Source organism: Alexandromys fortis, unplaced genomic scaffold (assembly GCF_014885135.2).
Source record: "Alexandromys fortis isolate MF-2015 unplaced genomic scaffold, M_Fortis_MF-2015_v1.1 scaffold_5, whole genome shotgun sequence".
Classification (NCBI taxonomy): Eukaryota; Metazoa; Chordata; class Mammalia; order Rodentia; family Cricetidae; genus Alexandromys; species Alexandromys fortis.
This window is the reverse complement of record NW_026067924.1, coordinates 15,911,898-15,969,845: the sequence shown is the minus strand read 5'-3', so window position 1 is coordinate 15,969,845 and position 57,948 is coordinate 15,911,898. Positions and strand designations below refer to the sequence as shown.

Here is a 57,948-nt window from a genome sequence, read left to right as displayed (position 1 = left end):
GGAACTCCTTGCTGCTAGGTGTCTCGTAAACAAAGGACCTACCTAGCTTGCTGCAGGCAGGCTAGTGGGGACAAAGGAGCTAGCACCCTCCCGTTTGCCCTGCCGATTCGGATTCGGTCCTAGAGCCCGAACAGGCTGGGCTGGGAGATGTTATGTGGTCAGAGAGGGAAGGGAGTCAGACGGAGGCGGGGGTAGGGTTGTGGGTGCAAGCTGGGTGGGATAGGAAGAGAGAGGAGGTATCGGGCAGAGTAGCCCCTGAGGATGACCAGGAAGTCGAGCCTGAAGTTTTAATCACTGAACAGAAGTTTAAAATGTGACAGGTGGCTCTGCGGCGCTGGGAAGCACAGATCTATAGTGTGTCCTGTGTTCTCTTCCCAAACCTAGCTAACACAATTTAAGACCAAGAAGTGACTAAAATGGTCCATAGCTGGAATTACGCTTACAGTTCTCAAAAGCTTAGGCTGCGAGCATCCATTCTGTGCAGATGCAGTTTGGTCATCCATTAATATAATCTCTTGTGTGGCATGAGTATGAGGTGCCAGTATAGACACAGGGAAGATGTCATTCTTCAACGAACTCATCCAGTAGATGAGGTAGCTAACTATATAATTTCAGCATTTAGAATGGAAAAAAAAAGTCTACCACAGAGCCGACATCTAAAATAGATGAAATAGCCTTTTTTTTTTTTTTGTTTGTGCTTTTGAGGTGTGTGACCCTTCTCTGCCGTGACTTTAAGCAAACATCTGTTAGCTATAGATGAACAGCATTTAAAGACGGCTCCTGTCGTGCAATTCAGCCAGCAGAGAATAAGCCTTAAAAGAACTCATTGTCACTGGGAGACAGAAATCTGGTGGACAAACTGGGGAAATAGAAAACAAAGGAAGCGACTGCTTTCAGTGTTGCTGTGTTTCTGGCAGGTGGGTAGGAGGAACGGGAATTTCCTACATCGGCAGCAGACATTTTTATACAAAAGCCAGACAAGCATGCTTTGGACAATAAAAGGCTGTCTGAGCAAAGACACCCTTCTCTGGCTCACTGACCAGATATGAGAATCCTCACTGAATGCCAGACTCCCTAGTGGGTGCTGGGGCGTGACACTTGGTAGACCAGTTCTCTGCTTCATGGAGCAACATCTAATTGGAGAGGGAACGACAGGATCTGATAACCTCAGGCTCTTTTTTAAAGAATTGGACCAAGTGCTCACTTGGGCAGCATGTATACTAAAATTGGCACAATATAGAGAAATGGCACCAAACTTGGCCGCATTATTTCAAGTGTTGTTGAAGGCAGCACTTACAAGTAACAAAATTAGGTATTTAGTGGAGTAGCTGTATAAGCTAAATTGGGAAGAGAGATTTAATCCTTTTTTATAAGTAAATGTCAAAGGAAAGAGGTGATTGGATCAAGGAATTGTTAAGCCAAACACTACTAGCTCTTGGATACTGGAAATCAATCTATCCATCTATCTATGTATGTATCTATGTATCTATCTATGTCTCTATCTATCTATCATCTATCTATCTATCTATCTATCTATCTATCTATCTATCTATCCATCCATCTATCATCTATCTGTCTATTCTCTATATATCTACATTCTTTTTTCATATTACATTTGCTTTATTTTGCCTGTGAATGTGTGGGGGAGTGTGTTAGTGGGAGTCCTGGGGTTCAAACTCTGGCTGTCCATCTCAGCATCTCGGTGTAAAGGTACTTGCTGCTGAGACATTTAGACTCCTCACTATCTGTTTTTTCTGAGACAGGGTCTTCTGTAGTCCAGGCTAGCCTGAACTCACTGTGTCTTTGAAGGTAACTCCCAGCTGTCCTGTGTCCATGTCCCCAGTGCTGGCCTTACAGACACACGCCGCCACACTTTGCTGTTGAAGATGTACGGATGAGGAGCCCTTTAACAGACACATCATGGGTGCCAGCTGTGAGCATGCTCACTTCCTCAGCCATCTGAGCAGAAAGCCCCAGAGAGAGGGGTGGGGATCATTTCAGCAGAGATGCCGCACATTTAATCTAAAATAAGGAAGCGGAACCAAGTGAAGGAAAGTTGTCATGCCTTTTGGATTCCATATGATGAGACCATAAGCTATTCTACTGTGAACAAGTCTTGGCTTCCAAGAAACAGAAGAGGACTCCAGAAGTAGGTTCAAGATCATTGTGACTGACACTTCCACATAGGGTATGCTTTCAAATTCAGCTGAGCATGGGAGAGGGTGGGCAAAGGTTGCTTTGAATAGCCATGCATGGGCCAGTCTTTTATAGAGAGCTGCTTGATTGGAACCCTACCTAACTACAGGGTCAGGACTCTGTGCAGCGGAGGAATCAGCCTTGTACAGATTCAAGCAGGTAGCATTGCCACGCAGTTGGCCTGAAAGATGAACACAGAATTTGTGAGTGTATTTTCATGACAGATCTAATTGACTTGGCCTTCGTAGGTTATGGACTTGCTTAGGATGCATTCTCTTTATTCTTTCGCATATCTCCCTTTGGGCATGCAAATGTCTGTCTTATGCCTGTCACAGCTGTATATTAATGTCATTTATTTGTTTTTTTTTTTGTTTTGTTTTTTAATATGTGTGTGTGTTTCTCTGCACCATGTGCCTGCAGTGCCTGCAGAGGCCAGAAGAGGACATCAGATTCCTTGAAACTGGAGTTACAGGTGGGCAATGGCCATCAAAGCCAGGTCTTTGGCAAGAGCAGCTGAGTCATCTTCCAGCCAGACAGCTGTATTTTTAGAAGCATATGTCTGGTTTCACAGGTTCACAGCTGGAGAGAAATTTTGTCTCAGGATAAATGTATCTTGTGTCTGATCCTTATTCAGACGAGCTACATACCACTTTGGACTTTAGAATTAATGCTGGGATGAGTTAAGTCTTTAGGGGCTTTGGAGATGTGATAAGAGTATTTTGCTTAGGAAAATGACATTGGTTTTGTCAGGCCAAGGGTGAAATTTAGAATGGATTGTGAGTCAATATCCATACATTGAAACTCACAACCCAAGTGTGACTATTATTGGGGATAGGGAGACAGGGAGGGCTTGCTGAGAAAAGATCAACAAACACCCAGTGAGATGAAAGTCAAGCAGAGAGCATCGTCTGAGGTCAGACACAACAGTATCTTAGTCTTACGCTTCCATGCTCTAGAAGAGGGAGGAGTCATTGAACTATCTGATCATCAGCCAGAAGAACCTGGACAGTGGAGTGTGTGACAAGGGGCTAAGCCTTGACAGCCAAATACCATATAGGGAAGACTCTGGAGTTCAGCACTCTTGCTTCTGGAAGACAGAGTTCAACTGACAGCAATGTGCAGAAGTGCTAAAGCCTACAAGATATACATTCCCTCATCATAGACAAATTAGTATATCAGTGAGAATTCTGGGAAAGGCGCTGTGTCTGCGAAGACTGATTAGAACTGCCGCGCTGTGGAGAGGTCCGGATGTTTTCACTACGGAGGCTAATCGCCTCATCTCGGCTAGCATTGGCCTCCTGAAAGCCTCTCCTTGCCTACTTCTGAGTCTGAACTAACACCTTGTGATCAATATATAAAAAACCTTTTGAAATTGATTAACTTAGCAGGCCTCTAGCTTTCACCATCCCAAATGCTAAGAATGTCATCAAATAGCATCTGAGACCTAGAGAAAAGCTTCTCCCGTCTTGCTGTATCCACCCCTCTGATGTACCCACCAATCTGTTTTAAGCTTGCCTTGATTTATGACTTTCTTCATTCTATAAGAACACCAAGAAAATGCTTATGTATTGGAACATGGAATTTAGGGTTCTCAGGCCATGGTTACTAAAATTTAAAAATAAACTAGTTTTTTTTTTAAATTGTAGTTAGAGAGAGTGTGTGTGTGTGTGTGTGTGTGTGAGAGAGAGAGAGAGAGAGAGAGAGAGAGAGAGAGAGAGAGAGAGAAGAGAGAGCGAGAGAGACAGACAGACAGAGAGGGGGGGATTATTATGCCCTGGAAGGAACCCTGAGGATGATCCTCTCATACAGCAGCGGAGCCCCCTGAATGGAAGTGATGTACTCATTGAGTCCAGGCCCACTGGTCTTTTTTCTGCTGGTGAATTGTTGGTGAGTTCTTTTTCAGCGTTCTCAGATCTTGCTCCGTTTGGCTCATAGTCTGTTGGTTTACTAATTAAGGACCCTGATATGATAGATACAGGTTTTGGTCAGTTCTCAAAGTAATTGGTTTAAGGTGCCCAGTTGGTTGTTTTGAAAGAATTTTGGTGTAGAAATTTGATTTTGTTTTGCTTGTTTTCAGGTCTCTAAAGACATTTTGAATTTTATTTGCTTTTGGAACTATGAAGGAATTTTGATTTCTGTTTTTGTTTGCCATTGGCTTTGTCTTTGGCATGTTTTATTACCACTTGGGCTTTTTCTCATGATACCCTCTGTCAAATACCTAATTCTGTGCTTTTCTGTTGAATTTCATGTGCCCCTGCCAAGTCTTTAGCTTAGGATATGTATAGGCACTTTTTCAGGAAAAGGGACAATCAATCAATCAAGAGTTGTTTTAATTGGGTGGGGGGTTAAGGTTTCTAAGATTTAAGAAGTGCTTGGAGACAAACCTCCATCAGGTACTCCAGATGTTCTTGGGTGTGATAATTATTGACTTTTTCAACTTGCAAATATTTGCAGAAATGGGGAGATCTAACCAAAGAAAACCTGGTTTTATGGTTTCCTTACTGGGAAGGTGGATGGTTGTATTAGTCAGGGTTCTCTAAAGAAACAACTGATAGATGAATCTGTATATATATAAAAACAGGATGTTTTAGAGTGGCTTCCAGGTTATCTGACTATCCAACATTGGCTCTGTCCCTGTGAAAGTCCAAGGACCCAGAAGCTGTGCAGTCCACAAGGCTGGGTGTCTCAGCTGCTCTTTAGCATGTGTCGGAATCTGGCAGAAGTGGCCTCTAAAGGACATGACTTTGGGAATGAACTTGAGAGTGAGCATAAGCCCTCCTTTCTTTTAGGTCCTTCATTTCAGAGAAGGTGTGGCCCAGATTTAAGGTGTGGATCTTCCCACCTCACAAGATCTGGATTTAGGATGATTCTTTGCACTTCAAATAATACAATCAAGACAATCCTTCACAGGAGGGCCCAGATGCCTAGGTTTCAGTTAATTCCAGATGCGATCAAACTGACAACAAAGAATAGGCATCACAGGGGAACATTCGATGTTCCAAAATTGGCATTTTTGTATGCTTAATTAACTTCTAGGCAATAAAATAAAAACCACAATGTAAAATTTTTGTAAAAAAGCAATAAAATCGGTAATTTATAAAAATGAGAGCTCTAAGAAAAGCCTGCACATGTGTTAGAATGAGATTCTAAGAAGCCGATAAGTGCCTTGTTCAGCTGTCATCAGAGAAGCCTGCTCCTGCAGCAGACAGGGACAGATGTGATGACCTATAGCCAGGCATGCAGAGTGAGAGACCTTGAAACGCTCAGCCCTAAGTGGGTGCCTTATGGCTCAGAGAACTGCGGGCAAGGAGGTAGACATAGAATAAGAGGCCCAGCAAATGAATGGCCCCGAGAGAACAAGGTCAAGAGAATCGGAGTGAGCAAAGCTACCGTGAACTCAGAGACTGAGGCAATCTGCACTGAGTCCTCTGCACGTACTCTGTGGCTTCCAGTTTAGTATTTTATGGGTTCCCTGAGTGTGTGAAAAAGGGGTCTCTGATTCTTGCGCCTTCCCTCAGGTTCTTTTCTTTCTGTTAATTTGGCTTGCCAAGCTCTATGTGATAATTTTAGTTTTATCTTATTTTATTTTGTTATTCTTTTAAAGAATCGCTGTTTAGCATATAAAAGTAATCTGCACTTGAAAAAAGTAATTTATTTAACATTTTTTGAGTTATGTCAAGATATTTAAATCCTAATTAATTAATTCTCTACTCTCATCTCTTTGTCTGATCTTGTCACATCATTCTTTATCTCCTACTGTTTCATGTACGCTTCCTCTAGTGGTTTCTTTTCTTTTAAACTCTAGTTACATTAAAATGTCTTTATTATACCAACTAATCCTAAAATTCTTTTCACCCTTAAAGTGAAAATCCTAGTTTGGATCTGAGGTTTCAAATACTTAGGGGCCCTCCCCTGGCTGTTAAAGATAACTAAATGAATTTACGTCTCTGTTTTCTCTTTAGCATCTTCTTGTAGATGCCCCATAACACATGTGTTTCATGTATGTTTATGATAATTATGTGTCAGTTGTGCCTATGATCACTGCTTTTGTATACTTTTGGTCTTCAGGTTTGCATTGCATTTTTTTTAAATAAATGTTGCCACTTCAATTCTTTCTTTTTCAAGATTTGTTTGGTTATGTACTAAAACTATTTTGGAGGCATGCCCAATTAAAATGCATATGTATATTCACAAATTTTCGAATTGTGATTATAAATTAAAAGATATGATAAATACATGCTATTTTATAATTTTGAGTACTCAAAACGTCTAAAATCAGTAAAATGATACCTTTGTGTCTGTTAAATGTTTCCTAAAACCTTAAATTACTAATTGTTTATATAAAACATAAGACTAATAAAATAAAGATCTCATAATCTATTAAATTAAAAGCAGCTATTCATCTCTCTCTCTCTCTCTCTCTCTCTCTCTCTCTCTCTCTCTCTCTCTTTTACTTTAAGAATAAATAAATGTTCAGGCGGTGGTGGCTCACACCTTTAATCCCAGCACTTGGGAGGCAGAGGCAGGCAGATCTCTGTGAGTTTGAGGCCAGCCTGGTCTATAAAGCTACAGAGAAACCCTGTCTTGAAAAACTAAAAAGAAAAAAAAGAATAAATAAAAAGTTATAAATGTTTCATTTTGTCCTGCCATATAGATGCCTTATCCTATTCCAGGTGTCTCATAAACCACCTCCCAGAAAAGGTAATCTTTATCTACCAAAAACAATTTCAAGGTGTCTGTTACAATAACTTAAACCTTGAGCAAATAATCAAATTAAATTTGGTTAAGAACACACACACACAAACATTAATGCCATTTATCTGTATTTTTTTTAAATATAACTGGTAATTTTTTTAATATTACCAGTTTTGAATGTAACTGGTAATTTCCTAAGATATCATATTTACTCTTTCTGAGCTTTCAATATACCTCCCAAGCTTGTACTTAAGATTACCCTGTAGGTGGAGACTGCTCATTCATTTCCTGGCCACCCAGACCCGAAATAATCACACAGAAACTGTATTGATTAAAGCACTACTTGGCCTATTAGTTTATGCATATTTCTAGCTAGTGCTTACATCTTAAATTAACCCATCTCTATTAATCTATGCATTGGCACAATGTCGTGGCCTGCTAGCAAAGTTCTGGTGGGCTCCAGCCTGTGTCTTTCTCCTTTGGCAACTACACGGCTTCTCTGTGACTCTATCTTCTTTTCTCCTCTATCTCTGCTTGGAATTCTTGTCTTGCCCTGTTCTGTGCTTCTTTATTAACCAATGGTAACAAAGCATTTTTACAGCACACAGAGGGAATCCCACACCATTCCCCATTAAAGTTGTTTTCTACCATTTGTAATAATTTATAATAATGTTAAGGTTAACTTATGTTGTGAAAAGATAGAAAAAATGGAAATGGTTGCTGTTAAGATGAATATAATATAAAGGTTATAAAACTTTTTATAATCAAAATTTAATTCTCTTAAGTATTGATTTATTCTTATTAGTGTTTTCCCCTCAAAAAAAATCCTTAAGACAAAAAATAACTTTGTTTCATCCTTTCACTAAAAAGACATTTAAAGTCTTTATTAGATTTTAATTTGTATGCTTCTCCATTAGACTTTTTGCCTTTTGAATGGTTAGTCATTACTTTAATAATAGGATAAATTCTGTTTGGAGAGTTATGCCTACTTGGGACATCCCCAATTTTAAAATATGGCCTTTCAATAATTTAGACTTCTGTTGACATGAGACATGATTGTTCCTGGCAGAGCAATCATGAGAGAATGTTGGACATTGAAGACACTCCACTTGGAGCTTTTCTTCATGGCAAAACTGGCCTTTGGGCAAAGAGACTACTGACAATATGCATGTGGTCCAAACTGGACAAGCAGGATACAAGCAAAAACAAACTGCTGAACCTTGCCAGGTTTAGGGTAGGACAGTCTTTCAGATTTTCCTGCCTCTGAAAATGGTCTGTCAGTTACTCGAGGCCTTAGCCAAAGTTGGTCACCCCAGTGTTGTAAAAGAGACTTTGGGTGATTATTGCTCAGGAAACCAGTTGTCTGTCATTTCTTGCACCATTTGAAAGTTGCTTACTTGCATTTTCTGCTTATTTGGGAAATATTAATTTTTTTTCTGAGGTCTTTGATGGGGTTGAAGACTAATTGGTCATAGATACTTCCTTCATAACTTAGCTAAAACAATTTAGTATAAGACAGACTCCTCAGGATAAAACGACTATTGAAATAATCTCTGTTTTTTGTTCATTACCTTAGACTGGAAATTCAGCACATGTTTCTTGCTTGATCGTAGTTCTATTTGTGTTTTGTTTTTGTCGTTTCTTTCTCCTGAACAATACCTGATATTTGTCCTTATTGTATATAGGTTTGTATTAGAGGTTTAGAACTCTCTTATTTAGACAAAAGGGGGAAATGTAGGAATTCATTCAGCCAATAGCTTTTTGGGTCAGCCCACTATGTGTGGCCTGCTAAGTGCAGATTGGACACACGCTCACTCTCTTGGGAGGTAGTCAGAGTTCTGTTTGCAGCTTCCTGGGCCCTACAGAGCAGAGACCTGCTGTTCTCTACCCTTTTTGTGAGTTTTTCCCCAAATAAATATTTGCTATTCTTTATTATGGGGTCTCATGGTATTCCTTAATTATGCCGACACCCAATAAACTGTATAGTGATTATGGAACTCACTTTAATTGACAAATATTTAAATCTTTTATAAAATTTGCTCTTTAGGATGAACAACAAATATTATTTTAAGGTATAATATAATAACTAAAATTCTAATTGTTAAGAGTCTTCCTCAAAGGATAAACATAATTCTATTTAATCGACTAAAAGAAAGAACACATCATGTAAAAGATTCCTTTCTGGGCTGGAGAGATGGCTCAGTGGTTTAGAGCACCGTCTGCTCTTCCAGAGGTCCTGAGTTCAATTCTCAGCAACCACATGGTGGCTTACAACCATCTGTAATGAGATCTGGCACCCTCCTCTGGCGTGTGGGCATACATGGAGGCAGAATGTTGTAAACATAATAAATAAATAAATCTTAAAAAAAAAAAGATTCCTTTCTGATTAAATGGTCAGGACTGTATCCACATACTTTTCACTTACTCCTGGACTATTAAAATTTGAGGAGGTGAACCTTCTTACATTGTCTGAGAACACTTTCATGAAGACTTGGGAAATGCTGGATAATAGACACTTATCTTCAATGCCACTGACAAGTGAGTACCCCCAACTAACTAAACATTTCTCTCAGTTTTATGTTTCTTAAATAGTTTATAATTTCAAATGTTTAATTGTTTATATTTAATATTCTACATGGTATATTTCTAAGTGATAAAATAATATTGATTTTGTTTTTATGAAGTTACAAATGAAGATATTACTTCTTTTCATCAACCAGTTTGTTTCTTACTATGATTGTTTACTTATCCCAAACACATACCTTATTCAAAACTAGCTTTCATGTTTAAAAGGTTAAAATGTTTTCACTGGATTATATATATGTGTGTGTATGTATGTATATAATTAATTAGACTCACTCGTTATTGGGTATATTTAGGTAAATAAAAATATCGGTTTTAATTAAATTTTAAATCCTTTTACTCTAGCTAGAGTTGGCCTAACTCTTTTTGTTCATATTATACAAAAGCCACCAATCTCTAATAATAGCATTATACATTTTTATACCTTAAGTATTGATGTTTCTTGATTTAATTAATATCTATGTTGTACTATAACAATTAGTCAGGATTAAAAGCAGTGAAACAATATTTGTATTTTACTAAATAAAACAAAAAGACATCATTACAGAGACTCCTTCCAGAGTTTTATTTCTCCTCCTTTAAATGTAAGTAGGCTCGCTCACAGAGTACAGAGAACTGCGGATACAGGGGAATGCATGCAGCTAGTCTAGTTTAAAAGCTACGTACATTTCATTGTTTCAAATATATGTTTCCTTCATCACTCCAGTCATCTACCTAGTCAAGAACCATGTTCTTGATAATTTTAACTTTAGATAACATAATCCTATTATATAGCACATGTAAACGCTATGTTGTATACACATGGCCTACCTATAGGAAAAGTTTTTTAAAAAAGAGAGAAAGATCAAGATCATGATGGCTAATAGTTTCGTCATGATCCAGGAGTTTCTTATGGCTTTTACAAGCTACGCTTTTCTGCTGAAGACTGTCGTCCTGCCCAATACTTAGCCTTATCTACATCAGATCCTAGGAATGAACATCTTGCTACAGGGGGTGGGGGATTATAATGTTTAATAAATAATAATATGTGGCCTCCCAGTATGCCCAAAATGTGATGCTTGGACAAAAGGGGGAACTGTAAATGGGAATTCTTGGAAAGAAACTGTGAAGACTGCTTGACTGATTAGAACTGCCGCGCTGTGGAGAGGTCCGTATGTTTTCACTCAGGAGGCTAATAATTGCCTCATCTCGGCTAGCCTTGGCCTCCTAAAAGCCACTCCTTGCCCACTTCTGAGTCGGAACTAACTTGTAACTGACTCTCAAAAGCGTTAGAAATCTATCAACTGAGCAGACCACTAGTTTTCATCACCCCAAATGTTAAGAATGTCATCAAATAGCATCTGAGACCTGGAGAAAAGTCTCCTCGATCTTGTAACTGCCCCATGGATGCACCCATCATTTTATGATTAAGACTCTCGTTGTTCTGTAAGAGCTATAAAACGGTAAGAAAATGCTTACATGTTGGGATGTGGAATTTGTGTTCTCAGGATAGGGTCACTCGAATTTGGCTCTAGAATAAACCATCTCTAATTTCAGTTAAGGTAGTGCTGTAGTGTTATGGCATTCCCTACCGCCATCCTCCCCAAAATAAAACCAAAGAACACCACCACCACCAGAGAGCTATCCAATCAGTGTTCTTAAGGTAGCCCAGAGAGAGAGGATTGTAGTGGGTATGGTAAGGGTTAAGCCTTGACAGCCAAATAGCATATGTGGAAGAATATGAATTCAGCACTCTTCTTTTTTTTTTTTCAGAAACAGCCTGAACTATCAGCAATGTGCATAAGTTCTAAATCCTGCAAAATATTGATGCCCTCATCATTGCCAAACTATTAAAGTCCTCACATGCTCACATGTAGCAGGGAACAAGGAAAATTTGATTTTATTGCTGGACAACTCAGCTTATTTTGAAGTATTCATGACATATTCTATTTCCTCTGAATGGCACAGCAATTCTATGTACTTGTTATTTAAAAACAGAGATCAATTTGTTAATAATAGTTTTCAAGTGTAAATACAGGTGATGAATATCTTTAGCAGATACCATCACAATACTAACCTCTCTTGCTTTAGTCTAAAGCAGAGACAAAAGAAAGGTTAGAATCTTCTGTTACATATGAACTCTCATTGGTTCCAGTGTGAGTGGAGAATATACAGTTAACTTCCTGATAATCTTTTCATACATATGCATTATATTTAATATTTAAAAGGAATAAATATAAAGATGAAGAACTACAATTTAGGATCATCAGATGACAAGCTTCTAATGAAATAACCTATATATAACTGAAATACATCCTTATAATTTAAACTATAGTACTTTAAATGGATCCAAGGGAAAAAATCCACAAAAACGAGTGGCAGTGGCAGGGAGCAAGGGAATAATATTACCGTCCACAGATTATTAGTCACTGTATAGGTATAGAGCAATTGGTGATACCATATTAAAGTTTCTTTTTATTTTTGTTTTATGTTTGTTTTGGATATGTTAAAAAAAAAACCCAAATGATAACTCCATCTCAGTAAAACCTTAAGATAAATTTATCTCTGGTGCCTGAGAACCTTCCCTGACCAGGAAGCCAAGGTAAATAACTTTTATCAACGTGTCCTCGACTTCCCCCAAACCCTTGAGACATAATGGGTGAATATCTGCTCAAAGTCTGAAAGGTAGCTGAAGCTGCCAGGCATCTAGCACTCTAGAGAATCTGTCCAGCGGTAAGCAGGGACCTGAGACAGAATCAGTGAGTGCCAATCAGAAGTTAAAGAATCCTGTCAGAGATGAGCTGGGACAGAGACGTGTGGGATGCTCTGTGCCTTGTAGCCTGTTCTTCGCTGCCTCTTCACAGTCAGAGTAGTACACCTGTCACTCTTGTATCTCTCTGCGGCACCCTAAATAAGCTCCCTGCACAATCAGATCACTAGAAAGCAGGATCTGCTATTAGAAGTTACAGTTTGGTGTGTTCTTGTTTTCCCTGTTAGTAAACAGACGGTCTAGAACAAACCGCCTTCTGGCTTGCCCTGTCTCCGATTCATCCAATTCAGCAGTCACTCAGTACCTTTAAAGCTGGTCTCTATTTGTATTTCTAAGCCGAGTATTTACAATTTAACAAGTTGAGACCTTGAGCTTATGGTCTTGTTTAAGATGAAAACAAAAAGGTTAACAATGTTCAAGATGTATCCATTCACGAGCAAATGTTCCAATACAAATGTTGTTCTGGGAACCTGGAGCAAACTACCTCGTCTCCTAACTCACTGTGTGGAAACAGTCCTCTCCCTCCTGAAAACCATCCTCCCAAAATATCAAGGTTTTTTCTTTTTCTTTTTCTACCTTTAAGAAAAGTCATGCTGGCCCCACTAAAGGTTCAGCATGTTAGTACACTATCAAGTTTTTACTCCTGCCCCCTTTGTACAGATTCTGGAAAACCCCTTTTTTCTTTAAGACAGACTTTAGGATGTCACTAAGTAACTGTTTTGTTATATTGCCTTCTATATAACAAAGTCTACTCATTATTTTGTGCTATTTCAATTTTTCCCATAATAATCTCTTAGGCAAGGATAACTAAGCATTTGGAGTGCTGGCTTTATAAGCCTGGGGCCTTAGTCACCTTCTTTCAGCTCTATTTCTCTGTTCATCAAAGCATCTATAATAGCAATGGAACAGGACTTTGATTGTTGGCTCGCAGGGCTGAATATGGTGGAGCGCACATGTGACTGGCATACAGGGGTGCTTAACCAGCCATCTTGACCAGCCTTGCTGTTCTAATTTCAGGGCACACACAACACAGTTTGGGTTTCTGTTATAGCAAAGTGAACAAAGATACAGAAAGAAACAGAAATATTGATGCAGGGACAACTTAAACACCATCTGAAGGTCTCACCTCTGGGAAATTTGCATTCAAAGGGAACTTGACAAGATTTTGAAAATGATTCCAAGGCTCCTATGTAGGAAGTGAGAGCCAAGGTTCTCAAATTTAAAGGACTCCTTCACTGCCGAGCTGGACGCCACACCTCACAGAAGCAGCTGTGCACAGTGAGACCAGATTTCCCAGACCCAGTTGCTTGTGAGAACTCTCTTAACACCTTGGAAGCAGGCAGGCGATGCTCACAGTATTCCAGTGCTGAGGAGCTTGAACTAAGAGGGTCAGAAGTTCAAGGTCATTCTCAGCTACCTAGCAAGTTTGAGGCCAGCACCGGGACCTGCATAAACAAACAGAACCATTCTTCCTCAGTGTGGTGTGTTGGTGCACATCTGTATTCCTGCCATTTGAGAAATGGTGGCAGTAAACTCAGGAGCTCAAGAGCAACCCTCAGGCTGCTTGGGTTGCATGAGATTGGTCCTCACTCAAAACTAAACACCTCAGAAAATTATTATTTTTTTTAAACCTAGACTAGCACTATTATCCAGAGGTGGTTTCCCATCCCAGAACTAACCAGGCATGATCCTGCTTAGCTTTTGAAATTAGTGTTTAGAGTAGTATGGCCATACACAGAAAATTCTTACAGACATCAAGGTAATTGTTTTTCCTCTGCCTCATCTTCAAAGCTCCTGGGAACCCAATTATTTTCTTTTTGGAATGTCTGCTAGGGAACGAGTAAGAGGTTGCCTAGATCCTCATACATTTGCCGGGCGGTGGTGGCGCATGCCTTTAATCCCAGCACTCGGGAGGCAGAGGCAGGCGGATCTCTGTGAGTTTGATGCCAGTCTGGTCTACAAGAGCGAGTTCCAGGACAGGCTCCAAAGCTACAGAGAAACCCTGTCTCGAAAAACTAAAAAAAAAAAAAAAGACCACAAGCACTAAATCGGGCTTGGTGTCCCAAACCTTTAATCTCAGCACTCAGAAGGTAGAGGCAGGCAAGTCTGAGTTTGAGGGCCTGCCTGGCCTACAAGGGCTGAGAAACCCTGGCGGGAAAATATAAAACAAAATAAAATCCCCCAAAAGAAAACAAAAAAACAAAAACCACAAGAAATCCACACCTACTACATGTTAATTTGAATTGTGGGAACTTAATGGTCTCACCCTCAGTGCTACGAGCTTTTTATTATGTGGCTCATGGTGTCCTGAGGAAAAAGTTGGTGAGACCAAGAGCCCTGGAGTTGGGTGTTTCCCTAAGGTTCCAGATAACCTCCATTTCCGTTGTTTTGTGGAGGCCAGAGGCCCCACGTCTCATTGGCTGTTTGTAAACTGAGAAATAGAATTAAATAGTATCCATTGCAGCTCACTGAATGCTAAATGCTGTAGGCTAATAGTTAAGTTAAAATGGACAACCTTCAGACAGTTTCCACTGACTGGATACCATTCTCCATAACCTGTTCAGAACTACTAGTTCTGGGAAGTTACGTTTGGCTTTCTAGGTTTCGTTATTTACCTAGTTAACATTCCAGGAGGCTCTACTGATTTGGCCAATAGTCTCAAACTGTTAGTAACTGGAGCTCGCCAAAAGACCGAGGTCATTATTGCAGTTTGTTCAACTCTTTCTTTGAAACTGTGGGGGCTCTGAAAAGAGCCTTTGGGTCTGAAGTTTCTGAAAGTTCTGATGGTTGTCAAGTTACTTCCCCTTGGCCTTGTGGTGGCTCTCGGTCTTCTTGGGCAGCAGCACCGCTTGGATGTTGGGCAGGACGCCGCCCTGCGCGATCGTCACGCGGCCCAGCAGCTTGTTGAGCTCCTCGTCGTTGCGGATGGCCAGCTGCAGGTGGCGCGGGATGATGCGCGTCTTCTTGTTGTCGCGGGCCGCGTTGCCAGCCAGCTCCAGGATCTCGGCCGTCAGGTACTCCAGCACGGCCGCCAGGTACACCGGGGCGCCGGCGCCCACCCGCTCGGCGTAGTTGCCCTTGCGGAGGAGGCGGTGCACGCGGCCCACGGGGAACTGCAGGCCGGCCCGGGAGGAGCGGGTCTTGGCCTTGGCGCGAGCCTTGCCACCCTGCTTGCCACGTCCAGACATGATAAAGCTATAAGGAAGTCAGCGACACAACACAAACTACTAAGCTCTGTAAAACACGGCTGCTTTTATATTTTGTTCCTGGGTAGTAAAAGTACTCATTTGATTGGTTACAAGAGAACTCAGCGCTATAGCCAATAGAAAATAAGGATCTCAAAACCTCATTTGCATAATCACACCCACGATCCCTCTGGTGTTGTTTCTTCCAATTAGCTAAGACTTCTTTGAAATCCTTCATTAGCATAAACGCCCTATAAGTAGGAGATGTCTACTTCCAACCCACATTGAGCTTCCTGTGTTTGGAGATCTGAAGATGCCTGAGCCAGCCAAGTCCGCGCCCGCCCCGAAGAAGGGCTCCAAGAAGGCCGTGACCAAGGCGCAGAAGAAGGACGGCAAGAAGCGCAAGCGCAGCCGCAAGGAGAGCTACTCGGTGTACGTGTACAAGGTGCTGAAGCAGGTCCACCCCGACACCGGCATCTCTTCCAAGGCCATGGGCATCATGAACTCGTTCGTCAACGACATCTTCGAGCGTATCGCGGGCGAGGCGTCGCGCCTGGCGCATTACAACAAGCGCTCGACCATCACGTCCAGGGAGATCCAGACGGCCGTGCGCCTGCTGCTGCCCGGGGAGCTGGCCAAGCACGCCGTGTCCGAGGGCACCAAGGCCGTCACCAAGTACACCAGCTCCAAGTGAAGTGACCGTGCCAAGTAAGCCTCTATTGCGAATTCCAAAGGCTCTTTTCAGAGCCACCCACCTTCTCAAAAAGAGAGTTGTGGCAAAGCACTATTTAGCTTAATTTATGTAAATAAGCTATTGGCACCTTAAACCCTCTTGATAGTGTTCAGGGCCACGTAAAGCATTAATAGGTTACTTTTTGTTGGAATTGTTTGTGTTCTGAAATATTTCATAGGAAATTTAACTTCCAGAGCCTGTGAACGTCACATCCGGTTGAGCTGAGTCAGTTCACCGGAAGAAGCGAAGTCGTAGAGCAAGGACGACAGATAAGGGAGTCAGTAAATAGACCTGGTAATATTTTGGCCACTGGTGATTTGTCTTTAAAAACACTTAACTCCAGGTGGTTCATTTTGGGGAGAAGTGCTTTATATTTGCTTTCGTTTTGAAAGCTCTAAACAGGAGCAGCTTGTTAGAGAAAGAAAACGGCCTTTTCGTATTTGTAAATTTAACATACAGCAGACTGCAGCTTTACTTAACCCCTGAGATGTTATGTTACATCAGTTTCTGGTAAATTTTTAGGGTATAATACGTAGTCTGTCATTATCAAACGGACCTCCGACCCTGACAGTCGCCGCCCCCAGATTCTGGTGAGAAATGAAACAATTTGTTCAAAAGCAGATGGAGACATTTATCACATGTTAGAGCCCTTGGCCCAATTATTTTCATAGGTCCAGCGGGGTGAAAGAAGAGTGAGGGGAAGTAGCCAGTGGGTGGGGGTGAAGTGTAATGTTTAAATGAAATAAAAATTTATACAAGTGATAGGGATACAACCTGTCAGCTTAAAACCCGAATTCACAGGCAAATAATTACATTAAGAATTTAGATAAAAAGACCTTAGATGAATATTAAATAATGAATTAGTGCCTCCTCATTGGATATTGTTTAATTTTAACTTACAAGTTACAAAATATAAGACCCTGAAATGTTTGCCCCTGAGGAGCCTAGCCCCCAGCACGCTCTCGGCAGGCCAGAGAAACGAGAGAAGAAGCTGCTGGGAGAGACACAGAGGCATACAGGAGACTTTTGCTCAGGACCTTCATTTTCTTTTTCTCTCTGATGGATATACTTTATCTGTTCTTTTATCTGTTCTCTTACCCCGATGTTTCCCTTCTTCCCAGTTTTATTTCTCTTTCCTAACATCCTCTTTATTTCTGCTCTGATGTTTTTCCTTCAATATCTTTCCTTCTCCAGTATTTTTTTTTCTTATTCCTTTTATACCATCTAGGGCAAAGACTTCAATGCAAGGAAAGATTCCCTCACAATCATTAAGTTATATGTTTTTCATAAACCAATTTTTACATAGGAAGAAATCATATTAAGATCAGAAGTTACTTGTTCTCCTTAGAAGCTCACAAGTAGTTAAACATTTTTCTTTGTGTTAGTTTTCCCACCATAACATCTTTACCCCAAAGCAATGATTCTTTTATTATTGATTAAAAAAGGTTTAAGAAAGTTAAGTATATTTTAGCTGTGTGGCCCTCAGTGCAGAGGATATCTATTTTCTACTCTAGAGAAACTTTAAATGAATCAGCAAACAATCTAGCTTTCTTTACGCCCAGCAGAGTTATTTAGTTTCCTTCACAACTTTGCTTTTAAGATGCACACCCGGGCTGGGATTAGTTTTGTAAATTACAGGACCGAGGAACTAGGGTCTAACCTTAGGAGTAGGGATTAATTGCTTTCTTTTGTCATCGGCCTGTTTTTCCACAGGCAACATTCATGCTATGTATGAAAATTCCTTGTTTAAGGGGAAGGTGACTTCTAGCCTATTTTTGTTTTTTTTTTTTTTGGGGGGGGGGTCTCTTAGTGGAGCAATTGGCACAATAACCTAAACCATTTCCCTAATCATCTTTACTGTCTTAAGCACTTGCAACTTTAAGGCAAACTCAAAAAGTCCAATTAAATCATAGATCTAACTATTATTACTCTTATTAAAAAAAAAAAAGCTATCTTCAATATAATCTGCAAGTAAATTGCCCAGAGAGGAGTGGGATTTTCCCAGGAAACAATCGCACTTATGTTCGATTTGGTGGAATCCCTTTGTAGAGCAATCACACCTCTGGAAACAATCCTCCCCAGGGGGTCTGCCTCTCCAGGCTGCTCCCAGAGAAGCTTTGTTACCCTCTGAGCTGTCTCCCATAAGCTCTGTTCCTGACTGCAGCTCCTCTGACACCGCCAAGGGCAGCTTGTTCTGTGTTAACTCTCCTTCTCCTAATGTTAACACAGGTTATAATGAGCTTTGCTTAACGAATTAGAAAACCCTGCCCTTTCAATTTAGGATGGCAGTAGCCATTCTTGCCTTTGCTAGTTTAAGTCTGTAGGCGTGAAAAAATAATGGAGATAGGGGACTGGGGCTTGTAAGTGTATATATAAGGAACCATGATTGCTTGCTTCATTCAAGGACTGTCTTTTATACCCAGTTCCCTAGCTACAGAGGAAAACAGATAAGGAAACAAGATAATGGTTAAGTTTACTCTGTGTTTTAAGGAAGTTGGTAGTCTTAGGCAATATAGTAATTCAGTTTAGTAAGACTCTAACATGAGACTGTCCCAGTTCTCTTTTTGTGTAGCTGGGATTAATGCTCCTATTTTAATGCAAAGATCAGTTCTTTACCAATATTAAATTCAAGTTCATACTAAATTTGGCAGGATGAGTTTTAGACCAAAACCTATTTTGGGGAGTTTTTTCCATTGTTTCTTAGTGACAACCAATTTCCCTCTACACTGCAAAAAAAGTTAGGATACTAAAATAATGAGCTGTATTTGAGTTCCCAGGGACTGTCTGGGAACTGACACAATTGATTCTTTAAAAATTATTTTGAAGAGCGTACTGAGGAAATAATACAGTCAATAAAGTGCTTTTTATGCTATATGAAAACCAAACCTCAATTTTCAGGACTCAATATAAAAAATGCTGGGGGGGGGGGGTGTGGTCTGTGCCCGTAGTCAACGCACGAGGAATGTGTGCTAATAATTAACTGACTGTCTTTGAGGTTCAGACAAACGTCACCACACAGACAATAATCACCCACTCAGAAAGAATGGCTGAGGACTGAAGAAAGCGTCACTGCAGAACACTGAGCTGAGAACTGGTTCACACCAGCAAAACTACTGCAAAGCATTGTTCCCTGTTGAAAAGGGGAAGCCTCTAGGGTTGAAGTTTAATTCCCAGGCAGTTTGTCACATGCTCGTGGGGAGACTTTAAGACAAGCCTTGTACTTTTTCTTTGCCTCAGCTTCTTCACTGCACTTTGAGGGTAATGGTAATCGTTCCCACCTTCTAGAAGGAACACAGCTATTTCTGTAGCATGCAAAGGGTCTTCTTCCAGGTAGTGGGAAAATTGTCACTAAGTGGCAATAGAGAAGATCCCCAAAGACTGTTTTTTTTTTTTCATGTAAAAAGCATCTTAGCTGTCCTAATATTATGAATTTAGAACTTCAGTTTAAGATAGGTAAAATGAAAGTTGTCAGAGAAAGGTTAAAGAAGTGTTTCCTTTTAAAAATTACATCTCTATTTTGTGTGCTTGTGGTGGGTGGGGAAGCTCACACCTGACGCTGCATAAGTCCAGGTCAGGACAATTTGAGGGAGTCCACTTTCTCCTTCTGCCTGTGGATCCGAGGGATTGAACTCAGGTCATCAGACTGGGTGGCAAGCACCTTTACTTTCTGAGCCGTCTTGCTAGGTCAAGGTTAAAGATCTTTAATCCATATGCATGCTGTCTGTGCTTGTCTGACATAGTTTATACATTTTATTCTTATATCAGAAGGATGTAGGTGAAATAGCTTTATGTCAATCTGGGTAATAGTTCATCTATGATTAACAGAGATGGGATTTTACAAATTATAGAGTTTAGATAAAAATGCTAGGTTGAGAGAAAATGCACCCCTTCCCCCAATCGTTATCTCTTTAGGAACACTTAAGGAGATTTAAAACAGTCATCCTCTAAGGAGTTTAGATTAAGCACTTTTTTAGACACTCCCAGTAATTACAAGTTTAGGGCATTAAGCATTCCTTTTTCTGAACCCTCATCCCGTGCACCCTGGGTGAGGAAGCCTACAGTCAAGTGAGCCAAGTACATAGCTGCTGTCAGCCTTTTCAAGACACGATAAACTCACTAAATTACTTAGATTCTAAATCAGCTTGCTGAGTCTTTTAAGTATTGTAGTTGATTATAAATTAGGTTCCAAGATGTTGGATAGACAACAAACAAAAGCCTCAAACACTGTTAGTTCCAAGTGTGGATCAAAAACATCCTTTTTATAGGTATAGGGCTGAGGGTTCTGGACTCTAAAATTCAGAGGTTATCTTTTGGCCCAGTCAATCTACACACAAAGAGGAGCTTTAATTAGGTAAGTAGGAAGGGAAGCAGCAATGGGTCTCCATCAGTCTGGTGTGTGAGCTGGCATGGTGGGCGTTTTTCTTTTAGGACCCTCCATAGACCCCCGAGAACAGATGCAGTTTGAAGGGCTGGTTCTTAGAGTCTCTTGTGTGCCTCTCTGCCATTCTCTGTGTTACAGGCACATTCCCAGCCCTTGCTGTTTTCTTGTCTTCCCCCACCGCTGGAACTCTTGAATTTTCCCTGCTTCTTACTGTGCGGCAAGCTCTTCCCTGCTCTGCAGGCATCTGTGTGGCCACTTCTGCTGGGAAGACATCTAAACCACCTCTTTCCAACTGTTTTGTAAATTACACACTTTGGGTTCGTCATTACTTCTCTGTAACCTCGTAGACTCTATGCCCTGGTTTAGTTATCACAGTATTCCTGGGGCAGATTGCTCAGCCTGCCACCCAGTAAGCACATACACATGACAGTTGATCCAGTTTTCAATAAGTTAAAAAATGCACTCTACATTTCAAATAAATAAATAAATGCGGCTCCATGGAAGAAGGAGAGCAAGGCCATGTCTGGTCCCTGGTCTTCATCTTTCTTCCATCTTTACCTGTTCTGGACCCTTGCAAGCATCACGGCCGCAGAGAGCACACAGTCCGTGAGAGGTGACGAATGAAACTCCAGTCGCCCCCCCACCCCCCCAACCCCCCTTAGCAGGTGCTGGGACAAAAACTTCCAGAGTCTGACCTCAGGGTTTATTTTTCTAAATATTTACTGCATTTAAGCGCAGTTAAGCTTTGAAAAAAAGGTTTCCACATGACAGTTATCACAGCAAAGCTTTAGAACATACAGCAAAGGAGCAAAGCACCTGAGACCTTTACCATAAAAATGAGTCCCGTTGACTGATGACCAGTGCTCAGGGCAAGGGCCTAAGGAGGATTTCTCATAAGCATAAGGACAGATTCTGTTGATGGAGGATGTGGAGTACACAGGACCTCTTTCATAACGAAAGGTTCTATTTACTGAGACAAAAAGCTCAGGAAAAGGGCCCACAATGCTCAGGATATCAGGGGATTCAGGAAGGCTGGCTCCATAGAACAGCGAAAAGACCTCCAGGTTGTCAGACAACATCCGCTCCAGTCCTCTGGGTGGCTAGGCAACAGCCACTTTTCTTCCTTAGAAGAAAATAGACCTGAGGGCTTTACAAGTCTGGTTTCTCCAATGCTTTCTTTAAGCTGTGTCTCCTACATTTTCCCTTCTGTTCTTATAAAGGATCCCAGGATGGCTTCTCAGTTAACAGTGTCTGCTGTGGGTTAGGTGGAGCCACAGGCTTACAGTGACTTAAGAAGGAGGCTCTTTCCCTTCTCCCCCTGCCCTGCTGGGATCACTAAGGAGCTGTCTGTCTCCAGAGACTGTCTCATGGGCAAAGGACAAAGTGCTTGCCCTCATGGGACTTCTACCTCAGCTGGGAAGACAGCGTGTAAACAATGGGTACTCTAATTCTAGGTGTACAGAATGTCAGAATGGCCTAAATTCTGGGGAGAGCAAAGGAGTAGAGCAGAGAAAGGAGGATGATGCATGGCAGCAAATATAAAAACTAGGACCTCTGATGCAAATGCTTGCTATAATTAGTAGTTGAATGTAGCATAGTGCTTACCGTATGCCAGGCATTGTTCTATGAGTTGGTACTTGGCTCAGTTAATCCTTAGACAATACAATGGAAGCTGGAGGAATGCCTGAGGGATTAAACCAGTAAAGAAAACAAGTGCAGACTGATGAAGTCTGTCTTGTGCTCTTCTGGGTGCACGTCCTTACATCCATTGTTTGTGCTGCCCTGAGAGCTGGTGTGATTTAAAGATGGTAGCTGTGAAGATGCGTGTGAACACTTGAAAGGAGAGCTGTGGGTCTTTCCAGCACAGTCCTTAAGGATGCAACCTTTCTTGCTGTTTATATTTATTTATTTTGTGTGTGTATATGTCTGTCATGTGTGTGTGTGCACATGTATGTGCAAAGATGTGCAAGCCTATGCATGCATACTGAAAGAAGAAAGGTTTGGGTGTTCTCTTCTAGTACTCTCTGCTTATTCCTTTGAGGCAGGGTCTCTCCTTATTGAACCTGGGTCTTGGGCCTTCTTGGCCAGGCTAGAAGCCAGCAAATTCTACTTCTGTCCTTGCCCCTCCTTAGAGCCAGAGTTAGAGGCTTTCGTGGACATGCCTAGCTTGCTATGTAGGTGCTGAGATCCAAACTCTTATCCTCATTGCAAAGCAAGCACTCTTAACTATTGAGCCAGTTCTCCAGCCCCCAAGTTCAATTCCTCTTCAACTGCATTTAGAAAAGATTACTACACTTTATTAAAACAAAGATGCTGGAAGAAACACAATGAGCTCTTGGGCCTTCAGAGGTCACACCCTGAGTAGGAGAGACAAATGCATACCTCCCACTTGTTAAAGAGAGTGAATCCCCTTACCTCTGCTTCCCTTTATTGTCACCAGGTTCTTTTGTTTCTGGTGGCCCAGACCAGAATAATCACACAGAAACTACATTGATTACAACTGCGTGGCCAATAGCTTAGGCATATTTCTGGCTAACTCATATCTTAAATTAATCCATTTCTATCAATCTGTGTATCACCACGAGGCTGTGGCTTACCTGTAAAGTTCCAATGTGTCCTTCTCCTTCGGCAGCTACATGGCATCTCCCTGACTCTGCCTACTTTCTCTCTATTTCCTGCCTGGCTTTACTCTGCCCTGTCATAGACCAAAGCAGTTTTATTAATTAACCAATAAGAGAAATACATATACAGAAGGGCATCCTGCATCACTCAGTGCCTTCCTCATGTGGGGATAACAAACACTATTTTTTCCTGCTTTCCTCATGCAAGGACCTTTGCAGTCCTGCACAGGCAACTCCACAGGGTCCAGCTCAAGCCAGCGTTTCCCTGTTGTACCATCCCTGCACCTGGACAGTGCCACCACTTTCCTTAAGAACAATCCTCACTCTTTTTCCACCTGATAGATCCCTATCCTTTAAGGTTTCCATAAAATGGAACTCCCAGGATACTAACTCGATAATCCCATTAATCCTTTATTGAAACCAGGCTCAGGTAGTAAAGGGGTTAGGTTTACTGTATAGGCCCAGCATCTATCAGCTCCTGGGGATACCAGTGTCTGTTGCTGAGTTCCATCTTCTATAATCAGGAGGGGAGCAGCCATAGTTTGGTATAGTATAGTTGGGATGACTAAATGCATTGAATGGTATTCATAGGCTCCTCAGAACACTGCTGGTCTCTCAGAAAACAACAACAAAAACCCCAATCTATGCTAATCCCCATTGTCATTTTCACTCCTGGAAGAGCAGCAGGCATCTGCAGAAGAGCCAGAGTGAGTTCACTTTTCTCTTTCTCTCTCTACAGGAGGCGTAGACATGGCATCTCTTCTACCGTTCGTCAGTGCTGGATGTTGTTTCATCTGACAAATGAGATGAGGGAAATGGAGGGAAATGGGAGATACTAGCAGACTAATGGCCATATTTAATTTCAAAACTCGAGGAACACGTGATAAAGATTGGATAGAAAATGCTCACCGTAGACGTTTGTGATAGGAAAGACACACATGAGTAGAAAATGAAAATACTCCTAGCTAAAAAAAGCTTTTAAGTGTTGGTGATATGTGAATATATACTGTACATATAATAAAAAAATCATGTAAAGCAAATACGCATCCTACGTATGTAATTTTAATTAACTAAATATGATTAGAAATTACTATATGTGGAGGTATAATATTTATGAATGAATCACTACCTATGTAACTAGTTTTGTATTTTTGAGTTAATTTGCATCTCTATTTTTTTGAATATAGATCATGCAAATTGTAAATCTTCACTTATAAATCTTTTATTTATAAACCTTTTTCTTCTTAAGAGGAAAAACTTAGGTCAACCATCTGAAAGACACAGGCTAAGGGTGTAGCTACAGGGCATGCGGGTCATGTGTGAGGCCCCGTGCTCCATTTTCTGCAGTAGTGTGTGAGAAGAAAAAGAAAGAAGAAGAGGAAAATGAAGGCAGGCATGGTGGTGGTCACCTGTACCCCCATGGCTGCCTGAGGAGGTTGAAACAAGACAACCGGGAATAGAAGGGGGTTTGGCCTACATAGCACTGCACTGTGGAACACAAACTAGGCCTGGACAGGTCTGGGCATATGTGATATATTTTTTTTTAATGGATATTTTCAGTTGCCTTGGGCAAACTATGAATCCAAGTTCTTTTTCTGGATTTTCAATTATAGAATCTAAGAATTCATTACATTTGTCACTTCCGTGTTACTTTTAAAGCAATAGACCAAGATGCTCGGCCAGTCTGTAAAGGTCTACTTGATGACTGTGTAGCACTGACAGTTATTGGTCCAGAAAGTTGGTCTGTGAAAAAGGGTATATCAAAGTGATATCAAATTTATAGTCGCTCAGAGAGACGAACCTGTTTTCACAGGGAAGATCACACTGCACCGGCAAGGTGGAAATTAGTCTCATGACTCTCAACTGATAGTTTTGTTTTATTTTGTTTTTAGTGTCCCCCCCCCCACAGGAAAGATACTAGAATAAAATATATGAATTTAGGTAGAAATATTTCAGAAGTAGCATTTCCCCACACTGTCCTCCTAGACACTGCCTTTGAAATTCTAAGGTTTCTGCTAGAGTCCCAATATTATACACTCAGCACTTATCGGTAATGGTGATGATGTTTATGCCAAACATATAAAGCCTAGATACATACTACAATAATATAATAATTAATTTTCATGAACTTCTGATGGCTCTTGGAATAGAGAACACACTTTTCACACAAGCATCTAGAGACTTTCACAAATAGCCCTAATGGGTTTTCTTTGAGTTGAGGACCTGGGCTCTGGTGATAAAAGATAGAAAGACAGGAAATTCAGAAGATATGGGTAGGGAACAGTCTTAGTTAGGGTTTCTATTGTTGTGAAGAGACACCACAACCATACCAACTCTTATAAAGTAATACATTTAATTGTGGTGGCTTACATTTTCAGAGGTTTAGTCCATTGTCATCATCTTGGGACTTGGTGACATGCAGGCAGACATGGTGTTGTAGAAAGCTGAGATTCCTACAGCTTGACCTACAAGCAACAGGAAGTGGTCTGAGACACTGGGGGCGTCTTAAACATATATGAGACCTCAAAGCCGGCCTCCACAATGACATATTTCCTCCAATAAGGCCACTTGACTCCAACAAAGCCACACCTCCTAATAGTGCCACTCCCTTTGGAGGCCATTTTCTTTCAAACCATCACAGGAACCTTCACCTCAATGACGGGGTCTAATTTATGCTTTTCACTGTTTGGGAGTCAAATTTTAATACAACCATCTCAAACAGGAGGAGCACAAGAACTCACAAACTGCTTAAGAACAGTATATATGTTACCTATGAGGATAGCTATCAGAGCTCACCTCTCATCCCTAAGCCTGAACAGTGCATCACATAAACATCCCTATCAGTTCATACACAAAGGAAATTCTTGAAGAGAAACAAGTAACCACCTCATACAAGTTTACTTAATTTTTGAACTACTTTATTAGATTTTAAAGATGTTTGAGCAATGTAACTTCAAAACCACAAAATACACATATACACACATTCATACAACACACACACACACACACACACACACATTCCTTTGCAGTCCTGGACTCTGAACCTAGGATTTACCACCTGCTAGATAGATAGATGCCTTATTACTAAGACATATTCCCACTGTTCCCAATGTGGTTTTATTTTGAGACAGGATTTCATGAACTTATTCTACAGCCATGCTTGCTTTGAACTTAGACCCTCATTCCCTAGCCTCTCAGGTAGCAGGGGTTAGAGTTCTACATACCAGGCCTAGCCACGATTACTGTTAAGACACAAGCATACCCCCTTTTCCTGAGACAGACACCCATCCACCCTCAATTTCTCCTTAACAGACATCAGCTTTTTCGCATACTGTCTTGTTCCGAAATTCTTTTCTGTGACATCAATTAAGACCCCTGCTTTACAAGAGAAGATATCTCCAGAAAGAACTCATAACAGCTGGCCGCACTGGGTCACAAGTTCTGCTTCAGCTGATGTAATCCCACAACACCCTCATTTTAGCCTCCTCCAGAATGGATCGGGTTTTACACCTTCCTCAATGAGCAATCATGTTCTCTTTCTCCTCTTCTCTTGACATGCTTTCATCTTCTAACCATGGTGGCCTCGGTTTCATGGCGACCCTCCCTATGCCTCAGCTGCCTTAGTTCTGGGCATTTTGCCACAAGGCCCAGCTGAAGGCACTCAATCTCCAGGCGTGCCCCTTGGATAAGCTCTGAGAACACTTCTCCAACATACCTGCAGCTGCATCTACCAGCCCAGCCACTTTAAGAGACTGTAAACTGTCATGCCAGCTTTATAATGTTATAGACAATTAAGGGGCAGGCAGAGAGAGGGCAAGACAGAGAGAGTAGGCCCCTGGTGGTGGCGTTTAATTCGCGAAAGGAGAGGCAAACTCGGTTGAAAAACACCCTTGACGTTGGTTGATTTGGCTACAGAGATGCCATTGGTGAGACATACATAAGGGCGTTTGAGCAGTTCCTCCTACGATTCAGGGGACACAGCGCCTCTCACATGCTCTGTGGAGCGTTTGTTAGGCTCTGCTCCCTTCGAGAAGGCCTCACTCTGGAGTTCTGGGATAATTCTAGGAACACCGTCTGATTCTACAGTGAGATGGCGAAGATGTTTGTGCTACTTCTGTAACATATATAAATAATTTCGATAAGAATTCGGGCCTGAATAATTGATTTTAATCGCCAGTTAGGAACCACATATATAGACGATCCCTCCGAAGACATTGGATATATTTTCTACCAAAAATTACTTTTGAATTTTCAAAGAAAAGAGAAAGTTTTCTTCTTCTTCATGAATTTGAATGAAAATCAAGGGCTTTTCCCACTAGTTCTGGCCTGCAGGGACATTTATCAATAAAAGGTAAGAAGCCAGGTGGAATCCAAGTCCCCGTGGGTCACCTGGTGTCGCAACCTGTGCGATTCTGCAGTGAGCACACGTGGAAGTTTCTACTTTTGGGGGGAAAAGAAACACAAACGCCCCTCCACCAGGGGCGGGGGAGGTGTCTGGGAATGCACCAATCACAGCGCGCCCTGCTCTATATAAGCCCCCCCCCGCCCGACCCCCGCTGCGCTGTTGGTGGTCTTTTTACTTTTTCTTACTGGGTTATTTCTTGACTAATTCTTGGCTATGTCGGAAACGGCTCCTGCAGCCTCAAGTAGCCTTGCCCCAATTCCTGTCGAGAAACCGCCATCTAAGAGGCGAAGGAAGAAGCCTGGCCTGGCCGCTGCTCGCAAACCCCGGAGTTTCTCGGTTTCCAAGTTGATTCCCGAGGCCCTTTCGACGTCTCAGGAACGGACTGGAATGTCCCTTGCTGCCCTGAAGAAAGCCCTGGCTGCGGCTGGCTATGACGTGGAGAGGAACAACAGCCGGATCAAGCTGGCCCTCAAGAGACTTGTGAATAAGGGGGTCCTGGTGCAGACCAAGGGCACCGGCGCCTCCGGCTCCTTCAAACTCAGCAAGAAGGCTGCTCCTGAGAAGGTCAAGGGTAAGGTCAAGAAATCTGCTTCTGCCAAGGCGAAGAAGCTAGGCTTGTCCAGGGTCTCGAGATCCCCCAAGAGCAACAAGACCAAGGGTGTCAAGAAGCCGAAGGCCACGCCCACGAAAGCATCCTCCGGCGGACCGAAGACCAAAGGCACCAAGGGTGTGCAGCCGCGGAAAAGTCCCGCCAAAGCAAGGGCGGCGAACCCCAACGGTGGCAAGCCAAAGATGGGCCTGCAGAAGACCGACCTGAGGAAGGCAGCAGCGAAGAAGTGAGCTTCAAAGTCAGTTTTAAAAAAACCCAAAGGCTCTTTTAAGAGCCACTTCCATAATTTTTAAAATGGCAAAAACACTTTATACAAAAGTTAATGGAGCCGGGCGGTGGTGGCTCATTCCTTTAATCCCAGCACTGGGGAGGCAGGCAGATTCTGTGAGTTCGAGGCCAACCTGGTCTACAGAGCTAGTTCCAGGTCAGGCACCAAAGCCACAAGGAACCCAGTCTCAAAAAACATAACCGAAAAGTTAACGAGGTGGACAGTCGCTTTACATAGATCTGTCTTCTAGACCCTAGAGTTAAAATGTTTGGAGGGCCCTAGGTGTACCTATTTACAAATTTGGTCTTGTATTAATGCTTTCTCATTATCATAAAGGTCACCATAGGCGTATTTCATTCTAGAAACGCCACCATATCAAGGAAGAAAGTAGAGATGAGTTCAGTAATAGATACCACTTTGACCAAATATTGTACTTCAATTTACACTTTAAAAACACCATTAATCACTGTCCAGGCTTTTAAACCACCACTATGAACCCAGATGATTAGGAGTCAAGCTAGAGATTATACGTGTTTTCTTGAGTTTAATTTTTAGGATTTCATGGGTGATGAAAAATGCAACGAGCAGTCTCAAGAATATTGGAAGTTTTTGCAGTTTAACAATAAAGATCAATTTTGTCCCATTTTATAAAATGGTTTAATACTATTGGCCTAACAAGAATTACAGTTGAAATCCTTTGTATATTTTATGAAAATAACATGTAGACTTCATGAGATTGACAAGAGAAGTATTAAAAATTAAGAACCCTATTCTTTTAGGAAAATGTTAGAGCTTGAAGTCAATGCTCGACATAACAAAAACAGTACTGGGGCAGTCTGGTGTGAAATACTTTAAAAAAAATCCTGTTTAAAACTTGTGATTTAGCAGTTTTATGCATTAAGGAGTGCCACAAATAGTAAATTTATATTTATCTATTTTAGGCCTTGGTTTCAGGAATGACAAAAGACCATAGCGGGGTTGCTAGAGAGATTGCTTAGTCAAATACACATGCTGGTCTTGAAGACCAGACTTTGGGGAGCAGAACACAACTACATATAACTCCAGCTTCCCGGAAATCCGACGCCCTTCTCCTGGCAACTGTACAAACGTGCTACATACACGAACTTAAAGTGATAAAACGCAACTATGCAGTTCGTGTATAAAATGGTCGTCCCCAGTAAAGTAGTTAGGCCTTATTGTATACAATGAATAGCTAAACATATACCTTCAATACCTTCTATGTAGAACCAGACCTTACCCTAAGAAAAGCGTTATCCAGCCCTGAAACATGTCAGACACAATTCCCGATGTGATTTTAATTCCAAGTTTGCTAAATTAACGTATTCAGTACTAAATTGTTTAAATTTAACCAGCCTGCATAGGCTTTCTGGTTTCATCTTTTAAAAACATCACCTACCCTTGAAACAACTTTGACGGGAAGGACGGCTTAACAAGGTAACCCGCGTCGTCCGTCCACCCTTTGTCTAGAAGATCGTAAAGCGTGCAATAGCTCTTTGTTGAGTTTGTGGGTGGCCCTGAAAAGGGCCTTTTGCGACAGAGAGGAAATGAAACAACGGCTTAACCGCCGAAGCCGTAGAGGGTGCGGCCCTGGCGCTTGAGCGCGTAGACCACGTCCATGGCCGTGACGGTCTTGCGCTTGGCGTGCTCCGTGTAGGTGACGGCGTCGCGGATCACGTTCTCCAGGAACACCTTCAGCACCCCGCGGGTCTCCTCGTAGATGAGGCCGGAGATGCGCTTGACTCCTCCGCGCCGGGCCAGGCGGCGGATGGCGGGCTTGGTGATGCCCTGGATGTTGTCGCGCAGGACCTTGCGGTGGCGCTTGGCGCCGCCTTTGCCCAGGCCTTTGCCTCCTTTACCACGACCAGACATGGTTGCAGGAACAGAATAAAGCAAGCAGCGGCCAAGCTTCCCTTTAAATAGAGCCCTGGCGGACCTGATTGAAAACCACAGGCGTTAGGCGGGGTTTTCGAATCAAACCCTCGAAAGGGGGTGGAGCAAACAGGATGAGCCATTACAATCTGAAGGTTATGATTGGCCAGAAAACCCCAGCTATTTTCCGCGCTGTGTCCATGACGAACCGGTTCCAGTCTCGCGGAAAATACTCAATTTTGTTTTTCATCATTTTTTGCGCGAAATGAAAGCCTTGTAGGGGCTATTACGCAAAGCAGATATCCCCATTTCATGTTTGTTTTTATTTTACTATTAAATTAGTCGATGGTTGCTTCGTGCGGAAGCCCGTAAAATATCCAAAACGGTGAATTAAATATGCCAACAACACCCCTCACTGGTAAAGCTTAAGCCTGTTCCTGACGACTTTGTTTGTGAAGACAAAAACATGGACAAAGCCTCTCAAATTGAACCTCCTAATTGGAGACTTCATATTCCCCATCTCGAGTCAGACACCTAGTGACCTCGCTCCCCACCCCCCTTTTAAATAAAGACTGTACAAAAGGATAAATTTCCGGTATCGGTTGCCCTTTACCTGCTGTGTCCTTCCGATGTGTCTTGGTTCCATTTTTGTTTCCCTTCCAACCTTTACTAACGACGGCATGGCTTTCTCAGTTTCTGAAAAGACATGCTTTCTAGATCTGGGAATTAGAGTGCAGGGCTAATAGTTGATTAAGGTCATTACAAAGCCTACAGGGACCTAGTGACACCTGTGATAAGATTAGTGCTGTCAAAACAAGGCTAATCTCGTTTTTTTCAAAAGATGGAAGAGCAGGCAACATTATGTCTTAATGTGAGTTTATTGTCGGTTTTGGACTTCCAAATATTTTTAACAATGAGGTAGGAGAGATGGCTCAGAAATTAAGAGTATTTGATTTGATACTCTCCCAGAGGTCCCAGGTTTGGTTCACCGCACACACATGGTAGCTCACAACCTCCCAAAACTCCAGTTCCAGGAATCTGACACCCTTTTCTGATTTCCATGGGTGCCACTAGTACAGGCAAAATAATCACAAAGAGAGAATAAAGTCTGAAATTAAATATCATGGGTTACACTTCTAAAATAGATAAAGCCTTCTGACCAAATCAAAGGTTTTTATTTCCTCTTATTATCCACCCCCACTACAAATACCTTAAACCAGGAGCCCCAGCTAAGAATGAATTTAAAACACATTTTTAAAACATGGAAATTTTCTGATAAGTTCCCAGGGTTCTGGTTAATTTTGAAAAGGTACAGCATATTTATTCCTTGCTGTCGAAGACATCAGAGGTCTGCTGCCAGGTAGCACTGGCAATGCCTTCTGTAATTTGGCAAGAAATGGCAACAGCGTTCTTGGCTTGGAGATAAGTATTGTAGTGGTTAGGAGCTGAATTAAAATTCCAGCACGGTCATTTTCTAGCTGTTAACCAGAAATTCCAAACAGCAAGCTGACTCATCTCTAGGCTCTTATTTTCATAGAATTGAAATAAAAGCTAAAGTTGCCAAAAAACCCTTCCTCATAGAACTCTCTAGAGGAAGTAGCAGTGAGAACAGCCTGGCATCTAGGATTTAGGTAAAGTTACATAAAATGTTAATTTTATAAAGCCTTGGGGGAGTGGGAGAACACTTGCTTGGCATGTGTGAGGCTTTGGGTTTGATTTTCAATACAGAAAAGGAATTATTTTTAGAAAACCTTTATTCCCCAAAAGATGTTACTCACACTGAAAATTCATATTCAGGAAAATGGGGAGGGGAGCAGAGAAGATTTTCCTCAAAACACCGTTTTTTCTCTTACTCTACATTGGACGGTTAATAAGAAACAGCAAGGATGAGCGATCAGCACGCATGGCCAGGTGATGTCCAGTCGTACCTAAATGGATGCGTATGCCAAAGCACCCATGATTTCTAAACATCGGCTGCCTGAGTCCTGAAACATTGCATCTATGTTCTGTATGCGAAAGAGCTGGGATTAGTCATGAAAGCACAAACAAGCCATGCTCTAAAACACTCAGGAAGCTTTAAATTTCAGGTGTCTGTCTGTCTGTCCACGTACCTTTCATGCTTAGAGCTGTTCCGAGTGGCCTAATAGTCATCATTAAATTAAAAAAAAAAATAAAGGTATTGACTAAAAAGTAGCATTATGACAAAATTTGGCACCGTGCGTGCAACCTTTCACTTTGAGATATGCCAGGGATTGCAGCATGAGCCGTGCTGAGAGACAGGAAAGAGCTAGTTCTCTTTCTCATCACCACACTTGAGAGGAAGTGGTACCAGGGTGGGCCTCCCAGAAGGCGCCTATCACTGATGAAGGCCACTGGCTTCTTGTTTGCCTTCTGTTCACCATACCAGTATTTCCAGTATCTAGTACATAATTCTGTGTCCTATAATTTTCATGCACTTTCTCTTTAAAAAATACCTTCTACACAGACACAGAAACACAGACAAACACACACACACACATTGTTATTTGTTCTTTTAAGAAAGTTTTTTGTGGCCTCCAACTCACAGTATGGCTGAGGATATGCTGGACTCTGATGTCCCTGAATCCACATCCCAGGTGCTGCCTTACATACCTGGTGTTTTTCTGGACAACAGCTGCTGCTTCCATCAGCCCTAATCCAACAGTGTCCCTTAGGGATATGTTTTTGTCCTCAACTTCTTAACAACCAACTGTGATGTATTGAAATTAGCCGCCAGGTGTCAGCCTTCCTCCAACCTACCGCGGTATGTAACCGTTTAACCACAGGTGGAGGAAGATTTGAAAGGTAAGTCTTAATTCTTCTAACGCAGCCCCTAAAATTTTATGAAAAGGGCAGAAATGACCCTAAGAAACACATCGAAATGCAAATGCGTCATTTGTGCAGCGGTCTAATTCTTATACCAGTTTTTACTTAACATTTCCCTAAGGAGGCGGAGGACGCCTCGTGGCATTCTATTATGAACAAAGTGATATTTAGAGAGAAATAATTCACAGTGTTTCAGTCGATCTTGCAGATAAACACGTGCTTACAACTCAGATGATAATGTCCTTACAGCAAAGGAAAAGCATCTAGCTAGCTATCACAGTGCGGGGAAAGGGGAAAGTATTCTATAAAACGTGAAGAAAAAGTACCTGTCTGTACCCAATTACAGTAGGTGTAATTTAAGGCACGCCTGAGCCCCAGAGGGAGTTTGATGCTATCCTGGACTATGTGGTGTCCAACTTAAAAATTAAGCCAAACCAAACAACAACAAAAAGGCAGAATTAGAAGTGATACTAATATCCTTAAACTGATATGAGTTAACTACATCCATAAGATGGGCAAGAATCTCAATAAAGCTGTGTAGTACAATATAAAAAATGGCATATTCACCAAATCATGAGTTTATTAGTTGCACACATTATGATGGGAATGATACCGTGGCAATATACCAGATGCTAGAAGAGTTTGTAACGCATTGAGGAAATGATAGCTCTAAGTTTATCTATCAAACTTTGCTGTTTTCTTCTACTTAGCTTTCACAAACAGAAAATAAGCCAAAGGTAAAAAAAAAATAAAAATAAAAACAGAAACAAAACAAACAAACAAAACAACAACAACAATCAAAAGTTGAAGTCAGTCTCATTATTCAGTCTTCATTAAAAATAACTATAGCTATTGTTCTGGGGCACTTGGTCTTTAAGATGGAATTTATAGCATAGTCATGCAGGCAAATGTGTGAATTGGAGGACACTGAACACATGCCTTCTGGATGCAGACATGTGCCCACACACATGTTCACATATGTGAGCACACATGTGAAGACAGATAGGCATACTTATACAAACGCAAGGCAAACACAAGGCTTGACTTTGGAAAATGAACAGATGACCCTTTGTTCTGCAATCTAGCAATTTCTAAGTTGTCTAGTTGGATCACATTTTTGTTGTCGTTGTTGTTGTTTTTAATGTGCATAAGTAGGAATGAGCATCAGGACCCCAGCAACTCCTGGCATTCTCCAGGACACCTGCCAGCTTCCATTTTACTTCCTTAAGATGAGATAGATTGACATATTATTGGCTGCCAGGGCAGTCACTTGAAGGTTCTGATTCCAGAGGCATCAGCTTCAAGGACACCAGACAGATTAGCTAAGGTTTTAACTGAACTAAGGCCGGAGACCAGAGGACACAGGAGACTGAAATGGTAGCTGAGGGTTGGAGAATGCTGGAAGCTATTTCTCATCATGTGCGTCAACCTCAAGGAAAAGAAACCGCAGGAGAGAAGAAAAGAGTCGATTTCATTCTCCACTCACTTCATGCAACCATTCCAGTACACGGGGAGCATCAAAGAGCTGTGAGCCACTGTATTCTCCACAATCTAAAATGAAAAACTAAAGAAAAGGGATGTTGGCGCAGATAATAATTTCTACTGCATAAAAACATTGGGACTTCCAAGCGTGGTTTATGCTTAGCAGGTGATCAGAGGATAATTCCGAGCTCTTCTTCACAAATGTAAGCCACACTTTATTACTATAATCACCCATGATGTCTCTTATCAGGACACGGAGAGCAGGTACTTCACCGGCATCGTATCACATATGCATCTGATATGAATCTCTGAAAACCTATTCAACACCTTTGTAAACACAAACACACAGCAATCATTGTGCACACAGACATCTATATTTTCTCAGAGGGTGCCTCCTTGGGTTGTACAGTGTGTAGCCTTCACAGCTGTATTGATGACCCATAGAAGACTCCAGTGTCAGAGAAGTCAGAGCTTGGTGACAGAGGAATCACTAGGTAACAGGTGGAGAGGCTCAAAGGACAGTCGATCTGGATTCTAGGATACATGTGCAAAATTCTGGCACAAGTATGAGGGTGCATCCCAGGATGAAGAGTCATAGCTTCTTCAGATGTGAAAATGAACCGTGTATCCTCAGATTTAGAGAGCCCTTTTAAGAAGTACACATATGGAATCCAGATGGATGGAGAAAACGAAGGATGCTGGAGATTCACGAGACCCTTCTGGAGAGAGAGGTTGCATCTGGAGCGTTGTTCGGGAACTCAAAGACTTGACTGGGGGAATCATCTTCAGAAAGTGAACAGGGAAAGCTAAGAGCAGAGCTCCTCAGGCAGTTTCTGTGTATTAGGTCCAACTGTGTTCTAGAAAGGAGCAAGTGTGCTTCCTCTACGTCTTCGGCTGAGTTTCCTCCCTTCATGGGACTGCAGGCTGAAGGTCATTCACACTCTGCTAAAACATAGTCGCCCATGGTTTCTTTTGGGAAGACAAGAGACCCAGGGAGAGGAATTACTGGCCACGCATCACATTGTCTTGTCCCTTTCTACCTCCTCCACCCCTGACCGTGGAATCCAGGGACTCCACTGCAGTTCAGAAATGGTTATCTCTCCATTTTTAGTAGACACTGTTTCAGTAGCTGTCTAACCGCTCTCTTTGTCACCTCCCTCACCCCTCACAATCTTCCGCTAACACAGACATTGTTCCCTTCTGCTTTTGTGACTTCACTAGCTCCTCAGGCATCACAGTGTAGTGTTCCACAGATCTGGCTGGCTTCTGTCTCCATCTCTTTTTCCAATGCTATAGATACTCAGAGCTGGAGTGGGGGTGGGCAATTTGTGAATGAGGTACACACAAAGTCGGGGACAAGGGTCAGTAATACACTCTCTTACTCAGCATTGTTGTTCTCTGTGTGTGTGCATTCTAAGAGAGAGTCTCACAACCCTTCAACTGCGGGCAATCCTTGTGCTAAGATTAGGGTCACAAACTACCACAGCTGTTTTCCACGGCCTTTCTGGATGTAATCTGGGCATTTCTTAGAGTGACATTCTAAATCATTTCATTCTCTGGGTCCTCTTTAGCTGCATCTACTGGTCATAAGTTCCTTTCCACAGTAGATTTGGGTTTGGAGACTCACCTAGTGGCTTTCTCAAGCTCGACTCCCTGACTCTGCCTTAAATAACACCTGTAAAATAGTAGGTGCCTAGAAGGCTTTTCCTGAGTTAGGAACTTCCAATCTGGGGAAAACAAAATAACACAAAACATCCCCAGGGCCATTCTGGAACTCTCAGAGCAAAGAAAGTAAAGAGGGTTGGCTTCCTATAGAAGCCTCATTTTCTGCAGAAGTACATGTCCTGGAGGAAGAAGTACCATGACACTTCCCCCATGCTCCTACTCACCCGAAGCCTTCCTTTTCCTTAAGAACAGGAACAAAGCCCCAACAAGGAAGAGGACACCAATGGCGGTCCCACTGATGACTCCAATAATCAGGGCCCGAGACGGCAAGGGCTCTAAAATGACAAATGCAAATTCACGCCCACTACTGCCACATCCCAGCCCAGAGCAGACCTGTGGCTCAGAGCCAAGGGGATCAGCTCTACAACAGATGATCACTGCCCTGCATGCCCATCCTTACCCCAGGCGACAGTGAGGGGCTGGTCGAAGCCTGGATGGTCCACTTGACAGGTGAACCTTGTCTCATCACCAGGGGCCACAGCCAAGGTCACCTGGCTTTGATAGGTGCCGTCCCCATTAGGAAGCACATCCTCAGGGGTGAGGGTCTTGGCATCCAGTGGCTGGTCATCCTTCAGCCACCTCATCGTGATATTCTGGGGGGAGAAGTTCAGAGCCCGGCACCTTAGAAAGGCCCCGGCAGAGGTCCAGTGATGAGTCACCTTCACCAAAGGAGGCACTTGAGGGAGAGAGGAAGGAGAGGGGCTTGTTTTACCCTGGGCAGGAGGACTGAAAATGTCACTTTCTCTTGTGGGTAGGAAGAGCACACCCTTCTCAGAAAAGCCAGCTGGAGGAGATGCTTGGTATCCTGGAAATGGCTTCAAAAACTAATGCTAATGAAGGGCCATGCGGAGAACAGTCGCTTCTGTCTGCTCCCCGTTAACACCGGCAGCTGCCCAAGCCCTCTGACCAGGCAGGCGACATTTCTCTTTCTGTGACACACATTAGGCTTGGACCCTCAGTACATCTGGTTCAGCCTACTAAGCATTCTTGTAGAAAAGGACCTTTGTAAGTAGGGAGCCATCAGTGAGACTGACTAGATTTGGGGAATAATCTTTAACTCCTTAAGGATGTTGCTGCTCACATCTTTGGCCATACCATCCTGAAGGTGCCCGATCTTGTCTGATCTCGGAAGCTAAGCAGGGTCGGGCCTGGTTAGTACTTGGATGGGAGACCGCCTGGGAATACCAGGTGCTGTAGGCTTTAAAAAGGGCGGGTGGGGGGCTGGGGAGATGGCTCAGAGGTTGAGAGGATTGCCTGCTCTTCCAAAGGTCCTGAGTTCAATTCCCAGCAATCAATTAAAAACAAAAAAGATTTTGCTGCTCAGATGGGTTGCCATATTTGGTACTTTCATCTGATAATTGATATTTCTGTATTCTTAAAAACATAATAAATATATACAGGCTTTGTGGCTACATCACGGGAAGGGTACCGATGCTCCCTTTTAAGCCACATGCATGAAGAAACTAAGTTTGGGTTCATAGTTGTGTTAACACCTCAGTATGAAGCGAAACCTCCATCCTAAATGGTGGTTCGTGCTTTGAAATCAAGGATTTGGGAAGCTGGGGCAGGAAAATTGCTGCGTCTGTGGCTAGTCTGGCCTAAACAGTGAGATGTAGGCCAGTCTAGACTACCTAGTGTCTTTAGATAGTGTGAGAGACTATCTAAAGAACCAAAACAGCAGCAAACAGACAAACAACAACGACGACGACAAAAAGGCAGGCCGGCATAGGCCAGGTGTGGGTTATGATTATAATCCTAGAGCATGGAAAGCTGAGGCAGGGGTTTTCTTCGAGTTTGAGCCTAGACTGGGTTATGTATTGAGTCAGTCAGTCTGGGCTACAAAGTGAGATCTTGTCTAAAGAAAAATAAAGGAAATGAATAAAATGGGAATATGGAAATCTTAAGACTGAGAAAGTATGAGACAGAGAAAGTACTTTCAAAACTCGGGAGTGACTGACACCTTGGCCTGGTACCCTGGATTCCCCTCTACCCCCACTCCAGAGCTTGGGGCCGGGGTAGGGGTCCTCATACCTTGCTGCCCCAGAAGCCCTCTCCCCAACTCCAGGAACTGCTTCAGTTGCTCAGGACAGTCCTTCTCCAGGTAGTCCTTGTTCTTCCTGGCCCCGAGATTGTGCTCTTCCCACTCCGCCTTGGTGGCCCAGGCCCCTGGTTCTGCTGCTCTCCACTCCAGCGTCTTGGGGCAGAATTCAAGGTGGTCCTGCCCATCGAACCCATACTTCCAGAAGCTGCTGGTGGTGTTGTCTTCGTGCACCTCACAGCCCAGGACCACCTGCAGGATGTGGGACTCGGACACCACTCCCACCTTCGTGACTGAAAACAAAGAAGGGGGTTTGGTCTCCACCCTCCCCAAGTATAGAATGATCGGAGACAGACAACTGTCGCCCTCTTCTGTGCCCTTCCCCAGGGTCTCACACCCACCGTTGTCTACTTCAAGGTAGCGAAACAGGGCTGTGCTCACTCTGACTGCCATGGGGGGGGGGTGACTCCCCTCTCCACGTACCCTTACTGTGGTTATAGTTGTCTATGATAGTCCAGAAGTCCACAAAGAACATGTAATCCCAGCCTTTCAGGCTCTGACTCAGCTGCAGCCACAGCTGGCTTGAGGTTTGATCCAAGACCCACGGGGCCCGGGGCTCCGCACGGCGACTCTCATGATTGTAGGACACGAAGAGTTGGTTGTCCACGTAGCCCAGAGCCTCAAATAAGGGCAGCCCAAGGTCTGGCTCGGAGGCACCCATGAAGAAGTAGTACAGAGAATGGGACCCTGGGGAAGTAAGCAAGCCGGCTTTCAGAATGGGCAGCAAGCAGGATCAGAAGGCAGAGGTTCCACACCCCTGGGTCAGCGCCCGCCTGCTAGAAGCTGAGAGAGGCCACCTTGTAGAGTTATACAGTTCCCTTCCCAGCACAACCCTAGCTGCTCTGGCCTTAGCTCTTACTCTGCCCATCTTGATGTCCCCCACTTGAGTAGAGGGGTTACCTGGAAACCCAGATTCTGGAAAGACCTTGGGTTTCTCCAACTGTGGGGGGCCAAGCTCAGGAGTTGCTGCTCGATTTGTAAAGATGAAAGCCCTAACGAGCGGGAGGTAGTGAGTTTTCTCTACTTCCATGTCTGAGCATTTCCACGTGTAGATGTTGGCCGAGAAACGCTGGCGACTGTGTTGACACAGAACTCAGGACAGCAAACAGAAGGAGTTCCAGGAAAAGGAGCTGACGGCAACTCTCCCGGTGGGGCTTTCCCCAGTTTCTCTCAGTTCCAGAGCTCTCCCCGTGGGGCTTTCCCCAGTTTCTCTCAGTTCCAGAGCAGCCTTGAGCAAGGTTGAACCTTAGTACTTAGAATGGCACCCGGCATGGGGTCAGCGCTTCACAAATGCTTGTTGACCTGGAGTAGGGGGCTCACTCGCTCTTTTAACCCTAATATTCTGGAGGCTGAGGCAGGAGAATTGTCTCAGCTTTGAGGCCATCCTGGTGTGCACAGGTGAATTCCAGGCCATCCTGAACTACAGAGAGAGACACCCCCACGGCAGGGGGTGTGTGGAAATAAAGCAAGGTCGGATTTGAGTCTCTTCACTTGTTTTTCAGTCTGAGGAAAGATCCAAGCGGAGAGTCAGCGAACTAGCAATAACTGCTGCTTCCCAGTACATAACTAGTCAAAAAGGATCACAGATTCAAATGTTATAAAGGGGATTAAGTAGCACTTTGGCATTCTTTAGAAAAAGCCTGCTAATCTTTTGTTAATTTGCAAATCAGCAAAGCCCAGCTGAACAAGGGCCTCTAGCAAAGTGGTTCTCAATCTGCCTGTCAAGACTCCTTGGGGTCGAACCAGCCTTTCAGGGGATCCAATAGCAGATTCTCCACACCAGATGTTTACACTAGGATTCACAGCAGGAGCAAAATTATAGTGAAGAAGTAGCAACGAAAATAATTTTGTGGCCGGGTGTTGGTGGCACGCTCCTTTAATCCCAGCACTCAGGAGGTGGAGGCAGGAGCATCTCTGTGAGTTCCACCCTGGTCTACAAGAGCGAGTTTTAGGACAGCTAGCATTGTTACCTAGAGAAAGCCTGTTTCGAAAAAGAAAAACAAACAAACAAACAATAATGATGCAATAATGATGATGATAATTTTGTGGTTGGGGGTCACTGTAACCTGAGGAACTGTATTTAAGGGCTGCAGCATTAGGAAGGCTGAGAACCACTGCTCTGGTCCTGCAGGTGTCCAGAAAGTGACTCTGCCAAAAGACCCTGGCCCCTCCCCCCACCCTCAGTGAGTGAGAGGGTTTGGAAGCCTAGCTCAGTGGCCTTCCTGTCTTCAGACTCCTAAACTCTTTTCTTAGCCTATCTCACCTGCTTCCAAGTCTTAAAACACAAAGATCATATTGTCCCAAACCTGAAGTCCCCTTGTATTACACGAGTATCAAAGCCTCAGGACAGGAACCCCTCCACACCCCACTCCACCCCCACATGAGGGTAATTAATTATCTTATGACGTCAAGGCAGCACACTGAGGCAGAAAAAAAAATGTTGTGTAATGTCCTAACAATGAACAATGTATGGACTCCGTTGTAGGATCCAGAGCTGTCCATCGAAAGGAATGTTTTGCTTTCTGTTTAAACCTAAACGTCGTGTCAGGACCCTGAAGATGGACTCATTCTGGGCCACTGATCTCCCCAATATGGCCACAATGAATAGATTTGTTCCGTCACCTCTGGACTTCTTAATTGGGAAGTTGCTACCAATCATAAGAGCCCTGGCTTCTGCCCTCAAATCTTTGTTTACACTATTACACCCATTTGTAATAAAAAAGACAACCTTTCAAGATGAAAGAACAATTTCCAAGCGAGAGGAAACGTCCTCCATGCCTGCCACTCCAAGTGACCTTCACCTCCTCTCACCAAAAAGTAATACAGGGGGTGGGGTGCCACCCAGCACCTCCAGCGCTGACAGGGCAAACAGGAGTCTTTCTCCGCGTTAGGAAGAGAAAACGCCAAAAAGACAACTGTGGCCGTTCTTGGTGAAAAACTTCAGATCCCGGGTGAGTAGGCGAGGTCGGATAGCGCAACTCACAATTAAAACAAACCGCAGGCTCAGCTCTATCAACGTGACCCCCTCACCTTTGCTTAGATGGCGACACCCCACCCGGCCAGAGCAGGGGAGAAATGTGCCCTGGGGTAGCTAGAAAAGCTAGCTGTGTGGCAGATGTCCCCTGGGGGTCTGCATCTGGAGAGCTGGATGGGGGACAGCAGAGGGAGGCGTTGGCACTCTGCAGTGACAAACTCCGTGCAACAAGAAAAATCACTTTCGGTTTTGTGTCCCACACCCCCCACTTTCCCCTCCCGCACTTACGCTGCGGCCGCGCCTGCGGGGCCATGGACCACAGCAGCAGCAGCGGCAGCACAGAGAGCCCAGCTGATAGGTCCATGTCCCCAGTCTGGTCCACCTGTCTTCACTAGGATTCGGAAACGTGGAGGATCCAAGAAGTTACCCTGAAGCCATTGCGGAGAGTCCGAACCTCTCAGATAAAACTTCCTGGCAAGCGAAATCCCTTTCCGGGGCCTTTGGTGGAAAGAAACAAGTCCTAAGTCTCAGTGGTTCAAGTCTGTGACCTCAGCATTCATTCTGACCTCAGCATTGCTGAGGCAGAGGGATTGATATGAGTTCGAATCCACCCTGGATTACATAAGTGAATTACAGCCCAGCTTGGACTACAGAGTGAAACTTAAAAAAAAGAAAGAAAGAAAGAAAGAAAGAAAGAAAGAAAGAAAGAAAGAAAAAGAAAAAAGAGAGAAAAAAGAAAGAAAGCTAAAATTAAAAAGAAAAGTGAGTATCCAGAACTTGCACTCTGAATCCTGAAGCTGAGGGCGCTTGTTTGTGAAACACTCAGTGACCCAACAGGCTCCAAATCAATCCCCAGTCTCCTCCCCTTAAATCATCATAAATGTTGTTAATTGAGAAAACTTATCTCACAAATTTGAGATCTAAACAATCAACATTTCCACACTTGCTATCTGAATTCTGGCTTAGGAATTTCAATCATGTTAATAAATTGAATGCATATTTATTCATAGCCTTAAATTATCTAACAAATTTACAAGTGGTACCTTTCTAAGTATGCCAATTTTGGTAATTCGAGAAAAAAATCAAATTGGAAAATGAAGGGCTCTTAACTGAATGAGGATAGTTGAAATAAGGTTGAGAGAATGGGTACCTAGGGTTTGGTTATTTTTTCTTCTTCTTCTTCTTCTTCTTCTTCTTCTTCTTCTTCTTCTTCTTCTTCTTCTTCTTCTTCTTCTCTTTCTTCTTCTTCTTCTTCTTTCTCTTATTTTTTGTTACCAAAAAATAAACCACATTGATTGTAATGTGACTCATGTGCCTAATATGTAAAAGTTAGTGGAGTTTGGTTTATCTGATGAAGTTAACAGCCATTACCAATCAGTTGTAGAATATTTACATTTTCTCTCAGTTTTAGCCATTACCTCTCAAATTCCTACATACACCCTGCCCCACCCCCTAGGCGGAAAAATCACTCATCTTCTTTCCTTTGATTCTGACATGCACATGCCCTACAAATAGAATCTATACTTCCTGTGGCTAGTGTGTGTGTGTGTGTGTGTGTGTGTGTATGTGTGTGTGTGTGTGTAAAGAGACAGAAAGACAGAGAGAGACTTCTGTGGCTTAGCCTAATGTTATCATGCTCGTCCTGATCCATCTCATTCTTAATTAGGATTAATCAATATTAATTAGGATTCATAACTCCACATTTTATTCACTCCTCAGCTTGGGCACTTGTGAGACGTTTCCATTTTCCACTCTGGGGAATAACGTTGTCATGAATATTGGAATATATTTTAATGTTTCCCTATTATCTCGTGCTCTTACATAGTCACCATGAGTAGAGGCTGTGTGGTAACCATTATAAACCTTTTAACAAGCTGCCTGGCTGTTTTTCAGCTGCTGCAGACAGCATTTCACCTTCCCGCCTGCAGAGAACAACAGCTTCGATTTCTCTACATCCCTTCCTGTTGTCCGTCTTTAAAACTCCAGCTTACCCACTGTGTAGGAAATGGTACCTCACGACTCAGGCTTTCTGCTCCCTGGTAGCCAGTAACATAAACATCATTTCACCTGCTTATTGCCAATTTGGAAATCTTTGGGGAAATGTCCTTTCAGATAATCTACTTACTCGTTTTTTGAGGGAAGCGGTCTGGGTTATCTGTTGCTTGGGTCATTAAAGGGTGTTTCTCAGTATTATTTGTAACAAATGAGTTTGGGAGACTACTCGGAGTGTGTCATTGTGTCTTGTAAAGTCGCTTTCTAGCTTGTCTGAATCTTGACGAATGTAAGGATTTGCATCCCTTGTGATACTGTGATGGACATCTATCTATCTAGTTGCTCTAATGCTCTTGCATTTTGCTCTTAAGCACCTTCATCTTGTTCTCATCTGCCACTAATGCTTAGGACCTCAAGGAAATGAACAAATACTGGCAAAGTTACATCAGCAGCAGACAGATATCTTCTGGGGGAAACATAGCCCATGGGGGAAATATCAATTATTAGTTACCTGTAAAATCCTATGAGAAATAACCATCCTGTTAATACTCCTCCCCTTTCTCACACATAGATGTATTTATATGATCTTCCTTCATAGATACACATCTACCTAAATTCCGACTCTCTAATCATATGTATGAATGCATGAATAATAAAAATTCAGAGACAGATATTGGGTTTTAACCTAAATATTAGAAAAGCAAAGCAGCCAGTCAGTGGCTCTTATCTCTACCTCAGACCGAAAATCTCTATCCTGCCTCCATGAATCCTCAGATCGAGACTGAGCCCTGTCTCCTCCTGTCTTACATTCCTCTCTAGTGCTGGGATTAAAGACTTGCACCATCACTTCTATGGCAACTAGTGTGGTTGCTGAGATTAAAGGTGTGTGTCACCACTGCCTAACCTGTATGGCTGACTAGTGTGGCTGTTGTGTGTTCTGATCTTCAGGGAAGCTTATTTATTAAAACACAAATAATATACCACTATATATATTCTAAATGCTCTAAATGCCCGCCTCACAAATACATACCTATAGGGAAGTGAGACAAAGTTATAAAAACCAACCTCTTGCATAATCTGAGATGTCAAAACCCATAGTGTAAAAATAGAGATGAATAAAAGTTTTTAAAATTACACAGACACACATATATATATATATACACATATGTATTTCTGTGTTTACTTATTTATTGTCTGTGAGTTATGTGTGTGGGCAATTGGGCAAACTTGTGGCAATCAGAGGACAACTTGCAGGCATCAGTTCTCTTCTTCCACTAGGTGGGTCCCAGAGATCGAACTCTGTAGGCAAGAAGTTCTTGACCTGCAAGCAGTTCCCAAGTAACCACACAGAGGCTTAATATTAATTATAGATGCCCAGTCAATTGCTCAGGCTTGTTACTAGCCAACTCTTACATTTAAATTGACCCCTACTTCCTATTTTTGTTTTGGCGTATGGCTCTTGGCTGTCATCTCATTTCCACATATCCTGCTTCCTCTACATCTGGCTTGTGACTCCCGGCTCTGCCCTTCTTCCTCCCAGCATTCTTAATTTGGCTCCCTCTCCTAACCTTATCCTGTTTAGCTAACAACCAGTCATCTTCTTTATTAAACCAACCACAGTGACATATATTCACACAAGGTAAAGAAATATTACACATTTCCTCCTTTTTGTCTAATTAAAAAGGAAAGTTTTAACTTCAACATAGGAAAGTTATGTAAAAGAAAACCAGTTATCAATTAAGAATTACAGTTACAACCTCTAGCCCATTTGTATTTGGCAAAATTAGAGAAAATATTCCATTATCTATTTTATCTTTGTGACTCTAAAGTTTTATACTTAACTTATCTTTTATCAGAACTAAGGAAAACTTTAACTATGATTGTCTGGTCTTCATCTCCATCAAAGACCCTTAAAGGGTGAAATCTTACCTAATAAAAGGGACATCTGGCTGCCTGGACAGTCATACTAAGTTCTTCTGTAATGTTGGGGGTATCCATCTTTGGTCTATAGGCATAGTATATCTGACAGACTTTGCTGAGAAGCAGGGAATTTTGAAGGAGTTTCCTACCTTGTCTTGGCAAAGGTTGACTGTCACTTTCTTTTGCATCCAGTTTGGACAGTATACTGTCAGAAACTGAGGCAAATGCTGTGGAATAATCTGCTAATCACTTTAAAGATTTGTCACTAGAAATAGGTTAATAAAACACTGATTGGCGGGTAGCCAGGCAGGAAGTATAGGTGGGGTGACCAAACTAAGGATGTTGGGATGAGGAAGGATGTATTCAGAGGAGTCTCCAGAGATGCAGACTGAAGCAAGATGGGCATGCTGTACTGAGAAAAGGTACCAAGCTGCATGGAAAAGCAAAGATAAGAAATATGGGTTAGTTTAAATATAAGGATTAGCTAGTAATAAGCTGAGCTATTGGCTGAGCATTTGTAATTAATATTAAGGCTGTGAGTAATTATGTGGGAATAGGAAAACTCCAGCACAGGAAAACTCCGCCTCCAGGCAAGGTCAGTTTTTGACCCAGAAGGCTAGCATTTGCTATAAGGAATGCAAACTCCATATGGGGTTTCTTTAATACCCATTATCTTCTCTGAAGTAAATTGGTGATGCCAGGAGCAGATGTGTCTTGCTGTTATGAAAAGTCATAGGTCATTAAGCATATTAAATACCATATTCTTTGCGTGGCCTTGAAAATATACCTAATATGACTATAATAAGTTTGACTATTATTGATGGCTCTTAATTTGTATTTCATAATTATACATTACATTTTTAAATGGGTTGCATAAACACAATACCCAAAACAAAAGTAGAAATAAACATACGGTATAACAAAATTAACTTTAAATTTATATCAATATACCAAAGTCTATAACAATGTTAAATATTTAAGACTAGTGATTTTATTTGTTTAAAAGAAGATTCAATAATTTACCCTTCTATTCTATCATATCTATATGCTCCCTTTTTCTTTTCAGAATGAGATCCCTGTGATCTAATCTCCTTTGCTTAGCTTTTCTTGACTATTACCAATAACAACTTCTAACCACTGCCCCCTTAAATGGTAACAAATATTTATAACCAATATTTTGAGAATGTGGCCATTGTTCTTTAGACTGCTTACTTTTGTTTGGAGGCTCTGATAATATTTGGACCCTGAGAAAGCTTAGGATAATAGTTAAGTCTTGGTTATAGTACTCTGTGACTGGATCATCTCATTCAGTAGCCTGAGAGTTGCTCTTGATACTGAACCATCTGTTTTTATTGGTGCCTGGTACCTTGTTGTGAAGACACATAAACTTTTAAAAGAACCATACATACCTGTGTTAATACAAGCCTATACTATGCATTGTACACAACTCAGCCAAAGATGATTTTTGTTTTATGTTTCAACAGGTAAAATATATATTCCATGTCTTATAGTCCTCCTAGGTTTATATCTTTATGTCTGTAGCTAGGATTTCAGGGTGTCTTCCTTGATCAAAAGTGATCCTCTTTAACCTTGAATGAATCCACAGCTGTTGGTGTACAAAAGAGTTCCACATTAGCCCAGAATGGAGTATAACAGAGGTTTATTTATTTGGAGATAAACTCACAAAAAAGGTAGCGATCTGCAGTCCTCTGCATGTGCTGGGAACTGAAACCAAATCCAGCAGCCAAGAGGCCTGCACGTTTTTCATCTGCATTTATAGTACATGAGACCACGCCCAAAGTGAGCCAGTAACTTAAAGGCTTTTGACTGAAGGAGTTCCCACAGCACCTACAGCCTCTCAGTACCCGTGGAAATAAAAGCATCACCTTTTCCTCAAAGTAACATACCTTTTGACTTTCATTTTGAATTCAAGATATTTTTAAATATATAGGTTGGTTTAAGATAGCGGCTTTAATCCAGCGTCTCATAGAAGCCAAAAAATTTAGAAAGCATAACAACTTACAGTATCCAGACTCTCTGTGTGTTTCCCACCTTTATGTGACTTATTCCTTCTATATTACTCTACTCCCTTTTAAAGGACTTTATTAATCTTAAACTATTTTTATATACCCTTTCTCTTCTCTCTCCTAAGCCTATAAAAAATTTTAAACACACTCCATGATCCGTTTAGAATTTTTTTTTTCTGTCTGGATCTGTTTTTAATGCGTATATGTATTATTTTTTGATAGCATGAGACAAATCTTGAACTGCTACATCAGCCACCGCAGGTGCAGCTTAGCTTAGTGCATGGAGGTAGTGCAAGTCAACTGGTGATTGGCTCTTCCCACAGGCAGCTGTTAGGAGACTTGTCTTATTACTGCAGCCAGCATGAGACACATGAGGCTAGGAAGTTGTGTTTGGCTCGATTTCTGTGTACTTAGAACCTTTTTAGGAGCTTTCTCAGGCTTTATGTGGATGTATGTGGCCCTGGACAGCTGATACCATTTGTAGGCAGAAATTTCTGTCTTGCAAGAAGCTCCCAAGTAACCACACAGAGTCTTAATATTAATCACAAATGCTCAGTCAACAGCTCAGGCTTATTACTAGCCAACTCTTACATTTAAATCAACCAATATTTCTCACTTGTGCTTTGTCATGTGGCTCATTGCTTGCTGCCTCCTTTTGCATGTATCCTACTTCCTCTGCATCTGGCTTGTGACTCCCGGCTCTGCCCTTCTTCTTCCCAGCATTCTCAGTTTGACTCTCCCACCTAACTTTATCCTGTTAATGCTATTGGCCAGTCAGCTTCTTTAGACCAATCATAATGATATATAGTCACACAGTGTAAAGAGATATTCCACAAACCTCGATTGACAGGCTTGTCCAGTAAGCACCTTTACCTACTGAGTGACTTTACCAGCCAGGGTTGAAGTTTCTAACATCAAAATTAGTATTTATGTTCACTAAAAGATCCTATGAATAAAGTTTTATCGTTGGGGCTGGAGAGGTAGCTCAGTGGTTAAGAGTACTGCCTGATCTTCCAAAGGTCCTGAGTTCAATTCCCAGCAACCACATTGTGGCTTACAGCCATCTGTAATGAGATCTGGTGCCCTCTTCTGGCCTGCAGGCATGCATACAGGCAGAACACTGTATACTTAATAAATAAATAAATCTTTAAAAAAAAGTTTTATCGTTAACACAATGACAGAAACACAATAAATTAAAACATACAGAAGGATTACTTAGTAACTAGAACATAAAAGGAATTCCTATAGAAGAAGACGTGTAAGACAGAGACTCAAAGTAGAACTTGATGAAAGAAATGAACATAAATGGACATACTGGAGAGCCCCAAACACATGGTAACCAAGGAAATATAAAGCAATATTTCATTTTGTATTGGCAAGTTGGAAAGTTGAGTAATGCCTTCATGATAGGAGTAAAGGCCCAAGGATCCTTATGCACTATTGTAGGGAGTACAGAATGTGGCTTATCATCCATAAGGCTCACCAGGAGGTGTAGGCAGATCAATTTACTTTACTGAGAGAAGGGAATTCTGTATTATATGAAGTTGGAAGCAATGCAAGTTAGTCAATGCATCAAAGAAACCTCAGTGGGGGACAACAAAATGTGTTGATGTTGCCTTAAGAAATAAATACACACACAAAATAAAAAAGAAATATAAAACGTATTTTCCATTGAATTAGTTTGACCAAGAACGAGCCCAAATTGGAATTCTCCACTTGTCTCCCTGTAGTCTGTGGTTATTGGCCAATCTGTTGTTAGTTGTGTGTATCTGATCTGTCCTTAGTGCCTAGCTGTTATACGTGTGTGTGTGTGTGTGTGTGTGTGTGTGTGTGTGTGTACCTGATTGTATCTGGCCCTTTGACTAGCAAGGTGCTTCCCTCTGTATTTACTGGACCAGACAGAAAACCTGGTATTTGAGAGAAACAGGGAATTCTTTTCAGAGATCTTTACCAGAGTTTTCCAAAAGTGATTTTATTGCCAATGACCCAGAGTAGCACTCAAAAGCACGCAGATGTTAGTAACTTATACTCATATGTTGCTTCCAACAATTATGAGATATTTGGATTAAGGCTGCTTTCAAACTGTTGGCTCTTTTCAGCAAATGGTAACACGCACGCGATATTCTGGGAAGGAATGCATAACAAAAGATTAAATCTATGTACTTGGCTTAGGTTACAATAGTTGATTACATTGGAAATCAAGGTACAGTAAGGTTTGTTCCTTTGATCTCTTAAAGGCAGGTTAAACTAAAAGAAGCTGGATACACGGTAAGATAACAGGTTAAGTACACAGTCTTAAATAACCTCAAGGCTGATGATTAACTTGGAGGCAAGTCTGGAAAGAGTTCATTCTGTCTGAAGACAAGAGGTATTTTCATAAGAATACATCACTACAACAACATATTCAATGACCATACTCACCATAAGACACGACTTCAGTAAATGGAACATGCAAGGCAGTCAAAACAGTTGTGCTTTTATGGACCCTTTCAACCAAAGATATCCATGGAATTTATTAAAAGTTTCCCTGGATGGGTGAGCGAAGAGTGGCGGAGTGAGACAAAGGGAATCTGCTGGTAGAGTGAGCACACGTGTATGCTCTTCCACTGACGGTGTTCCCGGCACGAATTGGTGGGTGTGTTTGGAAGATCAAGAACGTTTTATAATGCACTTGCTGAACAGTCAATGGCTACAGTGAACTTTCATTTCTTAAAGGCGATTTGGAGCTCCGAGCCTAGAAACTGTTTTCGGGCTTGGGAATCCAGAAGCTGTCTCCGCAGTAAGAGCGAAGCTGTGTTGCCTCTTTTCCATCATGGTGATGCAATAACATGAAAATATCTCTTATGGCCTAAGAGACTGGAACTTTTGCTGAATCCCACAGCCAGAATTAATAATTTGCCTTAAGATTGCTTTCCTATGGTATACTTAGTCTGTTTAACCTGCCTTTAAGAGAACAATGCAACAAACAATATTCCTTGCTTGGATTTTCCATGTAGTCAACTTTTATAGCCTAAGCTAATGCATAGGTGTAATGTTAAATTATGTACTCTTCCATGGCGCTGACCCAAGAGTAATGTGTTGTCTTCTTTAGCTGACTGGTGACTACACTGGGTACTTGGGATCCCAATGTAGCATTGAGCCTTTTGAAGGGTGAGCTTTTAAGCCCAACAACCATGACCTGGGTTGACACACTTCAGTTAATAAGAACAGTTAGCCAGAAGCAGAACTACAGAAGTCAAAAAAAGAAAAAGAAAAAAAAAAAAAAAACAAGGTTAGTGCATTTAGAGTCTTTCCCAGAACTATGGACTTTGATGGATTAGGTCCTTGTTTTAGTTTTGGCAGGTCATACTGTCTATGTGTTGAGTTTTGCAGCCTGGATGACATTTCCATGATGGAGTCAATTGTGCTAAGGTCTGGGGCCCTATTACATTATGCGTGTGTATTATTATAGTCATTTGCTAGAAACAGCAAATAGGCTGGCTGAAAATGGTCTTATAAAATGAATATCTACCATAAATCTTGAATGAAACACACAGATATTACTTAATAAACAATATTTACCATTCAGTTTCCTACCAGTTCAGTTAGGAACCAGTTGGATGGAGCTAGTACAACTCTGATAAAGATTTCTATAAAGTATCCCATTCCTTCCCCCATATGATGCTTTCTCTGCTGTTCAATAAAAGAGAGAGCAAAACCCTCAGAGAAAAGACACGCACAGGGAGACATTCAGAAGACAGCCTTCAGGCAGGCACAGATTCAGATTTATACAATACATAGGAAGGGCGAAAGCCACAGGAAGCATGACATAGAGAGAATTCCAATGTGGGCTTGATCTTGGTTGAATGACACCAATGGAATGCTTTGATTTCTCAATGTGACACTGATACATTATTGGTGACTCGGAGTTTGTCATTAACACAGTCACATACCATGTCTCCTGACTGATTTCACTGACTAAGTAGAAGATGCCTGCTAAAGTAACTATGCAAACTGCTCTGTGGGGTGCATAAAGACTCTGAACTGAAAGTGTTTAGGGCTTATCAGGCACACACTTTGGTATATTTCCACATTCACTCGCATGTTGGTTTCTGGGACCCTCCTTCTATCCCTCTGCATAGGTGAGGGACCCTAGAGTCACTTCGTCAACCAGCTTTAGCTTACCTGATTCCTACTCCACAGAGAAGGTAAGGAAACCACATAGCCTTCACCAGTAACTACCTGGTTTTCTTTGGAAATGGTCACGTTCCCCCAACATTGATATGTTCCCTCCCCAGTAAGCTACTCCTTCTCTGGTTCTAGTCCAAGCCTTCCTTGCCTAGCATCATAGAAACACAAGGGAGGAATGACAGGTCTTTGCGCCATAACACACCATACTCCGAGAAGTGTGACTGGGAAACACTAAATAGAGCAGGTATTTTCTGGAGCAGATTGTTATAGGAATGTCCTCTTAAGGTGTCCCGTTCTTTATATTCAGCTAAAACTACCTTCTGCAAGCTGATCATGTGGTGGTAGTTTGAATGAGAACTGCCCCCCACCCAGAGGCTCTGGTATTTGAACTCTAGGTTTTCCTTTGATGGTCCCATATGGGGAGGTGGTACAGCCTTGCCCGAGACAGTACATCGAGGGAGGGTTTTGAGAGCCCATAACCTCAAGCAACTTCCAGGAACCTTGCTGCTTCAAAATTGCAATTGAGGACATCATGTGGCCACACAATGAGAAGAAAGCTGCCTCAAACCAGGAACTTAGCCCTTTCTGGAACCAGGCTGACTGACCAGAGAGTGGTCAGGGAATACTCATGAAGGAGTGAAGAGAAACATCAAACAACTATAAATAAAAACAGATGCACCAGTCTCTAAAGGAAAACAGTTCTTGGTTCCTGGAAGAGTTGGGGCAGCTTATCATAGGTGAGGTGATCCGTAAAAGAAACTGCAATGTGTCTGGTTCGGATTCTCCACCTCATCAACGGCAAGCACAAAGGTAACAACTCACTTTCACACACTGAACTTCTGATCAGGACATAGGTGCCTTTTCCAAGTTGAACTATGAATCTAATCCATTGGTTGGTGTTTAATTAAATGTCATTCAAGTTCTTATTTCAGGTTCTTGTGATCTTGTCAGGATGTCACCAGAGTTATTAGGGTCAGAGCCTGGGCCCTGAAGCCCTAATAAACTAGGCCATCACTCATCCCCACTGGAGTCATTAAAAATACAAGTAGTGAGCCAGGTGGTGGCACACCGCTTTAGTTCCAGCACTTAGGAGGCAGAAGCAGGTGCATCTCTGGGAGCTAGAGGCCAGCCTGGTCTACAGAGCGAGTTCCAGGACAACTAGGGCTATTTAAAAAAAAAAACCCTGTTTCTAAAAAACAAAAACAAACAAAAATTCGAGTAGTAGTAAGACAAAGATAAAGAAGTGGAAGAAGAAGGAGGAGGAAGAGGAAGAGGAGAAGTAGAAGAAGAGGAGGAGGAGGAGGAGGAGGAGGAAGAGGAGGAGGAGGAAGAGCAGTGACACCCCACTCCACCCTGTCCTTAGAGTACTGACATACTGACATGAACTTTAGGAATAAACAGAGAACAAGGCATATGCCCATAAGTAGGCATTATTTTTCAGGGTGTGGTCCTGCCTTCCTGGCCTCTAGTCTGTTTATACAACTTGTCATCTTGTATAAAATCTCTTCCTGGGAGACAAGGTCCTCCTGTGGCTGGCACCGGACTTCAACCTTTTCCTTCTTCCAGCATGAGACTCTGAGGCCAATTCTATGAGATCCATTGTCTCAGTAGTCTTAGAGTCAAGGGTGGAGCCTGGTGTCTCTTTGGTTTTTTTTTGACAGTTAAGAGAACACTGTCTACTCTTTCAAGGGACCTAGGTTCAATTTCCAGTAACCTCATGCCAGCTAACAACTGTCTGAACTCTAGTTTCAGGGAATCCAATGCAAATAATTTTTTAATGAAAAATAATACTCAGAACTTCCATTTGGGTTATAGTAGCCCCCCGCTTTTAATTCCAGCACTTGGGAGGCAGAGGTAGGTGGATGTCTGTGAGTTCAAGGCCAGCCTGGTCTACAGAATGGCAAGTTCCAGAATTTGCTCCACAGCTTCTGTGAAATCTTGTCTTAGAAAAACAAAACAAGACAAAAAAAAAAAAAAAAAAGGAAAGAAAGAAAGTCTCCAAAGTCTCCATTCCTGCCACCAAGATGATGCCTGCTTTGACAGAACTAGGTCCCATCTACCACTGGATTGTGCATCTATAAGCCCTAGTTTGGTTCTAATGGATATGAGCTCCTCTGACCAGAAGATGGTAGAGGCAAGGTTAGAATGCTTTATTTGTCCTGGTGATTCCAAACTTCCGGGGAAGTTGCTTAATTACACCCAAGGCTTCTTCCCAAATCACTAGTACTTTTGAAGGCAGCATTTAGTCATTACTGACAAAGGCATGGAGCTGTGGCAAGTCTTCATCTTCTTCAACTCTGCAACATGGTTTGGACTTCACCGGTATTGGCAGCCTATTCCACAGACTTTTGTAATTTTCACCCCCTTTGAGGTCACAGCCCAGAACATTTGTAAAATACAGGGCTCTGTATACAGATGAGATGTTTCTCATCTGTTCACTAATAATAGAAAATAAATTTGGGAGGACTTTCAGGGACTTCCTCTCACACAGGGCTTCCTGATTTCTCTCAGACCTCAGATACAATTCTTACTCTCCTGAAAACACACATCATTTGTCATCTGGATAGTTTCTGTACCCCAACCTTTTCCCTCTGACCCACTTACTCAAGGAGGTCCCCATTCCCTCTAATTCCTTCTCCTCCTCTTCCTTTATATTTTCCCAATTTCTTTGGAAAATCTGGCCCTGACCTGAGTCCAGGTTCAGTGTGCAACTATTGCAGTCCTGACATGTGACAGAGATTCCAAAAATAGCAAAAAGTTCAGGACTTTTAGTTTATCGTTACTGTTTATTACATTTATTATATTTATTACATGCTCTATGAGGGAGGGAGGAGACCTTGCAGAAATGCAAATCACAGTAACCTTGATAATGAGCCTGCAGGAGAGAGTGAAGCGCCTCAAGCCTGGCTGGAGCTCTTTGAAGTTCTGCAGGGATCGTGGGGTTCTGGACGCTCATTGTGCACACTTGGTCTTTACTTATGTCACTCCCGAGGTATACATGGGGCTGGGACTCCAGGCCAGGCAGCAGCTTCATTTTGGAAGGTCCTGGCAAAGTAGGCACAGCACTTCCCCCTCACAGAATGTGAAGAAAGTGGAAGAATAGGAATTCATTGTCTGCTACAGCTATATGTGGATGTGTGGCAGAATTCTCAGCCCCATCACGGGAGTTATTGACGTGAACTTTAATTTTAATTGCTGGAGAAGCTGGCACAGGAAGTCAGTCCTTGCCATATTGTGGTCCAGCTGATCACTGTCTCAAGTCTGGTTCTGCAAGTCCTCGGAAATCATTATTCCCACTCTAAAATGACTACTTGTGCTTAGGAGGTCAACCTTAGTTTTCACCAGGGGTGTTTTAGTTACTGTTCTATTGCTGGGAAGGGACACCATGACCAAGGCATGTTTTCTTATAAAAGAAAACATTTAACTGGAGGGTGGCTTACAGTTTCAGAGGTTTATTCCATTATCATCGTATGGGGAGCATGGGGGCGGGTATGTAGGCTCTGGAGAAGTAGCTCAGAGTACATCCTGATCCAGAAGCAGGGACAGAGAGAGACTCTGGGCTTGGAATGGACTTTTGAAATCTCAAAGTCCAGCTCCAATGACATACTTCCTCCAACACTGCCCCACCTCCTGATCCTTTTAGTACTTTCAAATAGTGAGATAGTGTCACTTCCTAGTGACTAAGCATTCAAACATATGCTCCTACTGGGGGACATTCTTATTCAAACAACCACAGTGGGGTAAGCTGTCTCATTTAACCGGGGCAGCCATATTAATGGGCCATTCAGTTTCATCACATCAGGTGCTCTGCTGACAAGGATTTGCTGTTTGCTGTTCTGGAAGCTAAAGTACCTGCAGGGATGGATGATTCAGGTGAAGAAGCAAATTTCTCTCCAGGTTTGGGCAATGGCTGGAAGGGTTTAGCGCTGCTCCAGTGTGCTGGAAGAGGAGCTTGGAAGAGCTAGCAGTGGGCAGTTTGCTGTTTATGATCTTCCTGCAAATCTGGACAATGAAAAAAAAGTTAGTGTTTTCTGTGTGTGCATCATTTGCATGCTGAGGACACTCACATGGAAGTCTGAGGACAGCCTTCCAGAGCTGAGTCTCTCCAGCCCATCTGGGATCTGGAGATCCAAGTCAGGTTGCCGGGCCTAGAAGGCAAGTTTGTCTACCTCCTGAACATTCTAAGGACACAACCTTAGCAAAGTTACTAGCTTCATTATTTTTCCTGTTGCTGTGATAAAATACCCTGACACAGGCAATTTAATGACGAGGTTATTTTGGCTCACACTTGGTACAGCCCATCCTGGCAGTTAATACAGGAGCACAAACTGCAATCACGGTGAACCACATCCAGGATGAAGGGGGCAGTGATGCTCATGCTTGACCAGCTTTTTCCTTTCTGCTCAGTCTGGGACCCACATCCTCCTCCAAGGCTGTTCTTCCCACCTTAACTAACTTAACCAGCACAATCCCTCACAGGTGTACCCAGAAGCCAACCTAATCTAAACAATCCCTCACGGGTGGGCCTGAAGAATTGTCTCCTAGGTGATCCCAGGTCCTGCCAAGTTAATAATTCTAAGCATTATAGATGCTACCCTGGCATCCTGTTTTCCTAGCTCACTGGGTACCTGCAGGCCCAAGAGAAAAGTGGTAGGCAGTCTTTCAGCAAGACAACTGCTGTGTTCTTGTCACAGCATGTGCCTGCCCTCCCAAATTTCTGAGATCTCTGAGGGATAGCCAGTGTTCAAACAGTCCGTTGTATTATAAAAACTGATTAAGAATGATGAAGTTTTCTTTGCTCATTTGTATAGCAGAAATAAACAAGTTATTCCATAGGCTATTTAAAAGTGAACTGGAAAAGCTGGTACAGTATTAGAATCTTGATTGGGTTCGTGTTCTCTTCCAGGTATAGAATTAAAAAGCAGGGGGAAAAAAATCCCCTCTGTAACATCCCAAACGTGGCAGACAACAGAACACAGAACCAGCAGTTTAAGAAAGGCATCCCTGAGGGCGAAGAGAGGCACACACATGCAGCAGACCGGAGAAAAAGACCTCTGCAAAGTAGCCAAAAACTTCAGTCTCCTCTCAAAAGCCCCAGCCCATTTCTTAATTTTTATTTTGACAGGTGTCTTTCTAAGTTGCCCAGGCTGCCTTTAGACTTGTTCTGTAGCCCAGGCCAGCCTTGAAGTTTTCAACTCTCCTGCCTTAGTGTACTGAGTAGCAGTGAGGTCAGGACTGTGCCTCCAGGCCTGATTGACGGCATTTTTATCTGAGGCTGTTGCTCTCTATCAAGATATACTCCGGTATTCTCTTATAAATGATTTAGGCTGTGATTATTTCAATAAAATAAGTAACAAAAAGCAATAAACATATTTAGCCTCAGCCGGTGCAAGTGTTCCTGGCTTAATCCTACACGCCCCTTTAAGACTCAGTTGAGGTGACTTTCCCATCATAGAGCCATCTCCTCTTTTGGTGTCTAAACTAACAGACTTAAAACATTGTACTGAAACCCAAGGTGCTATGCAAGAAGTTATCTGTCCAACATAACAGCTGTTTGAAAAAGCAAAATGTTTTTTTTTTTCCGCTGGAGTGAGGTTCTTCTCAATTTGTTAACTTGTTCCTATTAAGAAACTTGAACTAGGTGTGGTGGCTCACATCTGTAATCCCAATGTTTGGGAAGCTGAAGTAGGAGGTTGTGATGAGTGTGAAGTTGGAAGCCATCCTGCACTAAGAGCTCTAGGCCAGCTTTTGCTATAGAGTGAATATGTCCAAGAGAAAAAAAACAAAAATAGAATTGACAGTGGGCCATTGTTTGGATTTTTTTTTTTCTTTCTGACAGACTCAGTCTTAGAAACAAACAAAGAAGTAAGCAAACAAAGGAAAACCCACCATTACTAAGCATTTTTGTACGGAAGGTCCTGGGAACAGACGTCACCGAGTGGAACCCTGGCTGCAGCCTCAGCTTGTCTCCCTGTCCTGTCAGTTGTGGGAAATCAGTCTTGTCACCAAAAGAGTCTGCAAGTGGAAGGGCTTTTAAATCTGCTAAGTAATGGCGTCCAAGTAAATGTTTAGCCAGCGGTGAGACCTACAGCCTTTCCTCAGCTGAAGATTTAACCTGGAATTCCATGTAGGGTCTACCAGTACAAACGCCCGCAATGGCAAAAGTCTGGTGTGAGGAACTGAGCAGAGCTGGGGGAACATGTTCTCTGCTGTTCCTCTTTAGCAGTTCCCCTTCCCTTGGACAGCTGCAGGGGCAAACAACCAAACCTCTTCTTGTTTGACTCTTTGTCTAAAACCACTCAAAATTACTAGTTAGCATTTTGAGCTGTTTTTTGGATTATGTTTTAAAAACTATTTCTTATTCATTTGTTTTGCTGTGTAGCCCTAGCTCCCCCCCCCC

At 42.4% G+C, this 57,948-nt stretch overlaps 5 protein-coding genes and 1 non-coding gene across 8 annotated transcripts; 3 read left to right on the top strand and 3 right to left on the bottom strand.

The window, feature by feature from the left end:
• Nucleotides 1–14,704: 14,704 nt before the first annotated feature.
• On the bottom strand, nt 14,705–15,536 carry LOC126501800 (histone H2A type 1-E). Its single transcript, XM_050142655.1, has one exon. The coding sequence runs from the start codon at nt 15,409–15,411 to the stop codon at nt 15,019–15,021; it is 393 nt and encodes a 130-aa protein (XP_049998612.1). The 5' UTR covers nt 15,412–15,536; the 3' UTR covers nt 14,705–15,018.
• A 142-nt stretch (nt 15,537–15,678) lies between these two features.
• Nucleotides 15,679–24,183, top strand: LOC126501805 (histone H2B type 1-C/E/F/G/I). The gene is made up of 2 exons (XM_050142661.1): nt 15,679–16,116; nt 23,883–24,183. The coding sequence occupies exon 1, from the start codon at nt 15,722–15,724 to the stop codon at nt 16,100–16,102; it is 381 nt and encodes a 126-aa protein (XP_049998618.1). The 5' UTR covers nt 15,679–15,721; the 3' UTR covers nt 16,103–16,116; nt 23,883–24,183.
• A 1,445-nt stretch (nt 24,184–25,628) lies between these two features.
• On the top strand, nt 25,629–29,871 carry H1-6 (H1.6 linker histone, cluster member). The gene has a single exon (XM_050142634.1). It carries the CDS (start codon nt 27,762–27,764, stop codon nt 28,386–28,388), a length of 627 nt encoding a protein of 208 aa, XP_049998591.1. The 5' UTR covers nt 25,629–27,761; the 3' UTR covers nt 28,389–29,871.
• A 101-nt stretch (nt 29,872–29,972) lies between these two features.
• Nucleotides 29,973–30,316, bottom strand: LOC126501825 (histone H4). Its single transcript, XM_050142682.1, has one exon. It carries the CDS (start codon nt 30,314–30,316, stop codon nt 30,005–30,007), a length of 312 nt encoding a protein of 103 aa, XP_049998639.1. The 3' UTR covers nt 29,973–30,004.
• A 4,678-nt stretch (nt 30,317–34,994) lies between these two features.
• Hfe (homeostatic iron regulator) lies at nt 34,995–42,022 on the bottom strand. 3 transcript variants are annotated; one of them, XM_050142606.1, is made up of 6 exons: nt 41,728–42,022; nt 38,889–39,152; nt 38,399–38,698; nt 36,768–37,043; nt 36,532–36,642; nt 34,995–35,611 (listed from the first exon to the last, which is right to left on the bottom strand). In XM_050142606.1, exons 1-6 carry the CDS (start codon nt 41,801–41,803, stop codon nt 35,574–35,576), a joined length of 1,065 nt encoding a protein of 354 aa, XP_049998563.1. In that variant the 5' UTR covers nt 41,804–42,022; the 3' UTR covers nt 34,995–35,573. The 3 variants fall into 3 exon arrangements, with proteins under 3 accessions (XP_049998563.1, XP_049998564.1, XP_049998562.1); XM_050142607.1 differs by lacking the exon at nt 41,728–42,022 and adding an exon at nt 41,496–41,712; XM_050142605.1 differs by lacking the exon at nt 41,728–42,022 and adding an exon at nt 39,366–40,820.
• Nucleotides 37,449–37,567, top strand: LOC126501886 (5S ribosomal RNA). The gene has a single exon (XR_007591819.1). It is a non-coding gene; the product is annotated as a 5S ribosomal RNA (ribosomal RNA).
• Nucleotides 42,023–57,948: the final 15,926 nt, after the last annotated feature.

Coding starts and splice junctions, on each gene's coding strand:
- LOC126501800 (XM_050142655.1), bottom strand. CDS start 15,411: ATGTCTGGACGTGGCAAGCAGGGTGGCAAGGCTCGCGCCAAGGCCAAG.
- LOC126501805 (XM_050142661.1), top strand. CDS start 15,722: ATGCCTGAGCCAGCCAAGTCCGCGCCCGCCCCGAAGAAGGGCTCCAAG.
- H1-6 (XM_050142634.1), top strand. CDS start 27,762: ATGTCGGAAACGGCTCCTGCAGCCTCAAGTAGCCTTGCCCCAATTCCT.
- LOC126501825 (XM_050142682.1), bottom strand. CDS start 30,316: ATGTCTGGTCGTGGTAAAGGAGGCAAAGGCCTGGGCAAAGGCGGCGCC.
- Hfe (XM_050142605.1), bottom strand. CDS start 39,495: ATGGAAGTAGAGAAAACTCACTACCTCCCGCTCGTTAGGGCTTTCATC. Junction 36,643..36,767: donor GCCCCTCACTGTCGCCTGGG/GTAAGGATGGGC, acceptor TTGTCATTTTAG/AGCCCTTGCCGTCTCGGGCC. Junction 35,612..36,531: donor AAGGAAAAGGAAGGCTTCGG/GTGAGTAGGAGC, acceptor TCTTCCCAAAAG/AAACCATGGGCGACTATGTT.